The sequence below is a fragment of the Nyctereutes procyonoides genome, unplaced genomic scaffold (assembly GCF_905146905.1).
Source record: "Nyctereutes procyonoides isolate TBG_1078 unplaced genomic scaffold, NYPRO_anot_genome, whole genome shotgun sequence".
Classification (NCBI taxonomy): domain Eukaryota; kingdom Metazoa; phylum Chordata; class Mammalia; order Carnivora; family Canidae; genus Nyctereutes; species Nyctereutes procyonoides.
Window position 1 is genome coordinate 16,377,994 of NW_026575037.1, and position 70,970 is coordinate 16,448,963.

General features: G+C 48.4%; 2 protein-coding genes and 1 pseudogene across 3 annotated transcripts; all 3 read right to left on the minus strand.

Annotated features, from left to right (window-relative positions):
* Positions 1–11,399: 11,399 nt before the first annotated feature.
* LOC129505805 (glyceraldehyde-3-phosphate dehydrogenase-like) lies at positions 11,400–24,073 on the minus strand (annotated as a pseudogene).
* A 1,407-nt stretch (positions 24,074–25,480) lies between these two features.
* Positions 25,481–27,253, minus strand: GARIN4 (golgi associated RAB2 interactor family member 4). Its single transcript, XM_055319038.1, has one exon. The coding sequence runs from the start codon at positions 27,251–27,253 to the stop codon at positions 25,481–25,483; it is 1,773 nt and encodes a 590-aa protein (XP_055175013.1).
* A 4,979-nt stretch (positions 27,254–32,232) lies between these two features.
* On the minus strand, positions 32,233–43,558 carry ATF3 (activating transcription factor 3). 2 transcript variants are annotated; one of them, XM_055319258.1, is made up of 4 exons: positions 43,360–43,558; positions 38,746–38,993; positions 35,745–35,848; positions 32,233–34,226 (listed from the first exon to the last, which is right to left on the minus strand). In XM_055319258.1, the coding sequence occupies exons 2-4, from the start codon at positions 38,987–38,989 to the stop codon at positions 34,029–34,031; spliced, it is 546 nt and encodes a 181-aa protein (XP_055175233.1). In that variant the 5' UTR covers positions 38,990–38,993; positions 43,360–43,558; the 3' UTR covers positions 32,233–34,028. The 2 variants fall into 2 exon arrangements, with proteins under 2 accessions (XP_055175233.1, XP_055175234.1); XM_055319259.1 differs by having other exon boundaries at positions 43,455–43,545.
* Between the last annotated feature and the right edge of the window lie 27,412 nt (positions 43,559–70,970).

A 70,970-nucleotide genomic window follows, 5' to 3' on the forward strand; every position in this document is an offset into this window, starting at 1 on the left:
CTCTATGTCTCTGCCTCTTTCTCTGTCTCTCATGAGTAAATAAATAAAATCATTTTTTTTAAAAAGAGAGAAATGTAGAAGAAAAATGTTCAAAAGTGGTTTTGGAACTGAATTTTAACTGATGATCAACACAACCTATCTCCTGCCTCAGTTTCCCCAAGTAAAATCCCTGTTCTCCTAAATGCTTCCACTTCCCCATTTCTTCCTTTCACATTTACACACAAGTGGGGGTTGGGAGGGACAGAGGGAGAGGGAGAAACCCACTCCCCACTGAGCAGGGAGCCCGTTGTGGGGCTCAATCTCAGGACCCTGAGTTCATGACCTGAGCCAAAGGCAGACGCTTGACTGACTGAGCCACCCAGGTGCCCCAAGACAGACATATTAATATGACGTATTAAAACATTTTCTTCAGATCTAAAAATTCACATTTTTCTTCTGAGTTTAACAGAGATTAAAACATGTTTCTAAGTCCCCCTAAGGGGGGGCCCTTGGCACTGTGCTTCGAATATCAGGTTACCACTTCCTGGTTCTGTGGACTTGGGCAATTCACTTACCTCTTCTGGGTTTCGCTTTGTTATTTGCAGATTGGGGGTGATAATAACGACCCAATCTGCAAGATTAAATGTTAGCTATCGCTTATTTTGTACGGCACAGTCAAGAACAGAGAAACAAAAGGGTAAAAAATGTAAATTTCTTTTTCTGCTCTGATCCAACCTCAAATCTAGTTTTTCATTTTCTTCTTGGCAAAAACAGACTTCCTATTTTAAAGGAAAAGCGCTACAAAAACAAATGAAACCAAACCAAAAGCTCTTTCCGAAACATCCAAGGACTCTTACCAAACACCAACTTGATGAGTTCACAGTAATGAATCAGAGACACACGGTTTAGATTTCCCTCTCAAAGGCCCAAGAGGAAAACAGGAAGGCGAGGACCTCAGAGGGCAGCTGGCCGTGCCAGCCCCACTCTGCCAGCTGAGCCAGGGATCAGGACGTCCGGAGAGCCCCTCAGACACCCCCTTCCCCACTGGGCCTTAACTCACATTTTCCCCAGGGAGTAGGTGCCAGCAAGTGGCCCCGACCAGAAACCAGATTTCTATAACCGGGGTGCCCCAACCTCAGGATTTGGTTATTGCTTAATCCATCCTTGACCTCCCATCCATTCATTCCTAGCTGCAGGTAGGATTTCTAAGAAAGATGTGGGGGTGAAGGTGGCAGATTGGCGCTGTGTGGGTGATGTTTTCTAGGAACCTCAGCAAGCTTCCTGAGAGATGTCATGCACTGGAACGTTCCCAGGGGCTGGCAGGGGAACTTTGGAATGAGTCAAGTGAGGACCTGAACCAGGAAAGGATGGGTTATGGCCCTAAAACCACACCCTTCTCTCATTTTGTCAAGCTGCGTCCGTTTTAATTACAGCCTCAGCAGCACACACTCCTCCCCACCCCACACCAGAAAGCCTTCCTAGATGAACCAGAAACCCTTTCTCCCCTCAGATTACTAACCACCCCCCGCCCCACACCTCCAACACTTCATTTGCATATGTGGTTAGCCTTTTGTTGACAAGGAGTGATCTCTGAGCGGCTTCAGCTGGACCCTGATGGAATCTAATGAGTCGGATGGCAGCTTCCTTAAAGATCTTGGTGGAATCTCACAGCCAGCTTATCGGGCAGTCCGTCAACACACGTGGAGTGCTTCTGCATTGCTAGCAAAACCTTTTTTTTTTTTTTTTTCCTGTCAAGGATTGGTTTGTGCAAGACAGAGAGATAGTGAGGGAACACCCAGCGCTTAGAAATGTAGAAGTCAGGAAAGACAGAAATAGAAACCCCAAAGAACTCCAGACACAAACGTCTGCAAACTGACCTGGTCACCTGTGTGACTGTGCGGCGAGGCGAGAGTTGCACACTTCCCCGGGGCCAAGGCTCTGGAACCAGGGTCCTCCCTGGGCCCGTGCAGGGCTTTCTACGGACCACATGGTCTCTCCAACCCTGAGTGGAAATCGAACAAGCTTTGGAGCTGCCCTGGCCCACTCTAGACATCCCTCCAGCCCTGGGGAGCAGGAAAGTAAAAGGCTGTAGCTTGTGTCACTCAAAACTGGGCACCGCAGCACAGAAGGGGGGGCACTGAGCAATTGTGATGGCAGGTGTCTGCGCGCACCGGCCACCTGGAGAAGACAGGATGGAGGAAGAATCATAGCTGGAGGCTGTGGTCTGTGGTGACCAGGGCGACCCAATTTAGTTACTGTGTATCATGCAGGGGCCAGTGCTGGGTCTTCTGAGCTTAGAGGTCTATCAGCCAGCCCCCTGGGGGCCATAAGGCAGCCCAAATGAAGTCAGCCCCAAACACAAGGCTGCCTGGACTGAATGCCAAGGGTCTGGCCTACACTGCTAACAACGACCCGCCAGTGAGTATTAGTGGAAAAGAAATAATAATGGTAACATTTATTGAGCACTTACTACATGTCAAAGCACTATGCTCCGTGGCTTACATGTATTTAATTTTCCCGACAATCCACTATATTATTCCCTACGAGAAAAGCGGGCCTCCGGAGATTAAAGAACTCGCTGGGTGGTACACAATTTTTAAGGGCAGATCCAGGATTCGAACTCAGAATTCTGGGGAAGCATGTGCACAAACCTACCTGTGCCTGTTTTTCCTAAGCGATGGAAAAAAGACTTTGGGCCCGAAGGGACAGCAGGCCGGGACTCCTACTCCCCTTGTAATTTATTTTTGATATAAAGAAAGAAACTGCCATGTCTAAGTTTTAAAGTTGGAGCGTGCTTTAGGGGGGAGGGAGATCACTTTTTCATGGCAAAAAAAAAAAAAGAAAGGAAAAGAAAAAAAACAAAACCAAGCAACCCTTTCTTGGTATTAGAGTTGCCACCCCTGTTCTGTTAGCTTTGGGGTACAGCCCAGCCCCTCGCCCAGTTCGCACGGTCCCCAGGGCTCGCGGTGGCCAGTGCAAGGCCCCGTCGGTCCCCATGCAACGCTAGTGCGGCGTTCCCGGCTTGCAAAGGGCTCATTCTTGAGGCCCAGTTGTGCAATATTTAAAATCCTCAAGTAGGCAGCGGGGCCCAGATGGGAGGGCAGGGGCCGGCCGGGCGGGGCCCCCGAGTGCCCTGAACCACAGCGCCATCTCGTGGCCGCCGGCCGGGCGCTCTTGGGCTCCTCCGGCTGGGGCGCCTGGGGCTCTGCACCCTCCCGCTGGCTTTCTCCTGGGCAGGGAGCCCGCGGGGAGGAGGGCCAGGGTGCCACGGCTAGGGGATTTGCCTGTCTCTGAGGACTCCGAGAACTGCCTTCTCCCAATGAAAGCCTGATGGAAGGAATGATCCTTAGAGCCGGGCCCCTTGATGGTGAGCCTTTGTCCCTGGGCCTCTCTAGATCTCCATTCTCTCCTCCTTTAAAGGGCATGACAAGGCTGGGTGGAGATCAAATTACAGATCCTCTAGGGCAAGCAGCAGGAGTTCCGTGCGTCATTGACGGTGTCATCAGCAACAGGTCTGCCGCTGAAACTCCTGATCTGGGATGGCAGGAGCTCTGGGCACATTGCAAACTAGCAGTGACGCCTTCTGAATGCCAGCTCAATAGGAGGACAGCCCTAGCACTAATCTTCGTCTGTTTTCATTAAAGGTGACAGTCTGGCTGGTCTTGCACACCATGTAAAAGCATCTGGTTATCCTATTCATCAGCCCAGGAGAACATTCCCTCTTCACCAGTTACTCCTGTCCCTCACACCTGCTCGTAGGACACCCTCTGGGAACAAAACTCTCCCGCTTCTGGGAGGCACTGTAGTAGTGAGGGCAAAGAGCAATAGTGTGGGCCTGGGGCAAGGCATTGACTTCACTTAAACCCGCTTCTCATCTGTAAGTCAGATAGTAATTCCCACCTCCTAAGGCATTTTTGGAATTAAATGAGATACTCATGTACAATATTTAGGACAGTGGATTTAGCATGCACTGGCATCAGCAGAGAACTTACCAAAATACTAGTTACTGGGCCCCACCAGAGTTTCTGAATCAGTATGTCTGGGGTGAGCTCGAAGAATTTGCATTTCTAAATTGCAAGGAGATGTTGGTACAATCTGCCCAGGGAACTAACTTTGAAAAGGACTAATTCAGCACACACTAGACTGGCAATTAATGCTCCTTGTCACTCCCCAATCACTCAAGTACAAATTAAAAGGGAGAATGAGAAAATATGGGGGAATATTAACCCAAATCCAACTAAGTAAAAGCTGCAAAGTCAACATCTAGCTGGAAATAAGAACAGTTCCATTTGACAAATGTTAATTGAATGTTTTCTCTCCATTTCTTTTGTACACGTTGTTGGGCAGTGCTTCACTCACACCCCCCATCTCATTCGATGCCCATCGTAGTCTTCTGAAGTGCGTGATGATCACGGGGAAGGGGGTCTCACAGAGGTTGAGTGACTTGCTCAAGGCCACAGAGCTCTGGAAGGCAAGCCACAGACTCGGCTGGAGTTAGCTGACCATGATTGGGGCCCTTTCAAGCTGCCTCTCAGACACCTGAGCATGCTTGGAGAGGTTGGGTTGGCCCATGTGCTCACCTTGTTTTGGGGTCAAGTGGTCTTCCCTTGCCAGGCTCTTTGGCTCTGCCTCTCCTTTCGCCCATGGGACACTGGGTCCTTCCAGAGCATGAGTATGGCCTGACCTCTGGCTGTTTGCTATGGGCCCCCAGGCCCCAGCAAGAGGAGGAGACCCTCAGGGTTTGAGGTAGAAGCAGGAGGCCTATCCTTGGCATCCAGACCCTACCCAGGCCCTGTAGGTCTCAGAAGGAGCCTTCTCTTTCCCATCCTGGCATCTGAGAAGCTGCAGAGACCCAGTCTTAGCAACATGTCAATGAGCCACCTTGAAGCCTAAAAGGAGCTGGGGCCTTTATGACTCAGCCTGGGTGGGGAGAGGGGTGAGCACTAACTGTCTGGACTCTGGGACACCATGGTTCCCTCTTCTAGGCTCCAGATCCATTTGAGTTTTCATGGCTGATAAAAAGAACATGGCCTTTGGAACAAAAGACTTGATTTGAACCAATCCTGGGTCTCTACCAAAATACCTGTGCAGGCTTCAAGAAGTCTGTTAACTTCTTTGCCCATGTTTATTTCCTCATCTTCCTCCCTGAGCTGCCGTGTGACCTGAATGACGGCTCTGTGTTCAGAATACTGGCAGATCTAGTGAGCTATTTTTTCCCCCTTGACATCCACCCACCACCTATGGTGATCCTGCCCCTGAGGGTACACAGGTGGTGAGCCCAAGTGCCCACCTGCTGGGAGCTTCCACCCCACTGCCTTGCCCAAACAGGACAATAGCCAGAAGGTCTGAGCCTGGATCTGGCTAGGGGTGTTGGGTACCAGAAGCGAGGCCACTGGTCCAAAGGATGGGCATCCAGTGTATGACCTCCACAGCAGGCTGACTAAAGCCTACTCCATGCCAGCTGGGCCGGAGTCCAAGCTAATGGTTTTCAGAGCTTTTCCTTGGAAGTGTGGAGAGCCATGTGACTCACCACGGTGCCAGCCAAGGAGACTGGAGGCTCTTCCATCCAGCAGTCTCTTCCCTTGGCACCTTTCATTTCATGTTTGTTCATTCATTCATTTATCCCACAAACACTTGCCAGGAGCCCCAGGTGTGCTGGGAACACAGATCTGGGTGAGGAAGGCAGACTCAAAGCAGGAAGGACTGAGGTGGGTACTCCCATTCATCTCCATCTCTACTTGCAGGCCATGAACGAGACTGAAGATAGGTAGGAATTTTGCTCCAGGTTCCTAAGGTTCACGTCTTTTCACATGGGGTCACAGGGAAGGCCTGATGAAGAAGTTTCTGAAGGCGAATGGTTTGTTTTTGGCTCCTGCAGAGATGTGCCTGAGGAAGGAGGAGGCATTGACGGCAGTACCGGGGGTGGGGGGGTGGGGGGGGAAGAGCCATGGGGTTGGCTTCGAGGGAAAGGGGATCAATTTGGTTTCAGTTCAAGTGTTTTCTTGAGTATCTTTTCTTTTAGGAGATGAAAAGGGAGTCAAAAAGCCTAGCTTGGAGATGTGAGTGGATAAAAGCGAGACTTGAGAGAGGGCGAATGCTTCTGCGGCCCCAACACCCTCAAGTCCTCCTTCCCTGTTTCTCTGTCTCCAACATCTCCCCTTCTTCGCTGGCCATCCTCTCAGCTCTTTTGTCTCCATCCCAGACTATCACTGAAGCTCTCCAGGGAGTAACCAAAAACTATAGTGACCCCCAGACCTGCTCCCCTCACCTCTGCATCTGCTGTTCAGATTCACAACTAGGAAAGAACTCCCAGTTAGAAAAAAATAGAAATTGGGGACTTGAGGCGGAAAGTAGAAGGTATGAGGGGCCTCCTTCATGCTCAGGTAAGGGTGACCACGCCGTGGTTAGTGAGCTGTTGGTGGCACATGGACACCAACTCTAGACCCCCCCACTGCTGCTGAAGGGGGAAGTTGCTCTTAGAAGTCTGATTAAGGGCAGCCCCGGTGGCCCAGCGGTTTAGCCCCGCTTTCAGCCCAGGATGTGATCCTGGGGACCCAGGATCGAGTCCCATGTCAGGATCCCTGCATGGAGCCTGCTTCTCCCTCTGCCTGTGTCTCTGCCTCTCTCTCTCTCTCTGTGTCTCTCATGAATAAATAAATAAAATCTTAAAAAAAAAAGAAGTCTGATTAAAAGCTAACTTACAGATAATAATAGCTAAGTGACTAGTCTAAGGGTATCCAATAAAGATTAGTTCTCCCATCCATTTCCTTCTCCAAATTTCCTTGGAGGTCCCAGATACTCCTCAGACCCTTCTTATCATTCCCATGGCCATGGACCAGCTTCTGACCTCTTGCTCAAGTGCCAGAGCCTCGAGGTGGTTAGGAGATTTGGAGTAAGAAAACTGGGTTCTTATTAACTGTGAAACTTGGCAAGTACTTAGCTTCTCAGAGCCCTAATATTCTCATCTGTAAAATGGGGATAATAATAGCATCTGCCCATTGGGGGGCTGTGAGGAATACATGAGATAATGCATGCAAAGGGCTTAACACGGTGCCTGGTAGAGGGTATGTTCTCAGTGTGTGTTGGCCAATAATAATTGCAGTAATATCTCCACTTGGGTGACCAACCAGCACCGTATACTCACTGGTTCTTCCCCACATACCAGTTCCCTGGCCTCACTTTTTAGCTTCTTTTCATAGTGTCACATTCCCCCATCATATCCTTGGGGACCTGGCCACTTGGATTCTACTTTGTTCCTTTCTTTTTTTTTTTTTTTTCACTTTGTTCCTTTCTCATGATTTTTCTACCATCCCTTCATGCCCACACTCAGCCTTTCGCTATGTCTTCCCTGGGGTCCCTGACATCAGTTCCCTCATTCTGTCCCTCCACACATGGCCACCAGATTTAGTGTTTGGATTATGCCACTCTCTGCCTCAAGAATCTCTAGTGACTCCTTCGTGGCTGCACTGTTGTAACTTCCACTCCTTACCCTGATGGCTCAGGTCCTCCACTATGGCCGGACATACCTGCCACCCTCCTCCCAGCCCTCCCCCTCCCCCAACGTTTCCCCTAGGAAGGATGCAACTGTCCCCACTGTCCTCTTGCTCACCCGTGTGTGCCCTGTCAGCAGGGCAGTCTTACTTGCAGAGACTATCCTGTATAACGAAAGGAGTCTTCTGATGCTACCCCCAACACTCCAATATATCTGGTATATACCACTTGTTTTAGGTCTCCCAAGGGATGGATTTAATATGTATATATATATATATATTATATACACATATGTATATAATATATGCACATGTTCCAGACCAAAGACCATCTGTGGTAGAACCAGGAAGAGCTGGTACTGCAGATGAAATCTGAAGGCAGTTGGCTGGAGAATTCTCTCTTGCTCAGGAGAGGTTGGTCTTTTTATTCTCGTTAGGACTTCAGCTGGCCACCCACATTATGAAGGGCAATCTGCTCTACTCAATGTCCACCAATTTAAATGTCCTTCTCATCTAAAAACACCTAGAACAAGCCCAGTCAAGTTGACACATGGAACTAACCATCACATCCTTCCCATCCCTCTCGATGTCTACCCTCTTGATAGGATCATAAAAATTCACTCACCTTGAGGAGTACTATGGAGCATTTTGTCCCCTAGGAATACTTCCATTGTATCTCTAATGGTAGAATTTTCGCACCAATTTCCCAGGCAAAGGAAGCACGATTTGGGGTGGCAGTTGGGGGAGAGGGGTCTTTCTGAAGAAATCACAGCACGCCGGCATCTCTGCCAGCTAGCTGCTTTCCTTGGCTGATATCCCCACTAGATCTGGTTCACTCTTTTGCAGCTTTGCAGATACGAAAGTTAATTTCTAGCTTCTCCTCAAGCTATCTTTGGCCCAAGCACAGTGGCAAGAAAAATTGTGAAGTAGAGCAAAATACAGGGCATGAAACAAACAAAAACTACAAAAAGCACTCATCTGTGAGAGGAAGAGGACTCTGATGCCAGGTGCAGGGAAACTGGAGATCTCAGGCTCAAGAGGCTGGGAAGTGGAGCCCAGGGTAAAGGTGTTTGTGCATGTTGGGGGGTGGTGTGGACAAGGGCAGGGTTGCCTGTGTGTATGTGTGAGTGAGCCCTGCGAGAAAGACCTAGAAACACAGCTCATCCTTCTTCAGGCTCTGGTGTCTCAGGTGTTTCTGGCCACAGACCTGTCTAAGCCCAGTCCACTCTGCTCTTCTTTTTTGCCCCTTTGCCCACAACTCTTAGACACTAGGATTCAGGCTCTGTCCCTGTAGTTGCCCACCAGTGCCCTGCTGTGGGTTCTCAGTCTTCAGGGTGTTGGGGAATCTGCCATGGGGTAAAACTAAAGAGGTCCAGGTTCTCCTTCTGGTTCTGCCTCTGCATCTGCTTCAGCTTCTTCTGTTACATAGTGATTCAAAGCTAACTGATCTCACAGACCTCATTTAGCCTCAATAACGTGTGATTAATTATTTGGGAAAACAGTGAAATTCAGTGAATCAGCATATATGAATGTTTCAGCTGCAAATAATGCAACACTTGGAATAAAGAAGTAAATGACAGGCTGATTCATTATAGCAAACCCACAGGCCAGACACGAAGGTGGTTCTGGGATTGGTGTGGTGCCTCTAGAAGGTCATGAAGGACTCTCACTCTTCTCTCTTCTCTGCCTTTTTTGTGACTGCTGTGGTGTCCCCTCATTGAGGCGAGATGGCTGCCGGGGCTCCAACCTTCCCTTCTCCTGTAGCAGCTTCTCAAGGAGGAAAAATGGGGGAGGGGCACAATCAGTAAGGAAAATCTTTCCCAGAAGCTTCCATCTAGCAGCTTCCTTTTGGGTCTCTTTGGCCAAAACTGAGTTACAGGTCACTGGACAAGAGGATGGGACTGGACAATCATGATCCATTCACTTGGACCAGCTGGAAGTACAAACAAATGAAACGTATGGTTCCAATAGCAAGAAAGGGGTGGAGCAGCTGTTGGGTGGGATACTGCCTGCCACAACTGAGGGAGTGATTTCAGGAGCAAGATCCAGAAACAGTGTCTGGTTGTTGTAACCGGAAAGAGAATTTATTGGAAAGAGATATGGGATGAGTCTGCAGGAAAGAAGCAGGAAGCACAACAAATGCTTTGTAGCCAGAATGGCCTGGTACAGACCCCTCCTCACTGTGAGAGAGTTCTCTTGCCTCTGCACGTTGTGTCACTTGTTCAACATTGAAGTCTTGGCACACATATTGTACTGAATCAGGCTGATACCTGGACACCTGGGTGCAAAGACAAGGAGTGCCTGGCCTTTTTAGTCTCTAAAGTAGCCACCTACCGAGACCTTACACACTGGGAGATTCTCCTCCAGTAGGAAAGAAATGTTGGTTGGTGTCCCGCCAACACAAAACCAGACAATCCAGCTAATATCTAAGAATTTGAAAAGCTTCTATTAAGTCTGCAGCTTGAGAGGTACAGTACTTGGGGAGGCAGTGGTTGAGCTTATTTACGTCCACTAGAATTAATTACCAGGAAGCAAAGTAATGCTTATATGCCTCCTATCATTTTGCAAGTCTTATAACTGTTGGGTAAGTTTCACTTAATTACAACACTAATACCTATTTGTGTCAGCCAAGTTGGCAGTGTGGTTAGCTATTCACACCTTCAAGGAATTAGAAGAATATGGTTAAAAACAAATAACAAATAGTGGAAGGAACATTATCTGTGAGGAAGCTGGACTGGGGAGAGGGATCATACCTGCAGTTGCTTGTCCCTTGAGTCTTCTCTAATGGGCCACCCAGGGAGCATACCGATGGGAGCAAAGGTTCCATATGGGCACCAATTATACCTGGTTGAATCGGTTAGGCTGAGAAAAGCAAGTGGTCTTGGATTTAGCAAGTTATATTGAGGCACAACTTCTGGTCATCCACATGACCTCCAGTTAAAAGGAGTCAAACACAAGTTCATGCAACATCAATCCCACCATCCCTGAACACAGGGATCCAGGTCTGGGATGGAGGGAAGGTTGGAACAAGAGAGCTCCCAGCCAGTGAGTGATGTGGATGTGTGTACTCGCCTGTGCGCACGTAGCACAAGCACATACATGTGAACAATGCCCCCAGTCAGGGCTGACTCCTGCCGTGTACATTGAAGTGAAATTCGATCCTGATGCTGCACAAGTGAGCCTGGCTCCGGAGACAGCAAAGCCACAGAGTTTGTCAAAGTGATGGCCTGGATTTTAATTGGTACAAAGTGACCTCTTTGCTGGAGGCTTCAGGGTAGGATTCATCCTTACACTTAGTAAAGAGATGCATCGGGATCCCTGGGTGGCGCAGCGGTTTGGCGCCTGCCTTTGGCTCAGGGCGCGATCCTGGAGACCCGGGATCGAATCCCATATCGGGCTCCCGGTGCATGGAGCCTGCTTCTCCCTCTCCCTCTGCCTCTCTCTCTCTCTCTCTCTCTGTGGCTATCATAAATAAATTAAAAACAAAAAAAAAATAAAAAAAGAGAGATGCATCAAGTTAAGGCATGTCAAACATCCTTTCCTGCATTTAGACAATTTAGACATTTTAAATACTTCAGCCCTTTCTCTTGGTGCACACTCAACATTGGCAAAGAAAGTCAACAATGGTGGTTATCACATTATTTAAAATGAAACATTCTCTTATTGGTTGAACTTCCAACTTGAGAACTTGAGTATACAAATACAATCAGTGCATTTTTAATCAATTTTTGTTTTTGTTGTTGGGTACAGTATACTTCATTGATGATACATGACAAGGTAGGGCTCCCCATGTCCCTCCCCTTCTTCAGGGGATCTGGGATGAGACCGTAGAGGTTGGGAGAGTCTCAGTGTGTTGCGGATGAATTGGAGCAAGGACTTCCCAGCAGCCGAGGGCCTTTCTCTTCCTCTTTCTTTCACTGGGGCTGCCTGTTACTCCTTGGAGGCCATGTGGACCCAGTTGCTATAGCCAAATTCATTGTCATACCAGGAAATGAGCTTGACAAAATGGCCATTGAAGGCAATGCCAGACACAGTATCAAAGGTGGGAGGGTGGATATCACTGTTAAAGTCACAGGAGACAACCTGGTCTTCAGTGTAGATTAGAATACTCTTGAGGGGGTCCTCCAATGCCTACTTCATCACCTTCTTGATGTCATCATATTTGGCAGCTTTCTCCAGGTGGCAGGAGACTGACATGTTGGAGATGGAGACACAGAAGGCTGTGCCAGTGAGCTTCCCATTCAGCTCAGGGATGATTTTGCCTACATCCTTGGTGGTGCCAGTAGAAGCAGGGATGATGTTCTGGGCAGCCCCTTGGCCATCACACCACAGCTCCCCAGAGGGGGGCCATCCATGGTCTTCTGGGTGGCAACGATCGCATGGACTGTGGTCATGATTCTCTCCACGATGCTGAAGTTGTCATGAATGACCTTGGCCAGAGGAGCCAAGCAGTTGTTGGTACAAGAGGTATTGCCAACAATCTTGAGGGAGTTGTCATTTTTCTCATGGTTCACACGCATCACAAACAGGGGGGCATCAACAAAAGGGGCAGAGATGATGACTCCTGTGGCCCCACCCTTCAAGTGAGCCCCAGCTTTCTCCATAGTGAAGACCCCAGTGGACTCCACAACACACTCAGCGTCAGCATCACCTCATTTTGGGATTTTGCTCCTAGGAGATGTAGAAGGGCTTTCCACATATGACAAGTTTCCTGTTCTCTACCTTGACTGTGCTATTGAATTTGCTGTGGGTAGAATCATACTAGAACATGTAGACCATGTCACTGAGGTCAATGAAAGATCATTGATGGTGACAATATCTACTTTGCCAGGGATCCCTGGGTGGCGCAGCGGTTTGGCGCCTGCCTTTGGCCCAGAGCGCGATCCTGGAGACCCGGGATCGAATCCCGCGTAGGGCTCCCTGCATGGAGCCTGCTTCTCCCTCTGCCTGTGTCTCTGCCTCTCTCTCTCTCTCTGTGACTATGATGAATAAATAAATAGAATCTTAAAAAAAATCTACTTTGCCAAAGTTAAAAGCAGCCCTGATGACCAGGTGCCCAATATGGTCAAATCCATTTACTCTGACCTTCACCGTCGTGTCTCCAGGACATGGCTGGCACTGCACCAGAAAATGTCCAATGGGGAGGAGCAGAAAGCTAAATCATCTTTTTTTTTTTTTCAGATGTACCTTCTTTTTTTTAAATTTATTTTTTATTGGTGTTCAATTTGCCAACATATAGAATAACACCCAGTGCTCATCATCAAGTGCTCCCCTCAGTGCCCGTCACCCAGTCACCCCCACCCCCTGCCCACCTCCTTTTTCTACCACCCCTTGTTCGCCAAACCATCTTTAAAACCACTTCTTCCCTCAGATTATCAGGCCACTAAATAGCCTCCTGAGGGACCATCACCGAGTCTCCCACCAGGAGCTCTGGGAGAGGTGCTCAGACCTCCAGGCCTGAGGCAGCTCTGAACTTTGGGCACAACCAGAGAGTGAGAGAAGGGGAGCCCGCCCTCCTGCCATCTGGATTCCTCTGTGACACAGTCTCCAGCTGAAGCTCCCCGACTGCCCGCATACCTCACACTCAGCCAGTTTGTCTGTGAGCGCAGGCTTACGAGCAATGAGCACTAAATCAAGGCGGTTTTCCTGAATCAGGAAAATGATGAGCACATTCTGAACCTTGACAGGCTTTTCTCCATATCTGGAGATCTATTAAAAATAGATCTGGAGATGATTCTTTGCAGCTGAATTCCACAGGCACGATATTCCTTTTCCACAGTAGAGATGTAAGGAAAACAGCTGACTGGAAAGGCCTTTTCTTGATGTCATTAATTGTCCTCCAAGCCCAATGTCAGGATCTCAACTACTAAGTGACAGGCGCCAGTGTTTGGGCAGGGCCAGCCTTGGGCAGCAGCACAGAAGGCCCCTTCCATTCTCTTCCCCGTTCATTCTCTCAGCGTCCCCACTCAACTTAGCCTCTGGTCTTTCCCACTGCAAGGCACAGTCGGGCATAGCCCCAGTTTGGCTCATCTTTATCTGCCCCTGGGCTGAGTGAAAACAAGGATTGCTGAGCCCTGCCCCTGGAGAGGGATATCAGAAGCCTGCGGTCAGGACTGGGAATCTGTATTTTTAACTACTCTCTTGGTGATTCTCAAGAGCAGCCCAGTTTAAGAAACACTGGCCTAGTGCAACCAGCAAGGCCTTTGAAATCAGACAAAGCTGGGTTCAAATCTAACTTTTGCCGCTGTGGTCAGGGACCATGACTAAGCTTCTCTGAATCTCGATTTGCACATCTGTAAAATATGAAACTTGAGTAAAATAATGTATTTTAGATGAAAATTGTCTCAGTTGAAAATTTCTATTCTTCTTCTTCCCAAGTATAAAAATCAGACTTTCCCCAAACAGCTCATTAAGCGAGAGGGAGAATCAAGGATAAGAATCACATTGCTAAAAAGAATAGGATGGGGGCACCTGGGTGGCTCAGTTAGTTAAGAGTCTGACTTTTGATTTCGGCTCGGGTCACGATCTCAGGGTTGTGAAATTGAACCCTGTGTCAGGCTCTGTGCTCAGTTTGGAGTCGGCTTATCCCTCTTCCTCCTCCAGCTTGCTCTCTCCTTCTCTCTTGAATAAATTTAAAAAAAATATTTTCTCAAAATAAAAAGAATAGGACCCTACCTGCCTCCCACCCTATCGTCCACCTCCACCCTATCTTATCTGGGAGATCAAAAGGCAGAGGCTGTGACTTCAAGGCTCTCAAGCAGCTAACAGATGCCTGATACTGGGACCCTATGTGAACTCGGAAAATCTTGGGTGGAAGCCCTGGCTGGACTGGCAGGCAGCAGGGTTCTGACATCTGGCAGTGCTTGTTGGTGGGACAAGGTTCACCGACTCCAAATGTCCCAGGAGCATTGGTCCACGTGAGTGTTGGTGGCCAGCTGCTACTCTGCTAGAGAGGTTGATTGATTATATACATTTCTTCTTGCCGTGATCATAGTGTGGTTGGTCCTTGTTCACTGACTCAACTCTCATTGGCTGGGGTAGGGATGACAGGATTCGGTGGTGAGCTGCAAATCATGATGATGGCTTTTGCATGCTTTTGTAGGACCATGACTGTACTCCATGTCCTCCAAATCCATAACTCTACAACCATGAAATGAAGCCTCAGGGGTAGAGGAAGAACCTTTCTTGGCATGAATGATAAAAAAAGGTTTCTCCAGACATATAGCAACAAAAGTAGCTTTGTGTATGCTCAGAAGGTAGTATGCAGTCAACAAATATTTGTGGATTGCTTCCTTGATTTTATGTTTTTGTTTACTCGATTTCTTCTAAAATCTTTAGGATTCTAGTTTTTGGTTGTGGGAGAAGCACGGAGGGAGAGAGGGGAGCTGTGAGATCAGACAATATTTTGTAGCTCGACTTTTATACTTCTGCTGTATTGTGTAGCAATATAGCTTAACGAGAGAGGATGGTCTTTGGAGTTTGATGACTTGGTTTCAGATCTTGCCTTCACCATATGGTTAGTCCGGATAAGCTAAAATCTCAGTGGATAAAACAGTGAAGATATGTGCATCCAAGTCAAAGTCCAGGGCAGGTGGCAAAGGGCAGGGTGAAGGGTGATCTGCTCCATGGAGTCATTCAGGGACCAAGTTCTTTCCATCTTAATCATGTGGCTTTGTGGTGCCCTGGGTTGTCCAGATAGTGATGGGAAAGCAGATGAAGGACCTTCTGCAAGATTTTGATGGGCCAGGCCTGGAAATGGCAAAAATAATCTCTGTCTCTATTTCATTGGCCAGAACTCAGTCACATGGCCAGTCTATAATAATAGGAATGCCGGGAAATGTAGGTGAACACCTGCCTAGAAGGAAAAGGAGAATATGGATACTAATGAGCAGTAGAAGGTTCTGTCAAGAGCTCTTGAACTGGAAAAAAGAACCAGAAGAAAATGACTGCCAGGACAACACCAGACATTTTTGTTAATATAGGAAAAAATACTCTGATGAAACTTAGTAGACTCTGGGAAATATTTTGGAAAAATCTCCCCTTCTCTTGAAATATTTAAGAAAAGGCCAGCTACTCCCTTTTGAGGTTAGTCAGAACATCTCAGTTTAGGGTCCGAAGAATGGGCTGTTGCTTCTGGGGCCACCTTCTTCTCTGTCCTTTCTCAGAGTGGTCCTTTCCTCTCTCCTCCGGGAAATGAGGCGCCTAAGGCTTCATGCCTGGATTGACCTCAGGAGCTATCCTCTGAGATGTTCTTTATATGAAATCCAGACTTCCTAACTCTCCCTGGCCAGGTTCCAGAACATTCTGTTTACTTGACCAGCCATATCCAATGAGGAACAAGTAGAAGGTCAATATAGGAAATGCAAAGGGGGAGAAGAGAATAGTGTAGTGTTGTCATGGGAAGTGGGGTATAAATAAAACACACATTTCCAAAAATGCCATAATGTCCTGGATGCTCTGCTCTCCAAGATGGACACTGTAGGGTGGTTTTGGCAGGGCATGGAGCTGAACCAGAGCTTAGCGCCAAGAGAGGAGAAAGGGGGAAGGCTTGGTGGCCAGATGCTTTCTCTTCCTCTGACTTTTGCTGGGTCACTTAGAAATGACACAGAAACCCAGACCGTGTTCCTTCCTCTGAATGACTTCCAGCTATGTCCCTCCCCAACCCCCAACTGGAGGCCACTCTATTTTTAAATTTCTCTTGGGAAGTAGATTCCAAAATTTCTGTGAGTCTTCCCGTCAGGGAAGCCTCTGATTTCCAGTAAACTCAGGGTCGCATAACTTTCTATATTCATTTGCATTCTGTTTGCATAAAATTAGCATGCTTTGGAGTTTGCGACTCTGAGTCAAAGAAACCCAGAGCATTAATGCAAATGATCTTCAGCTTTTGTGCCCCACTGACTTCTGGCAAGAGGTCCTGTCATCCACTTGACCTGCAGATCCTCATGCTGGGCTCACTGAGAACTCCGTCGTCGGAGGGGTTGGGGGGGCCTCTGTTTTCTGGACACTGAAGCTTCATTCTTAATGTGGTGGAGCCTGAGAGAGGGACTTTGAGTCATCATGACTCAGATGTGAGGGGTTAGATGGGACAGGAGTTAGTGAGGAGGGGCCCTCAGATCTAAGGAAAGGTCAGAAGGGAGCAGCGAAGTTGGGGGTAGAGATGGAAGGAAGGGAGATTTAGGGAGACTGAGAGAGACCACTGGGAGAAAAGGAGAGAGGGAAATGTAAGAGGGAGCGAGACTGGGTGGGTAAACACTGTGTGGCTAGTTAGAAGGGAGAGTGGACAGTTGTTATCCAGGAGTGTTGTTTTTTTTTTAAGATATTATTTATTCATTCATGAGAGACGCAGAAAGTGAGGCAGAGACACAGGCAGAGGGAGAAGCAGGCTCCCTGCAGAGAGCCTAACGTGGGACTCGATCCCGGGATCACAACCTGAGCCGAAGGCAGATGCTCAACCACTGAGCCACCCAGGCGACCCTTGCTATCTAGGAAGTTAATGGTCAAAGTCAGCGAGTGTGTGGCCCTGCAGATTCCCTGAGGGTCATTTCTTTCCTCTCTGTTAGACGAGGCCTTCTTGTTGGGCCCAGAAAGGTGGGTCTGCTCAGGGTCTGCCCAGGGATGGTCTGAGGTGTCACAGCATGAAAGCGCCAATGACAGATTTTATAGTGGTTCTGGGTAGGACAGATGTCAGCAGGTTGGAACTAGAAGACACAAACCACTTTGCCCACGTATGCAGCTCCTTCCTCCAGTGGCCGAGACACCCTGGGCCTGAATGAAAGGTGCTTCTGTCGCAGAGGAGTGGAGGGAAATGGAGGGACCCTCAGGGCCAGGGCCAGGGGGGTACCTGACATGGTGGCCAGTGTTCTAAGCCACGGAGTTCACTGACTGACCCCTGGCCGTGGGCTGGCCGCTCACCACGGTGCGGAGTCAGATACCTTCTGAGGCCACGGCCTCCACAGAGTCAGCGCATGAGGGGGGCAGGAGGGCAGAGACCCCTTGGGATTTAATCCTGGTGCCACCCCTGCCGGCCTTGGGCAAGTGATTTGAACTCGTCCATGCCTCATAGCTCCTTCATCTATAAAATGGGAATAGTTATGCTGATTTTGTAGAGCCGAACACAATAGCCCTTGCAGAGTTTTTAGAACTGTGGCTGCCAAGAGAGGAAGCCCTCAGCAGATACTACTGTCATTATACATGGCAGCCCCAACCAAATAAGATGCAGGGAAGAGACTGCAGCCCACATGGGGTGGGCTCCCAGTTTCTTGGCCCTGTGCCCGGGGTGGCAGCTGCTCGTAGGCTTTGAGCTCCAGCTGATGCAGCCACAGCAGCAGGCCGCGTGGATGAGGGCCAGGCGCCGGCTCTGGCCAACCACAAGCTGGGAAATGACACTGGCAGTGATGCGGTTTCCCTTTTCGCCTCTCTCTCCAGGAGGGGCGAAGGAATGAGAATTGCTCATGAAGGAAGAGAAATTGCTCCTTTATTTGTCAGGAAGGTGCACACGAGCTGGAGAAAGAGACCCCAGCAAGAAGAAAGGCACGAGACCTTGCGTGACTTGTTTGGACCGTACCACTGGCAGTCAGGGGCCTTGGGGAGGGTCTGCTGGTCTGGCCTCTGTGGGGAAGGCAGGGCTGAGCATCATTAGCGGTGTCTCTCCTCATCCTGGGCCTCCTGTCAGTCAGCTAGGCTGAGGGCTGCAGGAAGGACGGGATGGAAGGCCATAGGGAAGGATGGAATCCTCTAGACATACTGTGCCTGGATTCAAGAATGATTGGTGGACCCTTTCTTGTCAACACAGACACAGCCTGCCTCCAGGACTCTCACGCTTGGCGCACAGTGACTTCCCTGACAGCACACCCATGTCACAATCTCCACTTATCCCCATTTGCACAGCGGCTATCCTGTGGCCGAAGCGCCAAGCTGGTGGATTACAAGGAGTTCTGAGAGTCTTCTTAACAGGCTACTCTCCATGTCCTTACTACCGAGATCCCAGAGCAACAGGCCAACCCCCTGTGTTTTCTTCTCCCTTGGAATCCAGCCTGATGCTATGGGATGTCTGGTAGCCCCACGTGGGATCTGCCCTCTGGGCCCTCACCTCCCCCTGAGTGGAGTTGACCTAACAACATTTCTGTCTCTCGGGCCTGGCCAGAGAGTTGTGTCTTCTTGCCTTATGTCATGTGAGATTTATCCTTAGCCTGCCTTTCATCATCATCAGCTTAAGTTAAAGTCACTACCCCTGGATGCCCAGAAAAGCCCCACACCGGTTGTTAGTTGCTAGTCAAGTTTAGAGGATTCTTGAATTTCCGCATCAGAAAGGAACAACCGTGTCCAGGTGCAGTCAGTTGGCTTTCAGGGTGACTGGTTGTGCTAATCCTGACATGCTATAACCACAGGACCCCCACCCATCTCTGAAGGCTGGGACCTGGGCCAGGCCTGGGCCAGGCCTCTCTGGCAACAGAGGCCTGCCAGCATTAGTTTCGCTCCTTGACTTAGAGGCCAAAAGGACATTGTAATGGTGAGGCAATGCATGTGAAACAGAAACAAATGGCTTTAGTTCCAGGAAGTCAGAAATGGAAGGAAAAGTTGTTGATCTTCTTTGAGACCCACTGTGAGCTAGCTTTTGTGCTGCGCTAGCGAGAACTCTGCTGCTTACTTGAAGGAGGACCCTGGGAAAGCCCCTCTCCTTGCTAGGCTTTAACTTCCTCATATGTAAAGCGCATCTGGGATTAGTCAAGATCCTTCTGGGCCTGTCATACTGTGGTTCTAGGTGTCCCAATACTCTATTCCCTGGGGGTCAAAGAACGTGAAGATATGTGGGGAGGAATGGGGAAAAGTGGAGGAAGAAATGTCCAGTGGGAGTCCTTGTGTGTTTAGTGACCTGAAAGGGGGAGGGAAAGAAGGGAGTAAGAAAATAAAGTAAAAAAAGGGAAGAACACACGAGAGGGATTTAAGGAGAGGAAAAGCATGAAAGATGGAGGTGGCCACAATTACTTCAGGGCTCCTCAGGTACGTCCTGGCCAGGCTGACTTTGTGTGCATGGGGGTGTTGAGGGGCCCATTGCAGTTCCCGAAGAAGGCCACAATACTATTACCACCCCCATGCCCTTATACAACGTGGTCTTGTCATTTCCCTACTAAGAAGCAGAGCTTAATTTTTCTCCCTTTAAATCTGGGCTGCCCCTATGACTCACTTATAACCAATAGAGTGTGGTAGCAGTTACGCTAGGTGCCTTCTGAGGTTCAGTCAGAAGCAGCTTCCACTAGGTTTAGGTTGAGATATTTGCTCTGAGGGAAGCCAGTCTGACTCCCTGTGACCATCATGCAGAGGGCCACATGGAGGCGTCCCACCTTATGGCCATTTCCCTCAAGGTACTAGATGTATGAATGAAGATCTCTTTGACTCCCTGGCCTGGACCAGACTACTGATCCACCTCATTCAATAACCAAGAGGAACAGAAGAAACTGCTCCCAGTCGAGCCCTGCCCAAATTCCTGATGTGGAAGAATCTATAAAATAATCATTTTTTTTAGGTCACAAAGTTTTGGGGTAGTTTGTTATAAAGCAAAAGGATGGCAGGAGAGGCTTATAAAAAGATAAGCTTCCTTAAAATGAGAAACCGTTAAAAAATGTATGAACAAGACTTTTAAGATCGCAGAGATGTGTGAGATTTCAAAACTAATTTGGAAGGCAACTTCTAACTTTGCCCATTCGGGACACTATAACAAAATTACCATTTTCTATAGGTCACCATATTATGTTTTAAAAAAGTATATTTTTATGAGAAAGGGAGAAAAGGCACTTCATCCACCAGATTGGTTAGAAGGAAAGAGATGAGCAACATCAAATATTGGCAAGGATGTGGGACAAGCAGAGCTCTCATGCATTCCTGGTGGGAGTGTGTAATGGCACAGTCACTGAGGGATATCATCTAAAACTGAACATATGCATATATTCAATTCCAATTCTAAGTATATGCCTGACAGAAATTTGTGTATATTTTTACCAAAAGATCTGCACATGGATGTTCATAGCAGCACTGTTCTTATTAGCCAAAAAACTGGAAATAACCCAAACGCCCACCAACAGCTGAATGAATAAATAAATTGTGGTATATTTATGTCATGAAACACTATATAGCAGCGAGAATGAATGAATTATTGTCAGAAAAATCACAGACAAATCTCATGACTGTTATGTGGAGGGAAAGAAATCAGAGTCAATACAATGTGATTCCACTTACCTAAAGTGGAAAAATAAGCAAAATTAATCTATGACGTCAGAAGTTAGGATAATGGTTACCCTGGGTGGCAGAGAACATGAGGGGGGGCTTTTCCAATGTTCTGATTCATCACTGGTGCTAGCTATGTGGGGGTTTTCTGTATGTATGTTATATTTCACACTAAAATGTTAAAAACAGGAGCTTCCTGACATGCTCTCAAAGCACAGGATGATGGGTCTTTAAAAAAACTAATTTAGTTTTTTAAAAAGCTTATGAAAAACTTTCTAATTTCTCTTTCCTTAAACCAATGTGCATTGCATTATGGCAAGGTGCTGGGGCTATGACAATGTCCATGGGGTGACATGGTCAGCAGCAACTGACCAGTAACAGGCCAGCCCTCCTAGGAAGGTGCTTCTCAGTGGCTCTTTGCTGCCAGCTGTATTGTGTGCACACATGGGCATATCTAGAAAGATCTTTCCCAATCTTTTGCAGCTCGTGGCACATGTAGAAAATAGCTACATTGGGACAGCATCCTGGGGTGTCAGATGGGGCTCCCGGAAGGCAAAGCAGACTGGCTGGGTCCTCAAGGCGCCCCCAGGATAAGTGGTATCACTACTTCAGCACACTTATGGGAAACACCCACTTAGTGTGGGAAGACATGAACCTCCATAGCACATGTTAAGTTCTCTTGCTCCTCTGCTCCAGGAAAATCCAACTCTACATACCCCTCACCACTGGATTAAAGGTCCCATTTGCAGAAATGAAGATCATGGGGTTCAGGGATTTGTGCAGCATCCCCAGTCTCTCCTCTATGCCATGGTGTCATCTCCCCTTCCAGACTCATTTCCCATCACCTCCCTCTGTCCCGCACCTTATCCCCTAAACACATGACATCCTGGATACACTGTACTAGTCTGTCATCTAGAAATATCTCCCAACACCCCCAAACTCCCAAGTCCTTTTCTTTATCCATCATCTCCCTGCTCGTATCTTCCCTTCTCCATGATGTCTCTTTCTGTACACTGCCCAAGGCCACCACCACACTTTGATTTGTGTTACTGGTGTGTGTGTGCGTGTGTGTGTGTGTGTGTGTGCGTACATGAATGTCTTCCTATCTTGCCCATAGTAGGTGCTCAACAATTGTTCCTCGAATGACTTCTAGGCTGCAGAGGGACCCAGACGTTAACTCCCCCTACCCCTATTCTTGATGGTCACTCATTGTCCCCTTGAGTTGGAAGCCCCAACCTTCCAGGACACTGGTCTTGTGGCCTCTCCACAGTCTGCCACTCCCCTGCCACAGGCTTGGAGCCAAGCAGCCTGGATGGGATACATTACTCAGGCCCCTCCCTCACCAGCTCACACCTCTGGGATTGGCATTAGGCTAATTGTGGTGTGACAAAGGGAAGGGGTGACTGCCACTCAGCCTCAGTCCTGGCTCCCATCCCTCAAGCGATAGCCTGCAGTACCAGGGTGTGGCCACAAGGGGCTCTATCGGGCGAGTCATCTGCGCAGCGAAGGAGGGTTCCGTGGGAAAGGAGCCGCTCAGGGAGTCTCTCCTCTCCAGTTCCCTTTGGCTGCCTTATCCTGATGTTTTACCCCTTAGCCACCTAGAAGCTGTTTTATATCTTAACACGCTCATCCCTGCTTTCCCATGAGCCTCTCTACTTGCCATCCCCTTTACTGACCACCAGTCCCCAAGGGGGCAGGACACTTCTCCTTTGGTCAGTTCCACCTCCTTTAGATGAGTGCTGAACCTACAAATGAGCTCCCTGTCTTTCAAGATGTGGGATGGAAAACTGTCCTGTTCCATCTTTTCAGCATCTCCTGACTCTGCCCCCCCCTTGTGTTTCCCCACTGCCACTCAGGATCAGGTTTCCTCATGTCTGGCCAGGATTAATGCCATGGCTTGTTGGGGGATCCCCTGTCTCCAGCTGCCCACCCTGGAGCCAGAGAGAACTTATTCCCATCAGGCGCTGGCTTTCGATGGCTCTGGCTCCCCAAGTCCAGGACATTCACACAGGGCCCCAGGTACCCGAAGATCCAGCTGCCTGATTCTGTGGCCTCATGGCCCTCTTCTCCCCTTGCGCTCCAACCAGCAATACTGAAATACCTGTAATTGCTCAACACATCGTGCTATTTCAAGTCTTTGTACTTTGCACACATTCTTTTCTGTTACCTGCACCTCCTCCACCCTTTACCCTTGGCTCCCATACTTCCTCTACCGGCAGAGCCCTGTTCATCCTTAAAACTGCCAATTCCTCTGTGAGCCCTTCCCTGACCCAAGATTCCTTCCCATGCCCCCGAACCCCTCCTCTGAACAGATCCCGTGCCCTGAACAGGCGTATCTCCTTGTCTCTGTCCCTCAGAGCTGTGATAATTACCCAAGCCCTTCCAGTTTTTTTTTTCCATCCACCCTGTAGCTCCCCGTGGGACACGGAGCTGGCACTCAGTAGGTGATACGTGAAAGGAGTCGCCCCATCCTTCCCTGCACCATCACCTCCACCTTGGCCAGGTCCCTTAAATGCTCTGAACTCCCATTTGCTGATCGGCAAAGTGGAGACCTGTGAGAATCAGAAGGGGCCACATACATTAAAGAACTTTAACCGGCTAAGTGCTATTAAACAGCGAAATGCTATGCAGATGTCTTTATTTCCAGACTAGTGTTTACCTGCACTTGCCTGTGTGGAAATCAGAAGATCAAAGGAATGTGATGTGATCTTTTTCTAACTTCCCCACCTTGAGTCCAGGGAAAAGCTGGTTAAGAGTAAACCATTAATTTTGTCTCCCTGCAGCTCCTAGTCCTCTCTGAAACTCTGGGTTAATGATTCTGGACTTGTTTTCCTCCAAGGGCCAATCCGTATCGTATCTAATCTTTGGCATGTTCTATTCTTTAAGAATAATTTGACTCACTCCAATAGTTCTCCATCCTGGGGTTGCAAACTTTGTTTTGCCAGAAGAAGTCGTGGATGTATATGGGTCTCTGTCTTCCTTCCTCACCAGTGCCCTATCCCATGGCCACCATTCCCTTTACCAATAGAAGCCACACACTGAAGGTCCAAGCAACACGGATGCTGTGACTTCATGTGAGGTGTAAGGATTTGTTTTCTGAACCCCAGAAACTTTTTTACATGGTTTCTCCATACCAAAGTTTAATTAGTGTCTGTGGGAGGATTATAGGGAGATTCCAGACTGGTCCCTGGAATCCCAGGCAGGAGGTCTGTTTATGTCTGTAGTTCAGGTCACACAGAGGCTAGGGATAGAAGACTCCAAGCCAGATGCTGCTTAAGGGTGGTCTGGACACTCTCGAGATAAGGCCAGCTGAGGGCTGTGAGCTCACTGAATTCAAAAACCAGCTCACGGCGGCTCACTGTCAGGAGTTTCCCAGCTCCCATCCCTCCTTGCCTTTAATCCAGTACATTTGATGCAGAGTTTTGGAACATAGGGGGTGGGAATGCTTTGCAAAAAGAAGCGGATCACTGTTCTGCAAAGGTTCTACTGTGTGGCGCCAAGAACAAGTTAACTTTTCTGAGCCCCAGTGTTTGTATCTGTACAACAGAGATATTAAACAAATGAGTTAAATTCCATTTATTGTAGGTATAGATCCATTTATTGTAGGTATAGATGATTAAGAACCCGGAACCCAATTTAAAGGAAAAGGCATTGGTTAAGGTGTGTCCAAAGCAGTAACTTCATCATAACTGCCACAGCAAGTCTAGGACCATTCTGCCGTAATGTGAAAGCACTATGACACACATCTCCTGTGTGTACCTTGTGACCCTGTCTTGCCTTTCCACCCTGGAGAAAACCATTGTCCCGAGTTTTGTGTTTACTATTCCTTTGTCTTTGTCACAGTTATTTGACAAAGTCATTTAAAGTGTTCTATAACATACATTATACATGTCGATATACATTGACATAGAGATTGACGACTATAGAATATTATAGAACAGTTCAAATAGGGATCCCTGGGTGGCGCAGTGGTTTGGCGCCTGCCTTTGGCCCAGGGCGCGATCCTGGAGACCCGGGCTCGAATCCCACGTCGGGCTCCCGGTGCATGGAGCCTGCTTCTCCCTCTGCCTGTGTCTCTGCCCCTCTCTCTCTCTTTCTCTCTGTGTGACTGTCATAAATAAAAATTAAAAAAAGTATACTTAGAAAAAAAGAACAGTTCAAATAACTTTGTCAATGTATAGTCAATCTCTCTATTCACATTCTATTCTATTATCAATTGTGCTGATGGTAATTTGGACCACTTGCAGTGTTTTGAAACATTCTATAAGCGTCTTAAAACAGGCGTCTCTCCAAGGTATATATACCAAGGAAAGAACTTGCTAAGTCTGAGAATCCTCCCTGTTTTGATTGCCAAGAAATGCTGCGGTACCCCTCTTCCCTCCATTGACTAACCTGCTCTTACTTGGTCTGCGGACCTCCCAGACCTGTGTTTATAAAAACAGAGAAATGGTGGAGGTAGAAGAGCTTTCCAGAGCTTTCCAGGCCCTAGACTGACTCTCAACCGTGGCCCTGAGGACCAAGCCACACAGGCCTTGGGGGCAAGATGAGGCAGCACCCCTTTGGCTCTGAGCATGGGTGTGAGGTGGGGGCTGCCCTCGACTAGACCCTGGGGTCTCGGGTGGCAGCCCGGCTGACCTCACGCAGAACCCATGTGAGGCTCTAACTGGACTGCAGGACCTCACGGAACCCCCTGTTGAGGCCCCTATTGGGCTGCAGGACTTAGAGATTCAGGCAGAACGCAGCATGCCATTCTCAGATCCTATGTTTTCGTTTATTTTATTTTTATTTTTTTATTTCAACGGAAGGGAGGAAAGCTGGAATGGGGTCTCCGGGGTGGGGTGCAGCTGCCGAAAGGGGCTCCGAAGGTCGCTGTCTCCAGGGCGTCCTGGGTCCCGCGCCCCGCGCACGCCGGGCCCTGGCCGCTCCGCGGGCTCCAGGACGGCCTCCACGCCGCCGCCCTCCGCGGTCTTGGCCAGCGCGTCCACGCCTCTGCGGCGCGCGGAGGCCACGGCGCGCGTCGCGAGGTTGGCCCTGACGTTCCTCAGGAACAAGCCGATCCTGCTGAGCCTCTTGGGGGCGGAGCCCGCGCTGGCGGTGGACACGCTGCGCCCCGACCTGTGCGAGGTCCGGGACTCCGTGGCCGTGGGGGCGCGGCCGCCCGTGTGCTGCGCGCGCGGGGCGCCCCCGGGGCTGCGGCGGCCCCGCTCCTTGTCCTCGCGCGCGGCCCTGTGGCCGGCGGAGGCCCGGCTGGAGGCTTTCCGGGGGGCCTTGTCCCCCGAGGCCTTGTGGCGGCCGTCGGCGGGCCTGCGGCGGCGCGATCCGCGGCGGGCCCGCTCCTTCTCCCGCCGCTCCCTCCGCTCCCTGCGGCCCCCGCGGCCCCTTCCCGCCGGCTCCTGGGGGAGCGGGGCCGCCGCCGCGTCCTGCGCCGCCTCTCCCGCCCCGGCGAACGCCAGGGCGTTGCTGGGCTCCGGGGAGAGGCTGGTGGACGAGTCCGAAGGGAAGCCCGGGGTCTTGGCCGCACCTGCCACGGCCGCTGCCGCGCTCTTGGGGGACGCGCTGGCGGCGCCCGCGAAGGCGAGGCTGGGTCTGCTCCCCGCTCCGGGCCCCGCGGGCTGTTCGGGGGCGCCCCCAGGCTTGGAGACGGCCACGCCCAGTGCACCTGCCGCGGTGCCCGCCGCCGCCGCCGCCGCCGCCGCCGTCGCGAACCCCGCTGCTGTCCCCGCCGCCGCCGCTGCACCTGCCGCCGCACCTGCCGCTGCACCTGCCGCCGACCCCAGGGCGAGCTCTGCAGCGTGCGTGCTCCGGGAGGGTTTGTGGGCGTCCCGAGGGGTCCCCTCCCCGCCAGCAAAAGCGGCAGAGGTGGCCCCGGTCACCTCGGAGACCACGTGGAGGCTCCGGATGCTGACCTGGTCCTGATCCCCTTTTCCTTGGAAATCGGCCCCTGCCGCGCTCCTCGCGTCCTCTTCCTCAAACACGGGCATGCACAGCATGTCCCCCGCCGGGATGGCGTAGGTGCTGCTGTTACTGTCCACCGGTGGCCGCAGGAGGTAGATGAGCTTTTCCCAGTGGGCGAAGAGGTCTTCCCGCCCGTCCAGAGGTGGGCTCAGCTGCAGGTAGCACGAGCGGCCCGTGGCGAACTTGAGGCGCAGCTGCTGTTTCTCACGGTCGTGAATGGAGATCCTCACGAACTTCAGCGGAAGGAGCCTGGTGAGCTCCAAGGCCTTTGCAGCCTTGCGGCCTTTGCCCTTGGCGGCCTGGCCCCGCGCGCCGTGCTCCTCGCAGCCCGCGGCCGGCCGGGCCAGCAGCATGACGTCCGGGAGCGGCAGGATCGGGCTGGTGGATGCAATGCCCACCGTCACCATTCTCACCCGGTTGTGCACATCGATGACTTCTCCCCTCTTGGTAATCTGGATAAAGTCGCTTTCAAAAATAGGCGCATGCTTGAATATGTCGTATTCGCCCTTGTGCAGTTGTCGCTGCAGCTTCCCCATGGTGGTGTTGAACATGCCCACTCCCGAGCCGCTCTGGGCCGTGTGGTAGGGGAGCAGGGACTCGGTGTTCATGACTACCTCGTGTGACAAGCAGTGATGGCAAGGGCGGGGGGTCCCTGGATCTCCTGTTCCTCAGCCTCCTCCGCACAGGCTGCAGCAGCGCTCCTGTGCCCCAGGGGTGGCCCTCCGGCAGGTGTCTCCACCCCACCCCACCCCACAGGCTCTCCCTTTGCCTCAGAGCCTCCCAGAGGGATGGCAGGGGTCGGGGTGGGGGCTCTGAAGACTGCAGAGGGGATGCTGTAGGGTGCCTGGACCTCAGACTGAATCTCTGCAAGGGTGTAGAGATGGATGGTGGGATTTTCCACCTCACCTCTGCTCCGGATTTTTAATCTTCCTGAGAGATGGCAGTGACCACTCTCTTGGCCTAAGCCCCAGCGCAGCCATATTTATCCTCTGCTGCCCTTTGTGACCTGTCACTGTCACATACCCCTTTGTCCCCATCCCCCAGACACCCCCTCAGGGCAGGGCCACCATCGTCCCCACAAACGCCCCACTACCCACTACCCCCACAGAGGACAGGTCCACCCTGCCAGGGACTCAGGTGGTATCAAAATAAAAACTTCTTCAAATGGAAACATACTGTGTGGGGATTTTTTTTTTTCCTACCTCAAATTCAAAAGATTCAGCAACCGGACAAAATCTGTAGGAATGTAAGATGATGTGCTACATTTGACCCATGGTTTCATTTTATCCACAAACCTAGACTTGGCAGCCTTGGCCCTTTGCCTGCCCTTTCATAATATCACAGTAAACACGGTAAACACAGCAAACACAGCCATTGAGAACGACATTTAAAACCGCATCGCTGGGCGGCCCGGGTGGTTCGGCAGTTGAGCGCCTGCCTTCGGCCCAGGGCGTGATCCTGGAGGCCCGGGATCGAGTCCCGCGACGATCTCCCGGCACGGAGCCTGCTTCTCCCTCGGCCTGTGTCTCTGCCTCTCCCTCTCTCTGTCTCTCATGAATAAAAAAAATAAAATCTTAAAAAAATAAAACTGCATCGCTTCAGCACCACGCTATGTTCTTCACACATGACCAACACACGACCATGAGAATCCTTTGAGTTTGGTACTGTTGTTTCACAGGTGAAGACATGGAGGTGGTATCATTGGCCTGACTTCACAGAACAAACAGCCCGGGTGCTGAACTTCGTTATTCTCTCTCAAGACCCTCGGTTTTCTTCCCTTCTTCCCTAGTGAAATGAAGTAGGGGGGCTGAGATGTCATCTTCAATTCCAAGAGCCTGGAAAACATCCTCCTGCAGCAACTTCCCTACCATGCGGAAGTGGTTTGGAAGCAATAACACCTATGGGGAGTGTGTAGCATTAGACCTCCTGCTTATTGCCACTCCCACAGAGCTAGCCACAGAATGTGTGATTTCTAAATTGCTACTGGAAGCCCTGAGAAGGGGGTGCCTGGGTGGCTCAGTAGGTTAAACGCCTGCCTTCAGCTCAGGTGTCTGCCTTCAGCTCAGGTCATAATCTTGGGAGTCCTAGGATCGAGTCCCATGTCAGACTCCCTGCTCAGCGGGGGGAGGGAGGGGTGTCTGCTGCTTCCTCTGCACCCCCCTCCACTTGTGCTCTCTCAAATTAATGTTTTTATTTTTTAAAGATTTTATTTTTATTTATTAGAGAGAAAGAGAGGCAGAGACACAGGCAGAGGGAGAAGCAGGCTCCACGCAGGGAGCCCGATATGGGACTCGATCCCGGGTCTCCAGGATCACGCTCTGGGCCAAAGGCGAAACTAAACCGCTAAGCCACCGGGGCTGCCCTGTTTGTTTTTAAAAAGAAAGTTCTGAGAAAGATATCTGCTCCCAACTCCTATCTCCCAGTTTGATGTTACGCCTGACATCCTACATTAGAGATTTATTCCTTGAAAAGAAAGGCTATCTTTCTGTTAAAATACACATACCTGGTCATCAACACGTGAATGGATAAGGAAAATGTGGTCTGTCCATACAGTGGGATGTTTTTCAGCTGTGAAAAGGAAATGAGGTTACTGGTACCTGCTACAACATCGATGGATCCTGAGAACATGATGCTAAGTGAAAGAAGCCAAACACAAAAGGCCACATACCATATGATTCCAAGTATATGAAATATGCAGAGGAGGCAAATCCAAAGACAGATTAGTGGTTGCCTGGGGCTGGAGGGAGGGGACAGTAGGGAGTGATGCTTAATAGATACAGGATTTATCTTGTGGGGGATGAAGATTCTGGAGCTATATAGTGGGGATGGTCACAGCATTGTGAATGTGTTGAATTTTATACTCTCTAGAATGGGTATAACAGTAGATTTTATGGTGTGTTATTTCCTCTCTCTCTCTCACACACAAATATCCACTACTGCTCAGAATCCTTTAGAAAGGTCAGTGGTGTGTGACGTAGAGCAAGCAACTCAGCTTTCCGTTTCCTCGTCTGTAAAATGGGGATAATAGTTGCTGTGAGGATTCGATGAGATAATGCATGTGAAGTGTTGAGCATATTGTCTAACTCAATACATAGTAGTCCTTATTAGCATTCATCCCCCACCGGCCCTTGAAGCCTCCGTGTGAATTCCTTCCTAAGAGCAGTTTTTGAGAGGACAAGTGGGGAAGCGTCTGGGGTTAGAGCCACTACGGGATCACAGAAGGGATGCTCAATGGGCAAAACTGACCTCCTCTGAGGTTCTACCTCAGGCTGATCCATGACAACACAGAGAAACTGAACACAACCAGAGCATGGGATGGTTTACCATGGGTTTGGGGTTCTTCAAAGTCCATGGGGAGAAATTAGGATCAAGACGGAAAATAGCATTTTAGCTCTTGGCAGAAAGTGAAAGTTTGAATTCCAAAATCCCCCCCGGGGCCAGAACCCTTTAAAACTCTTTATTCTGAAGGAGGTGTCAGCAATGAGATACCACCTCACACCAGTGAGAATGGGGAAAATTAATAAGGCAGGAAACAACAAATGTTGGAGAGGATATGGAGAAAAGGGAACCCTCTTACACTGTTGGTGGGAATGTGAACTGGTGCAGCCACTCTGGAAAACTGTGTGGAGGTTCCTCAAAGAATTAAAAATAGACCTGCCCTACGACCCAGCAATTGCACTGTTAGGGATTTACCCCGAAGATTCAGATGCAATGAAATGCCGGGGCACCTGCACCCCGATGTTTCTAGCAGCCATGTCCACAATAGCCAAACTGTGGAAGGAGCCTCGGTGCCCATCGAAAGATGAATGGATAAAGAAGATGTGGTTTATGTATACAATGGAATATTACTCAGCCATTAGAAATGACAAATACCCACCATTTGCTTCAATGTGGATGGAACTGGAGGGTATTATGCTGAGTGAAGTAAGTCAATCGGAGAAGGACAAACAGTGTATGTTCTCACTCATTTGGGGAATATGAATAATAGTGAAGGGGAATATAAGGGAAGGGAGAAGAAATGTGTGGGAGATATCAGAAAGGGACACAGAACATAAAGACTTCTAACTCTGGGAAACGAACTAGTGGTGGTGGAAGGGGAGGAGGGCGGGGGGTGGGGGTGAATGGGTGACGGGCACGGAGGGGGACACTTGACGGGATGAGCACTGGGTGTTATTCTGTATGTTGGTAAATTGAACACCAATAAAAATTAATTTATAAAAAAAAATGAAGGAGGTGTCAGGCCAGATGTCAGGGAGAGGCAAGGGGACAAGGGTGAGGTGAGGACAAGAGACAGGGTGGGCTCCTGGTGCCAGGCCAGTGTGACATCACCACCCAGCAGGGGGCAGCCTGGTGGAAAGACACTGTCAAGCCAGGTGTCTGGCTCTGATGGAGGTCCCACCTGAGCTTAAACCCTCAGCCTCTCCCAACCTGCCCTCTTCATCCAATGTGAAACAAGAGGAACTAAACAATTGGATAGTAAACATTCATCCTTTTAAAATTTTTTTATTTTTATTTTTTTAAGATTTATTTATCCATTTATGATAGACAGACAGAGAGAGAGAGAGAGAGAGAGAGAGAGAGAGGCAGAGACACAGGCAGAGGAACAAGCACGCTCCATACCGGGAGCCCGACGCGGGACTCGATCCCAGGACTCCAGGATGGCGCCCTAGGCCAAAGGCAGGCGCTAAACCGCTGAGCCACCCAGGGATCCCCCTCATCCTTTTTTCAAATTAAAAAGTATCAAAACTTGGCCCTAGAAGACAAAACTGTTTTTAACGCACTCGGTAAACGGAGCTTTCAGTTCCACTAACCATATACAGTGTATTTTTGGGATCAAGTTTTTTGGCCATAGCCACCACCACTTTCTTGCCAATTCATTGTTGTCTGCGGCCACTCACAAACTGTCTTGAGTTTTCTAACAGCTGATTGGTGGCATCTACACCTACAACTAGAGGGTAAAATGCAAGGAATTTGCCCCCCTTCCCTTAAAAAAAATAGATGAGCTCCTGAAAGCTGTGGCGAATGGCACTTCCACCAGATGGCTCTTTACAGATTGGGAAGTATCCCTGATGTGCAAATAAAGCCGCAACAAGAGGACACTTGTGTCACAGGTGATAGTTTAAAGGAAACATACTTGAGTTCGAGGGAGCAGGCTCCCCATTCAGGTAGGTGAATCTTACCATTTAACGAAGCTAATATCTCTCTGAAGAACGACATCAGTAGGAGAGTAGCCAGTTGTTATTTCCTAGCCTGTGAGGGATACCTGTGTGCACGGGCGAAGAGTAAGGGGGCTTCGTTCCATTCTAGACCTAAGGAATCAGATGCCCTCGAGATTCCAGAAAATCAGGTGGGATGCCTTTCTTTGTATTGTCACACCTATCCCGTCTAAAATGATTCTCGCCCTCTCTTCCTCCCTCTGTTCTTTCCTCATATTTGAAAGACATACCTGCAACAATCAGACACATGTGTGGACATAATTGATGTAATTGAGCAAATAAGAGGTGTTCCGTGGCAAAATGTACGGTGTCAAGGTGAACATCAGGTCTACGTTTTCAGCGTCTGTACATTCCGAGAAACACAGTCGAGGTATTTAGCAATTGGGATTTTATTTTATTTTTATTTTTTAAAGATTTTATTTATTCATGAGAGACACACACAGAGAGAGAGAGAGAGAGAGAGAGAGAGAGAGAGAGAGAGGCAGAGACGCAGGCAGAGGGAGAAGCAGGCTCTGTGCAGGGAGCACGATGTGGGACTCGATCCCAGGACTCCAGGATTACACCCTGGGCTAAAGGCAGTGCCAAACCACTGAGCCACCGGGGCTGCCCTGCAATTGGGATTTTATATCAAACCTCTATCTTGACACCAAACGGCCTAAAGGTTATACTTGGTTGGCGCCGTGTTCCAGGGCTTGTCAATGAGAAACTGAGCATCATCCAATGCCACAGACTAAGGAACAGGGTTGAAAGTCAACGATCTCACCTGCTGGCCCCCCAAAGAGCAAAGGGATGACACTTGGGAGAATTTTTAAGCTAAACGCCCCTCCCCATCAATGGAGAGGGAGGGGATGGGGAATGACTAGATTTCAAAGAGCAACTGATTTAAAAAGAACAGAAACCAGTACAACACTTAAGTTTACCACGTCTTGGTTCCAATATTTATTGTACTGACAGGTTAGGAATACTAGGATAAATAAGTAATATATTCTCTTACAGAAAATTGTAATGACACTATTAAGTAGGATTAAACACTCTGAGGATTTCACAGAAACATCAGAATTTAAACAGACAGTAGCCAGAGTCCTATGGCCAGTGTGAATGACCTCTCACAGCAATAAATGCTCTGGGCCAGATTTCTACAAACATCCGCCTGACAAACAATGCCATTAACATCCAATAATGCTAAAGCCTAGGCATCACCTGGCTTCAAACTTGTCTCCACTGAATGTGGTTTGCAACTGCAAGAAAAGGAAAATGGAATATTCTTTGGCTCTGCTGGCCTAGAAATAACTCCTGACCTAAGTCACTGAGTGGAGAGTCCTAGCCCTTTGGAAGTTGGACTTTCTGCTTTCTTCCTGTGACATTATAACTGAGTTTGTGACAGAGGACCTGCAGTCATGCCCATGAACTCTGCGTTAATGCCTGGATGCCACGGGAAAGGCAGCTTTCTCTGTTGACACAAAACTGCACTGCTCGCCAGCAGAATTCTGTTCTCCCGGAGCTGATGAGCTCTTCTGGCCACTTCAACGTTTTGTAAGACACTGCATATGGTGATAGCCCCCTCAAACTCTCAGCAGCCAGATCTGAGGAAAATCACACCGGTGTTGTGCAAAACAAACATCAGAAGAGCACAATGCCTAGCTTTGACACAAATGCCTTGCACACAGTAATTCCCGTACATAACAGCATGTTTGCTAGAAAGCACAACCCTGGCCATTGTACAACTTCACTAAATGCCATTCTCACTCTATGTCCCCGAGGAGTGACAGTGGTAGTGGCGGCGCAGGACGTGGCCCCACTCCACCCACCCAAGGTACAGACACTTCTTGAGCATGAGTCCTAATGGTGAGAGTCCTGGTTTCTGTAGAATCCAGGCAAAAGATGGGCAAGACCCTAACCAGGGGCCATCTACAGCATCCAAGAATAGCCAGTAAGTTAAGGCCTAAATCTTGGCATTGAGACAAAAGATGCCCTTGCCCTGGTCCAAAGTCCACTCTGGTGCAGAGAGGAAAGGCCCAGCTAAGTCATCAAGGGCTCTCCCGCCTCGATGGTCCTTCACTGCCAGGATGCGAGAGGTGCACAGGAAGTCAGATCTCCAATGGCTTCAGGGTTTGGGATGTAGTAGGTTTCGATGAGGACTCCCCAGTTGCCCCCATACCACAACTGCTTAGCTTTGCAATGTTCCTTCTTTTATCTGTTGGATAAAAAGGTTTCTCTCATCTTCTGGAGTCCGCCCATTCTGAGCCCGGACAATACACGTGGGCCGATGAAGATTGAGCATGTATATCAAATGCTGCTTCTCATTCTTGAGCTCCTCGATTTGGGCCTTCAGTTCGGCGTTCACACTCTCTAGCTTCTCCGACTCCTGGGGGACAAGCAACAGAATTATTAGCCAAGAAGCCATGGTTCCAGTGAAGAGGGGCTGGCCTTGGGGGGGGGGGAGTGGCCACACATCTTCGGGAGTTCATCAAGCTGGGGATGGCCTGCGGAGGGGAGTGCCATGGGCTCGCTGGTCCAGCAACCCCGCAAAGCTGGGACAACAGCATGAGGTCTGGGAGAACCCAGACCCTGGAGAGAAGCCTTTGAACTTGGAGGCTTCTAGAGATGCCCTTGAGTTTCCACTGAAGGTTGAGGGTGGATTGTGACTCTCATGGTAAGGAGGCTGCTGCAGAACCGACAGCTCACCGATCTCCTTTGTGTATGTCCAACAGCCCCCGTGCAGCTCTCCCGGCCCCCCGAGGGCCTTGAGGGCTGGGCAGAAATGCAAACTCATGGTACTCAGGCTCTCGTGAGTCACCAACTTCAGTGAGAGGTTCACCTCCCCAGAAAAAATGTACATGGCAACACACACAAAAGGTCTCAATTTTCACCACCTCCCTTGAAGCAATCAACAGAATCCTTGGGGTCCTGGAGGACCTGGGGAGAGACTCAGCGCTGGCTTGTCCACACCTGGGGGAAGGGGACACAGCCACAGGACTGTGCTACGGCCTGCCCCACCTGCCCAGAGATGCTGTGCCCACCTGTACCTCTCCCCTCAGAAGGGGAATTAGCTGAACACAGCCGCGAGCTCAGACTATGGGAAGAGCCCAGGACAAGGGAGTCAGAGTTACCAACACACAAGAGGGCCAAGAAAAAGAGTGTAACCACTGCTTGCAGTTTAAGGAAATAACTTGTTTGAAGAGATTAATTAAAGGCTTTTCATACTGAGCCAAGTGAGAACTGGCTGCTTCCTTTTCTCGGTAAAAACGGGTGAGTGAAGCTTCTTTAACTGGGCTGACATATCCTGCAGCCTGGAAGCTGCTGGACGTGTATGGACGAGCCAAGACTGCTGGGAATCTGGGCAGCAGACGATCTGTGGTTTTTAATTCACACACCTGCTGCTTCTACAACCAGAGTCCCCTTCGATGGTGCTAACAGCTTTGTTACCTCCTCATTCAGCAACTGGCCTTTCTGTTACCAGCTACACATCCTTCTTGGGAGACTTCTAGGCAGGGCGTTTTTGGACTCTCTTTGTGACGGGAACATGAGGTTGGCAGGGGCAGGCATGAGCAAGAGGAGGGGGCCAGAAGGGGAAGACTCTCTCTCTCTCTTTCCTTCCTTCCTTCCTTCCTTCCTTCCTTCCTTCCTTCCTTCCTTCCTTCCTTCCTTTCTTTTTCTTTCTTCCTTCCTTTTCTTTCTTTAAAAGATGTACTTATTTATTTTAGAGAGCCAGAGAGAGTGAGTGGGGGAGGGGCAGAGGGAGAGAATCCGTAACCAGACTCCCCACTCAGCGTAGAGCCCGCTGCAGGGCTCTATCTCACGACCCAGGAGCTCATGATCTGAGCTGAAACCCAGTCAGCCGCTTCACCGACTGCAGCACCCAGGTGCCCCGGGGCAGACTCACTTTCTGCAGGCACTCTGTCTTCTCCTTTTTCTTGTTGCGGCACTTGGCAGCTGCAATCTTATTTCTTTCCCGCCGCCTCTTTTTCCTTTCATCTTCTTCAGGGGCTACCTATAAAATTCAAGAGACCACACACTTAATGGGAGGCAAGAATTACAACCCGCCTTCAACGCACTGCCTTTCGTTGCAGCAAAAACTGGCAAACCAGGACAGCCCCCCTGCGAGGAGGGCTGAAGAAGTCAGGTCCCAGCCTCTTACCTTAATCCCCTCCACACAGCCACAGGAACGAATGAAAAAAACAAAATCGAAGAACTACCAGTTAAAGTTACATTGGCAATATTAGTCAGTTAAAATTCAGTTTATTTAAAAAGTGCATTTGGATTTTGAAATGAGTTGTATATCCAAAATGATAATTGTCTATAACACTTGTCAATCGCTTAGGGCAGAAAATAGATTCTGTTTGGTAGGTATGTCCTTTCTCCTGGATCCAGGAATGACCTCAGGAACATCACCTAGCCACCCCTCCCCTCCTGCCTCTTCTTTGATTTGAGACCCAAGGGCACCCCCATCCACCTCCACCTTCACCCAGAGCATAAAAGCACCTCTTTCATGAATTCAAAAGAAGCCCATGGAGCCCTTGGAAAAGAACCCAAGCGCATTCCCCAAACAAAGTGGCATTATCAGCCTATGGGCTTGGTGCCACCTGTGGGTGGTGAACATGAACCAACCATTGATTCATCCAGCAAACAAATACTGACCTTTCCTCTGTGCCCTACCCTGAGTCAGCCATGGGGGTCCTCAGAGAACAAAACCCTGTCCTGCTTTAGGATCTGGTCTTCTACAGAAGTTGGCTCTGATCCTGACTTTGTCTCATGACGGATGGGAAACCTATGAAGTTCAGCTGCTGGGCTTGGCTTTGAGGCCACAGGCATGGGCTTGAGTGGGTGTGGTGATGGTCTAGGCCGCTATTGTCACTCACTGCTCTGGATAGCAGGAAAGGACATGGAGGCCACACCTCAAACCAAAGAAATCCTGGGATACAGTAATCCCCTCAGACCTGTCTTATTACTAGTCCTTTGGATCAATGACAGTGACTTAGCTTGCAGTGATTGAGAGGCCTCACAGTTTAGAGAAACAAAGTCTGAGGGGGAAAGCAGGGCAAGGGGCAGTTCCACCTTTCACATCCTGGATCCCAGAGCCCCACAGGCAGAGACATTTGAGTTAAACTAAACTGGCTCTGAATCCCAGCTTCACCACCTATTAGCTGAGGGACCTTGGGCAAGTTACCATACTCTTCTGAGCCTGTTTCCCTCACTTGTAAAATGGGATCAATTGTCTTATCTATCAATAAGGTTATGAGGAAGGTCAAATTAAGTCAGATATATGTAAGATTAAAATGCTCTGCAGTGTTTGGCTTATAGCCAGTGCTATATGTAAGCCTCAGTGACTATCATTATTAACCCCACCATCAATACCTTCATCAACTACTCGGCAATTATAATACTTCCTGTGCAACCCTACAGATCCTTTGGGATAGATGGGAGAGGATTCAGGGTTTTTCTCACATGAGGAAGTACTTGAAAGTAGAGCAAATCTCAGAATCATACACTGTCAGAGATGGAAAAGGCTTTCAAAAACCATTCAGTTTAATCCCCTCACTGTATGATGTAGAAAGAAGGCACAAAGAGTGGCCAGGAGCAGTGCATCAAGGGAGGCCCAAGAATCACTACCCCCTGGTCACCAGAGCAGTAGGCTACAAAGTCTGGGTGTAAACCCAGGCCTTTGGCTCCTTGTCTTGTGCCTTCTCCGGGACATACTACCTCATTCCACCTGTTGCCTTCTTCCCAGAGGTGACAGGGACCCGGTGGAACAGACTCCAACTGCCCAAACGTACAGGATGCGTATGGGTTTCATAGGCTCAGAATTTTATTTTAAGATGAGAATTGCAGCAAACTAAGGGGACCTGAATAATTAATAAGGTCAGTTGGTACATTCTCTTCCCAATAGGAGAACTTACTTGTGAAACTGACCTAAGATCAGAAGGTCACTTAGTAAACACGCAATCAGTGGATGAGTTGGGTGGCTCTAAAGAGTTTTTTCAAGGAGCAGGAAATATTTTGGATGTCCTCTGCCCTGGACATCTGCTTTTTCCTATGAAGAACCCACCAAATACCCTTGCAAAATTCTTTTCTTTCTTCTGTGGGGATCCTACTACTTCTCATGACATGAGATTATCTTGAGATAACTCAAGATGTTTGAAGAATTAAAAAAAAAATCCTTGTGTGTCCCATGGCCCACCTAGCACTGTGCAGTATTAGAGAAGGCAATGATGACCTCCCAAGGTTAACTGGAGCTCAGGCAATGCCTCCAATGATGCCGTCTGGATACAGCGTCATATGGTAGTCCTGGCTACCAGTCATCAAATGTCGACCATCAGCTAGACCCCTAGCAAATGCCATCTTGTTTAACCCTTAGATCAGTCCCATGCAGGAGTCACTATTATCCCCACCCCCTTTTATAGAATCATAAAGATTCATAACCAACTTCCTTTTAAACTCAGTTCTTTTTTGGCCAGTTCCACTTACCCTTGACCAAAGACAGTGATCGTGGCAATTAAGTAAGCATGATACACTCTCATCTTTTATCCATGAGGGGAAGGCCCACGGAGTAGCCAAGACCTCCACTCTGAGGTCCTCCAGCCACCACTGCATCCCCAGCAGGCACCTCTCAAGACTGTCGCCACATATGTGACTCCAGGTGTCTCATAAAAGGTTGCTCGATGGGGAAGAATGCAAATGGCAGAGATAGAAGTGAACCTGGAGCAGAAGCTGCTACCAGGGTGGTGAGCATGGCTGGCTGGTCCCTGCTCCACAGTCTGGCGGCCCAGGTCCCAGCAGTGATGAACACAGTCACTACACTCTGTGCAGCCCCACGCCCGGAGCATGCCTGGCATGGTGGGTAGATGGTGAATAAGCCCTGGAAGAACGGGCACCTCGGAGAGGACCTACCTCAGTTTTTGTGACTGTCATCTCAAGGGGCCTGCCGCTGACGGTGACCGACTCCAGTGCAGAGGACATCCGGTGACAGAGGTGCTTGTTCTGGATGGCGAACCTCAGCTCTTCCTTGACAAAGGGTGTCAGGTTAGCAAAATCCTCAAACACCAGTGACCCAGGAGGGGACAGGCAGGGGACGATGGCCGACGCACTGACTTCCGAGGCAGAGACCTGGCCTGGGTGTTGAAGCATCATTTTGCTGAAAGAAATATCGAGACCCAAACTACTTCAGGGATTTAGGGGTACGGGATCAAGTCTCCCCACACCTGTGGCCTCCAACACCAGAGCTGTACCCCCAGAGGAAGGTCGCGAAAGCCTTCAGGCTTCTGTTTTGTTTTCATTTCATGCCATCCTCATCTTGGGTAAAACAGGTTCTTAAGATACACAGCTCAGTGATGTGGATAAAATGCCTACTTGAAGTTTACCAGAGGTGGCATTTCAGGCTATTCTGAGTTAAAGAAGCTGTAAGTTTTGGCTGGTGTGCATATATGCAAATGCAGCCTCAAACAGTCCTGAAAGAGGAAGAGCTTTTAAAGAAAAAAAAAGAAAAAACAGTGAGACTCTTACGTAACCCCATTTTCAGTCTCTATTTTGCAAAGAAACTTGGAAGGTATCTGAAATCAGGTTGAATGTGTTATCAGCAAACGGAAGAAAAAGTGAGGACTTGGGGACCCCCGGAGTTGTGCAAGGAGTTGAGGAAGTAATGCATGAACGTGCCCTGGAAAACATAAGGCAACTGGGAAGCCTCCCAGGGATCCCTCCAACCCCGCTGGCTCTGTGGGGTCATGGTGGCAGGGTGGCTCGTCACTCTCTGTGACCTTAAACACTTCTGAACAGAGCATCCTGGCCTGCCTCTTAACTGACTCCCCCTTAAGATCTGAAATACACCGAGGGAGGCAAGAATTCCAGGCCAACCAATACCACTACCGACTCTTCAAAGAAATCTGGGAAACGTATGTAATTCTCTTCCCAAAGCCCTGTGTTGTGAGCCAGAACTGGTGTCCCTCTAACAATTTAATCGTATCATCTTAGGACGGAGGGAGGATACTTCTCGGCAGGTGATGAACTCTGGAGAAACCAGCCTTCTAAAGCCCGAGGCTTAAGATTCTCCCGTGCATTCATGTTTTCCCTTCCTTAACCAATTTGATTAAAAAACCCAGTAGTTCAGGGATGGAATTCAGAGCTACCACTGGGCTGGCCTTTGTTTGGGGGCCTGGATGGCTCTGCTGTGCAAGGGTAGTTTGAATTCCACTGCAGTGGAGTACAGTCCTGTTTCAGCCCCAGTTAAGTTTATTAATGAGCTCTCGGGGCTTGGGGTCTGCTGTTTGGGACTGGTTTCTTTCCTTCTTAAAGTCAGCAGTCCCGATGAAAGAAACTGAAGAATGTCAGTGGTATGGAATGTTTTTTATGAAAAGCATTGGGTGGGCTCACTTGGGGGATGGAAATGGGTGCTAAAAATGCTAAAAGCCTTTCGGAAAGGAGAGCAGCTGTATCTGTAGAGATGTGAGCTTTCTCTGCATTCTGCTAAAGCTTAATTTCTTCAGATACTTTCTAGTTACTCCTTTACTGATTCTCTTAAGGTCTGATTCAGCCCAGACTCAGGCTGTGTCCCTACGGGGACAATGAAGTTACATCTTCAGACAACTTTTCTGAAGGTCGAGAGCTGCCAACATTCCCCCTCACTGAAGAACAAAAAAATCTGTGTGGGGATTTTTCTGAGTTGGCTTTCCACATTGATCTTAAAATTGCCCAGACTTGCTAAGAACCTGCATTTTGCTTTTGCTTCATTATCTTCAATCAGAAACCATGTCATATCTTTGGCAGTTTCATCATTTTCAAGAAAGTGAAACTTTACTCATGTATTTCTTTAACTGGAAATTCAACTCCCAGATTTTATTTCCTAGTAGTTACAACTACGCTGTGTTTTCACTTTTAATTTTCATCTCTTCACACTAAGTGCTGCTCGTAAAACATCTCACGGTATAGGAAGCCAATAGTGATCTTTCACTAACTTCCTATCTTGGTCTTTCTCCCAGCCTACCTAAAAATTGTTGGTGTAAGGCTGGGGCTTCATGAACAGGCCTATGATCACTACCACTCACAAGCTGAGACCCCACTGACAAGCCACTCATACTTTCTGGGCCTCAGTCTCCTCATCTGTAAAATGAGACCAATATCGCCCCGGCACCATCACAGAGCAGTCCAAGAAGACCAAACAAGAGTCACGCAGGTGGATTTACACACCCACTGGATAGCCATTATTACTGTGATTCCACTTTCCCCATTTCAGGAGGAACTCAAAGTGTTGTTGTCAAAGCAAGTTAGCTTCATTAGTTAGTTCCAGGAATTAACTGGAACCCTAATGAAATTCAGGTCACTCATAGTTTCCTTTGCACTTTGATTGACCCAGAGCTCCCAACACACCAGGTCAGTTCTACCCCACTATTTATTTGCTGGCAAAAGCTTGTTTCTACTGCTCTTATGTACTTAAGAAATAGCCAGTGCTCACACATGAAACCATTTCTGGTTTCTCTGTTGTCCTGGTTATGCACTTCCTCCTCTCCAGGCGGGGTAACACTTAGAATCATTGACCCTGTTCCATGCCCAGCCCACTGAAAAGAGAAGAAATCATGGGCTCTATGGAATGGGATAGAATGCCTGATATTAGAGGCAACGGAGGTCAGATCTTCATCTTGCAATTGAGTAACATGAGATCCAGGAGGATAATGACTTGGCCATAAAGCAGGTGACTGGCTCAGCTCTCACCAAGCTGTTGACCACTCACCCACTGCTCATTCTGCTTCACCACCAACAGAGATCCAACACCAAGAGGACTAACCAATAAGGCAAATGGAGAATAGAGCCACCGGCCAGGTAGATGAAGGGTCAGTAGTCTTAGTAAACTGGTATCCACCACAGAGGAGGCGTTGACGGGACTGGCGCAGGGAGGGAACACAGAAGAAAGAGAACAATGGAGCAAAAGGGCCAAGAGGGGTGAGGTTAGGACAGGAAGGATGGGGAAGGTTCCAACAGTTGCCATGGGTTCTGGGTGCTGTATCTTAACCACACTGTTAGCCTGGAGTGTTACCTGTCACTTTGTCTCTGAATTCATCCAAACGATAACAACCACAAACCCCTCTGCCACTCCAGTCTTTTCCAGGATATCCTCAAGTCAAGAGTCTCTATGCTGTAGAATTATTCTACACCCAATACTAAATACAAAACAAGAAAGGCAGTAATAGCAATCTCTCCTTCATTTAAAGATGGGGAGGCCTCCAACAGATGGGACTGTCACCTACACCGAAACAGATGCATTGGGAGACCTCCTGAACTCTCTAGCACATCCCCCCCCCCCTAAATTGCTAAATCAAAGGTTTAGCAATACCTTTAATTGTAAGGATGCACATGTGATCTCGGTAATAGAATCAGGGAAAAGTAAATGGTTCGGAGGAAAGAAGAGAAGTAGATGAAATGAAAATGTGGTGTAAGGGAGCAGAGAAGGAGAACCACTGGAACCAATGTAAAGAAGTTTAGGAAGGGAAGACATGCTCCATAGAGAGGTCCCCTCCCCCCCATCCCCTCCAAAACCGGTCAGGGTCATTGGAGACCCTCAGTCAAGTCATTCAAGTCTTCTCACCGGCCCCCTTTCTTTTGGTTACACCACCCTGGAATCTGAAAAGCTTCTGCCAGAGAGCACCTTAAGGGTTGTCTGTCCCAACCATGACTTGGGGCTTCCAAACAGGCAGAGAGGGAGCCAGCACTTCTCCCAGCTGGGGACACTGAGGCTCAAAGGCACTAAGTGCAGTACCAGCTCTCAGGGTCCCGGCGCTAGACCACAAGGGCATTCTCTCAATTATCTGCGCTGGCTTCGCACCCTTGCTTCCTCCAAGGTGGGTCTCCGTGGGCGAAACGCAGAGCGACCCGCGGGCCCGCCGGGGAAGAGCCACGGGCGCAAGGCGTGGAGAGCCCTGGGGCAGGGAGCCTCCCGCGCAGGGGCTGGACGCCAGCCGGGCCGGGAGATCTCCCCGCCTTCCGCCCCGGGACAGCGACGCGAGCGCTCGCCACCTCGCAACTTAATCCCGAGTAAGTTTCGCTCCGGGCTCCCTCCGGCGCGGCCGCGCCCGCGCCCCCGCCCCCGGCGGCTCGCCCGGCCTCTTCCATTCATTCGGGCGGGCTCCCGGGGCGGCCGGTCGGCGGGCGGCCTCGGTGCCCCTCCGCGGGCCCGGCTCCACGCGGAGGACGAGCGGGCCAGCGAGCCGGGGAGCCTCCGCCGCCCGGGCGCACCGCCTCCCCGCGCCCGCCCGGGCCGCGGTAAGCAAGCGCCGAGCGCGGGGAGGAGCGGGAGCCCGACCTCTCGGTCACCGCGAACCTTTCGCGCCCCAAGTCAAAAGAGAAAGTTCTCTGCGAGAAACTCCCCGCGGCGCCGAGGAGCAGCGGCCTCGGCGGGGAGAAGCTCCGGCAGCCGGAGGCGGAGCGCGCGGGTCGGGCACGGGCGCCGGGGTCGCGGGCCCGGCGGTCAGAGGGGCGCAGGCGGAATGAAAGCGGGCCCCCGTGGCGGCGCTCACCTCCCGTCTCCACTCGGGGCGGCCAGGGTCCGGAGGGCGGGCGGGGTCGGGGCGGGGTCGGGCTGTCTGTCTGCGGGGCGGGCCCCGGGACTCACGGCCGGCGCGCGGGCAGGCGGGTCGGCTCGGGCTCGGGCTCGGGCTCGGGCGGCGGCGCCGGGACAGCGCCGGGCACTGCGCGCCTCGCTGCGTGCGACTGTGGCTCCGAGCGCGTTGCATCACCCCTCTTATAGCCCTCCGGCTGGCGGCGGGCCAGTTTACTCCGGGTTACGAGTCCGGCTGACGTAATGCTATTAATAGCTTCCCCCGGGAACCAGCCGAACTAGGCTGGGCCGGGGGGAGGGCGGGGGAGGGGCCACCGGGGGAAGGGAGGAGGGGACCCCGGTGATGCAAGCGCGGGGAGGAGCCGGCCGGGCCGCGCTCCCCCGGCGTCCTGCGCCGGGACACACAGCCGCCCGCCCTCTCTCTCCATATCAGGCCCGGAGCCGGCCGGGCGGGCCGCCAGATGTGCGTACTCGCCGCTGCGTGTTCCAGGCATGAGCCAATGGTGCCCAAGCCAGCGGCATGACTCCACTGCGCTGGCATCTCTCCCTCCGCTAGGCTGGGGGATGGGGGGAGACGGCGGGGCGGGGCCTGGCCGCGGCCCAGTCTAGGTGAGGCTGGGAAGCGGGCACGACCTTCCTCTAAAATGCGTGGTCATTTTCTGGAGCCTCAGGAAAATACCCCTTCCCCGGCCGCACGCCGCCTTCCCAATGGGGGGTGGGGGTGGGGGAGCCGGGGAGGGTCCGGAGCGGTGGTGCGCGCGGTGGGAGAGGTGCCCAGACGCCCCCTGCGTGAGCCCACGCGGTTACCGCGCGGGGCAGCGCTCGCGGGCACGGGGCGCCCCCAGCCGCAGCGCCTGCGCCCCCCGCACGGGCGCACACGCGGCAGCGCCTCCGGGCCGGCGGGGAGCGGGTCTCCCGGGCCGGGGCCAGGGCCAGGGCCAGGGCCAGGACCGTGCCGATTAGGGTTTGTTTTAACAACCGCAAAGCGTTTGAAACGGACCGGCACTTCTCCGCGAAACGCACGCAGCGCGGAAAGACGAGAGCTGGAAAACCAGAGGCGACTTGGGCGCTACGAGTGGGGCCGGGGCGGCGGACGGACGGGAGGGTGCTTTGATCTGCCGCGGGGGGGGGGGGTGTCTCCACCCTCTTCGCCTTTCACGTGTTTTTTGTTGTTGTTTGCTTGCTTTTGGGTTTTGTTTGTTTGTTTGTTTGCGCCCAGAGCGGAATTGGCTGGGACAGGACGGCGGGGAGCGGGGGCGCACTGACCGCAGCCGACACGAGGCCCAGTTTCAAACATCCCTCCGACGCTCAAGCCCCGCTGTCGGGAAAGGTGGGGTCCTGTGGCCCCAGATACTAGCTTGGAGCTTCAGCAGAACTGGATTTGAACCCTAAAACCGATTTCCGGGTTCCGATTCCTCGACCCCAGCTGTCTCGGCTTCGAAAGTGGCAAAACCAGGGATCTGCTCAGCTGCCCAAGGACGAACATAACGTGGACGGGGGAGGGTGGCTCGCCAAGTTTCGAGCCCGCCGGGGAGGAGGAGGGACCGGCGCGCGCCCCTAGCGTGTTGGGGGCACGGCCGGGGGCAGAAACCCCCGTTTCCACCTGCCTCTTGGGAGAGGCGGTCGAAGGTCAGGGTTTGGTGATTGGAGGCAAGAGCTAGACGTGCCCGGGAGCCCGGGCCTCGCCGGCAGCCCCACACCCGCACCTGCACCCCCTAACCTGTTAGGGCCAGCGGTAATGGAGGGGTCGCCCCCTCCTCCCACACCGCCCCTACCCCCGCTGACACACACAGCCCTGCACACCCCGGGAGTATCTGTCCGCTTCCGCAGCCCCTCCGATGCCTGGGGCAGACAGCCTCAGAGCTGCAGGTGAAACTGCAGGTCCCCCACACCCGTGTTCGTGTCCCCCAACCCCGAACCTCATTCGGAGCACCCCTTCGCCAAGCTTCCGCACGTGACAACGTGGAAGGCAGCCTCGGAAGTCCCCCACCCTCCGGCCCGCACCCCCCGGGGAGCCCAGGGTTTCACCCGAGATCCTCCAGGATGTAGCCCTGGACCTGACCGAGTTTCCAGCTGCGCCGCGCGGGAAGCGTGGGGAGGTTGTTTTTGCTTTACTTTTCACCCAGGTAACGGCTCTCCGGGCCGCACCCTCCAGCCCCACGCCCACACCGCCTCGCACCCAGCCGCACACTCCCGCAGCCCTCCCTCCTGCAGACGCGCGGGCAGGTAAGCCCCGGGCGTGTCGGCACAACCCCGAGGACGCTGCAGGACCGGGAGGAAGAACGTTCGTAAACTCAAATGAAAATTATTCGGCATCTACCGGATGCCTCTTTACTTCTCTATCGCCTTGGAATAAATTGCACGATCCTAAAGTGAAACAAGGAGATGGAGAACATGTGAAAAAAAAACTACCCCCCCTCCTTTTTTTCTTTCCGTGGAATGCTGGCAGAAATCTTAAACCGGTTTACATTTTAATACACCCAAGCCACATTTGTGGTTTAGTCCTGTCCTTGCGGGGGAATTCAATTTAGGGCGTAGGGTAAACAGCCAGACCAGCCTCCACGAAACAATGCAAGAGAAGGGTAATTACGACACAGAAGTCCACAGCCCCCAGCCGTTTCTTTTTATTACCATCGTGCCTCCCGTCCCTTTTCTAGTGGTCTTGTTTCATTCGAGTAAGTCTTGGTTTTCAATCTCCAAGTCACATCTGGATAGAAAATGCTGTTCACAGAAGTGCGAGCCTCGCACTCTCTGCCTCTCTGTCCCACTGAAACTCTAAAAGTGATAAGAATCTTGACAGAGAAGTTAAGTCCGCCCCTTGTGAATGAAACTCTTATCCTAGGAAAACAAAACCCTCCGCCGCCTGCCTCCCTGCCCCCAGCCCCCAGGAGGGCTGTGAAATGCCTGCCCAGCTGGAGGGAGACTGGGAGAGATCCGTGCAAGAGAAGAGCCTCGAGGTGTGCGCGCCGCTGGAGGAGTGATCAATATCTCAGTCCTGTGTGTCCTCATTTCAGACTTGAGTTAATGCCACCAATGTCTAGCGTGCACCTTGTGTCCCATCGAGCAGAGGGGGCTAGAAAAGCTCCCCAGACCAAAATGCTCTTTTACCCAAAGGCAAAGCATACCTCCCTTCCCTGCTGAGAAAGGAAGCTGGGGCTGGGGTTTGGGGAGGGGGTGGGGTTGGGAAGGGATGTTTAATCCTCAGTGGAAGAGGGTTAAGCAGAAACTTGGATACTGCTGAGGTGCCACCCTGGAGACCCACCGAGGGAATCCACATTCGGACCAGCCGTAGTGTGTTTTGCTGAGATAAGAATTGGAAACTTCATGCCGGGGCATGTGCGAAAGGAAGGGAAAAAAGTTAAAAGGAGAGGGGACTGAACTAGGCAGCTAAAAACAGCCCACTCGTGGCAACGGAATCCAAACACCAAAACATTGCAGGGAGCCAAAAAAAAAAAAAAGTTCAAGGGATATTTAAAGGTTTTAGCAGATTCTTAGTCCAGGGAACAGTCCCTTCTATTCCACCCCCACCCCTCACCCCGCCCCAGCATTATTCTTCTTCAAACCCCAAGATTGCATTTGCTTACAGAGCTCTGGGCAGGTAAATCAAACCCAAAATCAGGGAAGCAGCGGGGCGCTGGCCTGGCAGCCCTAATCTGGCTCCACCCACTTCCTCACCACGAAAGGGCGGATTTTTCTTCTCTGCTCTTCTTCCCAAAGTGCACACATTCCATAGAGTCAGAATCTGGGGGTTACTCATTTAACATTCTCCAAAATGGGCCTTTCAGAAAAACCGGGGAAGCATCACATACGGAACTCTGAAGCGGGGAAGGTGGCCTGTTGATGCTGGGTTCAGCACCAAGCAGCTGGGTTACCTTGGAGGAGTCATTGCGCTCTCGCGCTCTCTCTCTCTCTCTCTCTCTCTCTCTCTCTCTCTCTCTCTCTCTCTCGGCTCAGCTGGAAGATGGCATCAATAACGGCACCTAACACATGAACTTGTCCGGAGGATTCACTGAGCGTGGGGCACCCAGCCAGTCCTCAGTTGTGGTATCATTTATTAGTCAAGAAGAGCTTTCTAGGGGAAACCCCTGAATCTGTCCTGGAGCCCATCCTGTCCCTTTAGTCAGTAGCAACAGCTGTGGACAAAGTGGAGCTATATCCAGAAATGACCATTCTTCAAGGGAGCGAGGATAAGACTCTGCAGAAAACAGTGAGAGGGAATCCCCCTTCTCCACCCACACAGCTCTGGTACGCACCCGCCACTCTCCTCAGTGCAGGGTGCTGCTCCAAGCTCCCAGGGGTCCCGTGCAAAGTGCCCTGGGCTGGGAGCAGAGGGTTTGGGTTCTGGTCTGTTTCTGCCTTTAAGCAAGCTACTCCCTCTCTAAGGCCCCACCTTCTCTGAAGTGAGGCTCCCTGGGCTGAGCTCTGAGGGTCTCGAACAGACACCTGCTGAAGCCATCCTGCAAGCCCCTGGCGACCTCTCCCGAGGGCTGGAGGGAGAGAAGTGGCGAGAGAAGGCATTAAATAGCACAAGGACAGGCCCATTTTGGTAAACACTTTTCCTCTCCAAAAACTAGAGTTAAGAAATGTTGTCCAACTTGATTCTCAAACAGCCTGTGGTCCTGACAATGGATCTCTCTCTCTCTCTCTCTCTTTCTCTCTCTCTGCATTTCCAAGGAATTTTACCAATGGACTTGGTGCCTTGCTAGAAAAGAGGGGGTGTGAGAGCACTTCAGGTGGGGATTACATCTTTGGGGACATCTTTGTACATAGTCCATCTTCTACTGCCATAGACACCCACCCTGGAATATGTGACCAAAGCCCAGGTAACAGCTATTGCCATTTAAGAGTGGGGAGCCTAGAGCCCTGGGTGTCCAAAATGAGGTTCCAGCTGCCATGTGACAGCAGGACTCAGGAGACCTGGGACCCACTCAGAGGTATCCTTCTAGCAAACTCAGTGACTTAGTGCAGGTCATAAACACTTCACCTGTGTTCCAGTCTGTAAAACAGAACTATTTTTTTAAAAACAGAACTATTTAACATGGACTTCCCAAAGGGATGTGTACGAATCAATGGGATAACAGATATGAGAGTGACCTGAAAATAATTAAGTAGGGGAGCCTTCCTTCTTTCCTTCCTTCCTTCCCTCCTTCCTTCCTTTCTTCCTCCCTCCCTTCCTTCCTTTTTCTTTCTTTCCTTCTTTCTATCACCATTGTATGTATAACCATCATAACATTTGAGAAATGAGCAAGAGAAGAAAAGTACCCATAGTCTCACCCTATTAACATTTTGGTGTGTTTCCCTCCAGTTATTTCTTCATGCATATGATTTTTAAGAGCATATGACTGAAATTGCATACAACTTTGAAATTTGCTCTTTTGCTTATTACTGTGAATTGTATGTGGTCTTTATTACCATAATTTTTTCTTCTCAAAATTAAGTTGTTCATTTTATTGTGAAATGTAGCATACATACATATGATTATATAGAACATATATACCCTTTAAAAAATTTTTTTATTTATTCATGAGAGACACACAGAGAGAGGCAGAGACATAGGCAGAAGGAGAAGCAGGCTCCCTGCAGGGAGCCCAATGCTGGACTCGATTCCAGGACCCCGGGATCATGACATGAGCCAAAGGCAGACACTCAACCACTGAGTCACCCAGGTGCCCCTAAACCTGTTTTAATAATAAAACAAACTTCAAGAACTTACCACATGAAGACCCCCCATGTGACAACTCCGGATCATACCTGCCTCTCTCTACCTCCCAGAGATAATGACTGTCCTCACTTTTATTACTGTAAATTTTCATATTCATGGATGTAGTATGATTTACTTAGCCATTCCCTACTTCTAGCAGTTAGGGTATTTTCAATATTTTGCTAGAGTGCTATTACAAATTTAAGTCTTTATTATGGGAACAAGGGCATTGAATTCTATCATGTACCCCCACTGCTTACATGGAGTTCAGAAAGGGGTCTTGATTTCTTTTTTTTTAAGATTTTATTTATTCATTCATTAGAGAGAGAGAGACAGAGAGAGGCAGAGACACAGGCAGAGGGAGAAGCAGGCTCCATGCAGGAGCCCGATGTGGGACTCGATCCCTGGACTCCAGGATCACACCCTGGGCCAAAGGCAGGTGCGCTAAACCACTGAGCCACCCAGGGATCCCTGGGGGTCTTGATTTCTATCTTCAAGGGCCACACAGGGCATAGTGGGAGTTGGAAGGACCCTCAGTAATTGTGACCACCTGTGGATTTTCCTGGCTTCCTAACATCCAAACAAACAAACGAGCCCTGCAGGTACTTTCCCCTGTGGAACATCTGCTTTCATCCTTCCGCTCTCCACCTACCCATTCCCCTTTATTTTCTATTTGTCCACCTTAGACCAGGAAATCCAGTGTGTGGCATGGGTGGATGAGTGGTAACAGGGGCAGAACAGCTGGAGCGATGCTTCTACCTTGCTTCCTGGGCAATTGGCTCACTGTGGCTTAACTAGCACGTCAGCTCTGGTATCTCTGTGCCAGCTTAGTGGCAACGGTGGCGTGGGTGATACTAGGGAGGTGGCCACAAGAGCAGGTTCCTGGAGTCAGGTGGTGCTAATTCTCCAAAGTAGAAGACATCAGAGCCAAAGGGACCCTGGAAGTCATCTACTTCTGTCAAACTGGTCATGACCATGCACATGGGTGTACCATTGTGCACCAGAGCCAGGGGGTAAACAGAAGAGATCTTGCTGGAGTGTCTGTCTCAATAAGTGCTTTCTTATTTTGAGGCACCTGGGTGGCTCAGTCAGTTAAGCATCAGACTCTTGCTTTCAGCTCAGGTCATGATCTCGGAGTCATGAGATCGAGCCCTGTATGGAGGTCCATGCTCAGCAGGGAGTCTGCTTGAGATTCTCTCCCTCTTCCTCTGTCCCACCTCCACTTTCTCTCTCTCTCTCTCAAAAAAAAAATAAATCTTTAAAAAAATAAGTACTTCATTTTTTATATTAAACAAATATGGATATGTAGAGTTTAAATATAAGTCACATAAGAATGTTTAAGGAAAGGGAGAAGATATCAAGTACATTTTGGGCATGGGATGGGCCATGGAAAGTTCCATTCCTAGGACCCAGCAGTGGGGGGTGGGATTAGTAAGCTCTCTTCTGCCTTTAAGTGTAATATAATATCAGCAAATGCGGTTATGTAGCACTCACTGTGTTCCGGACTGTGAGCTAAGCCCTTTAGGTATACTTATTGCTATTAATCCTCGGAACAACCCTATGATGTAAGTACTGCGAACGTCTCCATTTTAGAGATGAGGGCACTGAGGCACAGAGAGGGTAAGTCATTGCCCCCGTGGGTGCTTACCCATGACAACTACCGCCTCTCAGCCACCGTTCATGGGAAATCTTGGGAAGCTCAGTGTCCTCACTTGATATTGGGGAGACGATGCTAAGAGAGGAAGAGCAGCTCTACATGTTCTCAGGATCATCAATTCTTACACTGAAAGGAAACTTAGCAGCCAGGTTTCTGAGCCCCCTTTCTGCCCTCCGTCCTGGGAGATGCCCTCCTTGCCAAGACTGGAGCCAAGGTGAAGGAAGCTGATTGTGGGAGCCACACACAACATTTCGGGGGGCATCCTGTGCTAGTGAGTGGCCATGCACAGCATCCCTGGAGCTGAAAAGGTGAGCAGCAGAGGGGTAGGAGCCAGAGATGGCTGGAAAGAACCTTGGGCAGGCCCTCAGAACTAGGTTCAAATCTCCATGCCGCCACCTCCTACTTGGCTTTGGGTGGGTCCTGAAACCTCAATTTGTCCTGTAAAAGGAGGACAATATTGATTGTACAGAGTAATACCCAAGGATTAAAGAACCTCATGCCTCAAGGCTTCCATGTAGGAGGGATTCAATAAATGTCACCTTCTTCCTTTCTCCCACTTAAACCCAGGAAGTTAACAAGTCACAAAGAACTCAGATGCATAAGAAATGTCTAGACTCCAAAGGGAAGCTCTAGCTCTCAGACTGATTTTAAAACAGATTAAAGGGGCACCTGGGTGGCTCAGTGGTTGAGCATCTGACTTCGTCTCGGGTCGTGATCCTGGGGTCCTGGGATCGAGTCGCACACTGGGCTCCTTGCTCAGCAAGGGAACTTACTTCTCCCACTATATTTAGTAATTACTATTTACTGAGCACATACTACATGCCAGACAATGGTAAGCACTTTTTAAAATACCAAGTATCTTATTTCATCCTTATAATAACCCTGTGAGGTAGGTATCATGATTTCAGTTTTACAGATGAGGAAACCAAAGCTCAGAAATGTTGAGAAAATTGCTCATAGGCACTTGATTCAAACACCGGCTTCCTTGAAAACTTCTCTTAAGCTATATCACCCTCCAAATCTTCGAGAGCTTATTTTTCTCTACCCTTGCTTCCCATGTTGAAAACGGCCACCGTTCCTCTACCAAAGTCTTGTCGAATGCATGGAACTTTCTAGAGTTGACCTTACCCAAAGTCCCAGAAGATTCTCACTTGACAAATGCCACATCCCTGTGCCCTCTGTGATACTATCCCATCTGCCAAATTTGCAATTATTCCATAATTTGCTTTAACCACAAACATAAGCCCTGCTATTGACTGAGTAAACTGAGTAGGGCTTTTTGGACCTTTATTCTGTTTCCCAAAATATGATGAACTGAAATCATCTGATGATGAACTCGTACTTGAAACTGGAGTGGCTGAGGGCATAGTGAGTCACTCCAGTGAGTTTATACCCATCTGTCAATTCTTCAAATACGTCCTCTTGCCAGATCCTGCTCTCAGCAATATGTGTAGACACCTTGGGGTTGTAAGGGTAAGAGCATTCCTTACCCTTGAGGAGTTTTAAATCTTGTTTAGGTGGCCAATTAACCTGCATGAAACAGTATCCGGCAATAGCAGGTGCTGTTTATATGTTATATGAAAATATATGAATATATATATTCATATATTCATATATATGTTATTCTGCAAGCATTTAATGAGCACCTAGTGTGCGCTAGGTACTGGGTTGGGAGCTACAGATACACGGTGAAGCTTCCCTGCCCTGCAAGTGCTCACAGCTCATGGGGAGACAGACTTTTGACAACAGGTAGTTACAGGCTGATATAATATAAGTGGGGCAGGACGGCTCTGCCCAGGGGAGCTGGCAAAGGCTGATGGGTGAAGTGACTTTTGAGTTGGATGCTGAAGACTGAGCATTTTCTGGGCAGAGGAGGAGGGAAGGCGTTCCAGGCATAAAGAGATGCATATGCAGAAGCTCTGGGTGCCAGGAAGTTGGGGGCTGTGCCCTGCTCGCCTCTAGGCTTATTCCCAGCTCCATGCACCTGTCTGGCACATGCTGACCCCACCATAACTATGCATGCAATGAGTGCAAATAGAGAATTGTGAAAACCTGTAGCATGTTTGAATAAGGGTGAGGCAGCTGCTGAGCAGGGGTGTGTGGGAGGAGAGGGCAAGTTGGGGGAGAGGCAAGAGAGGACAACTATAATAGGTCTTGAAGATTGTAATAATCATTTTGGATTGTGTCCTAGGGACAAAGAGGAGCAGTGGGTCACAGGGTCTCTCACCAGTGAGTGGACACAAGCACATGTTGTTTAGGAAGATCCCTGGCGCAGGGCTGGAGGGGGACTGGAGGACAGAGGAGGTGCTGGTGGATGCTGGTGGAGCTGTCGGAGAGCTGCAACACTGGTCAGGTGACACCATCAAAGGCCACATGAGCTGGAAGTTGATGGTGTCCTCACTCTCACATATCGTTCATTCACAATAAAATTATTCTCAAAACATAATGCTGAAAGTAAAATAGATCCTTTCATTGCAAAATGCAAGATTCTTTCATTAAAGCCCAACTTCTCACATTTTGGGGGCTGCTCCCTCACTTTACTAGTGCCCTAAGCAGGTGCCTGGTAGGCCTTGGGTATGAAGCAAGGATGCCTAAACTGAGGTGGGGTCAGTGAGGTGAACAGGAGAGGATTTGGGGAAACTTCTAGGCAGCTGCCTTTGGATTTTGGCACCAGGTTGGTGTCAGGACAAAGAGAAGAGTCCCCTGCCTCAGGTGTTATAGAGCAGAGAGCTGGGTACAGGTAGGGAGGGGGCTGATTGGTATTATAGGTACTAGGGGCAGGGAAAAGGCTAGTGGGTTCATCTGGGGACAGATTTTAGCAGTAGGATGTCTAAGAAGAGAGGCCCCAGCCTCAGCATGTTGGAAACATCAAAATGACAAAAAGACTTGAGGGAGAGAAGGAGGAAGGGTGGCCAAGCTGGGCTCTAGGGCTCAATGTAGGGGTTAATGTAGCCTCTTCTGGATTATTGGCAATTTACTGTTAATTACCAAGTGCCATGAAATCTGCCCCCACTGGTTCCACAGCTTTCATCTGTGTTTTCCCTCAGGCTTTTGCCAGTGATACTGACATCAATTCAACAATAGGAAAACGAACGACCCGATTTAAAAAAAATGGGAGAAAGACCTTAGCAGCCACCTCACCAGAGAAGCTCTACAGATAGCAAATAAGTATATGAAAAGATGTTCCATGCCATATGTTATCGGGGAAATGCAAATTAAACCAATGAGGTACAATTATATAGGTATTAGAATGGCCAAAACCTGAAACACTGACAACACCAAATACTGGTGAAGATGTGGGTCAAGAGGATTTCTCATTCATTGTTGGTAGGGAAGCAAAATGTTACAGGCCCTTGGGAAGATGCTTTGGTGGTTTCTAATAAAACTAAACGTACTCTTACCATACAATCCAGCAATCCCACTCCTTGGTGTTTACCCAAAGAAGTTGAAAACCTGTCTACACAAAAACCTGCCTATGGATAGCCGCCCCCCCACCCTTAAAGCATATTCATAGTTGCCAAAACTTGAAAGTGACCAAGCTGTCCTTTGGTAGGTGAATGGATGAAAGCTGTGATACATCCGACGATGGAATATTATTCAGCACTGAAAAGAAATAAGCTATCAAGCCATTGGAAACCATAGGGGACCTTAAACACATATTACGGAGGGACGCCTGGATGGCTCAGTGGTTGAGCCACTGCCTTTGGCTCAGATCATGATCCCAGCGTCTGGGGATCAAGTCCCGCATCGGGTTCCCAGTGGGGAGCCTGCTTCTCCCTCTGCCCATGTTTCTGCCTCTCTCTGTGTCTCTCAAGAATAAATAAATAAAATTAAAAATAAATAAACACATATTACTAAGAGAAAGAAGCCAATCTGAAAAGACCGCATACTATATGACTCTAACTATATGACACTCTGGAAAAGGCAAAACTATGGAGGCAGTAAAAAGATCAATAGTGGCTAGGGATTGAGTGTGTGTGTGTGTGTGTGTGTGTGTGTGTGTGTGTGTGTGTAGGAAATTGGGGGAATGGATAGGCAGAGGATTTTTAGGGCAGTGAAATACCGTATGTGATACTGTGATGAAGGATACATGTCATTATACAATTGTCCAAATCCATAAAATGTACGACACCAAGAGTGAACCCTAGTGTAAACTGTGGACATTGGGTGATTATGATGTGTCAGTGTGAGTTCCTCAATTATAACAAATGTACCACTCTGATAGGGAATGTTGGCAATGAGAGAGGCCGTGCATGTGTGGGCCAAGGGGCCTATGGGACATCTGTGTATCTTCCTCTCAACTTTGTTGTGAATCTAAAATTGCTTTAAAAAATTAAGTCTTAATACAAAAACAATAATGTTGAGACCAGCTAGCTTTCTGATAAAGTGGTTAATTAGCAGTGGAGTCACCATTAAGGAACCAGGAGAAGTCAGTGATCCCTAGCCAGCCATAATTGAGAATTGACAAAATAGATGCTGATTTAAGTAAGAGCCTATTTTTTTGAATGTTATGTCCCTGTTTAAAAAGATGCTTACAAAGAGCTTATAACCTAGGGAATGCTGGGGATAATATAAGCTTAACAAGGCCAGACACATGTATTGTAAAATATATGCCAGTCACAACTTAATAAAAACTATGAACAATAAAATACATGAATAGAGAAAAAATAAATTGCCATAAAATAATGGAAATGCTTTGTTCGGGTTGGTGGAAATACGAATGGGTAATTTTCCCCCCTTTATATATATATCTGAATTATTTAACTTTCTTATAATGGAGTATGTTAATTCTTAAAAGATAAAAGCATAAATTTTATATTATAATGAAAGTAACAACTAGTGTCATCCCATGTCTTTCAAAGGGTATAGTTTCCTACTTTTTCCTAGTCCTGCCACTGAAAGATAAGGACTGAGATTCCATCTATATCAAATCCTGGCTTAATTAAGTGTATCAAGCACTTACTGAATACCTACCATGCGCCAGGGACTGAGAGGGGATACAGGAAAAAATAAAGTAGTAGGTGGGAAACGGAATGACTTATCACTTATCACTTCCCAATAAACTCAAATTGTTTTTGTCCTGCTACCCCTAGCATTCACTGACATCAACAAAACAAAAGGAAATCCAAAGGGTTTTCGTCTCAAATTGGAACGTTGGGTAAGTGGAAATGGCATCAATTTTAGATTCAGGTCCTGGTTCTGTACTAACTGAATAACCTTGGGTCCTCTTCTGAGGGTCAGATTCTTTCTGTGTTAATCAAGGAATCGTGCTAATAGGATGGCTCTGGGAGGTGACAAGAGTCCCAGCTCTGATATTTGCTGACCTGGGACATTGAAAATGGAGATAGTAAGACTTATCTTGGAGGTCTGATAAGGAGATGTGGTAGTCATATCTTTCTTTCTTTCTTTCTTTCTTTCTTTCTTTCTTTCTTTCTTTCTTTCTTTCTTTCTCCATAAATGAGAGCTTCTAATATGATAAATTCTGAAATCCCTTACAGTTCTTCAATTCTATAATTTAAAGCTGTGCCTATAGTCAATAATGATGATGAAGATGATAATCATGATAGGGATGTTACACTTGAAGAGCCTCTTTGCTCCTGTTGTCATTCTCTGTTGACCAAGGGTTCTACAGAAGAGAAACACACTTAGTCACAAAGATGTGAGTCACCAAGGAAGCCACACGTTGTCTCTGCCTGTCTTACACGTACCTGCCTGGACATACCCTCCCCTTCCCTCAATTTCCAGCGCATAGTCTTAGTATCTGCATTCTGATCTGGAAAGTGGTCACAGCCATCCAGGATTGCTGAGAGGAATAAACTTATTCACTTGTTCGTCAACTATTCGTTGAGTGCCTGCCACATGCCAGGTGTTGTTCAAGTGCTAGGGATACAAGAATGAACAAGGCAGACAAAGTCTCCATACTCAGCACTGAGCAAACACCTGAACATTACTTTCACCTCTTATGTTTCTTTTAAATTGAAATAAGTCTGTGGGGGAAACTCAAAAAGATTTTCAATTCAGAAAAGCCAGTGTTGCCTCGTTAGCATTTTTTTTCAAATAATCCGGGAGCAAAATATTGGCCATTACCAGCTCATCGGCCATGTGCTGGAGGGAAGCCCCCCCTCCCTTTCATGCAGGCCTTGGAAAGGGGACGCTGTTCTTTCCTGCTCACATGTAAAGCCTTAGTGTTAACTTTCACATTCCCCACAGCACACTTCTGCATGGGTTCTGTAACATGTCCTGACATGTAGAACCAAAGGAAACACAAAATGAAAATGAAACAGTGTTCCACCTGAGTCACCGTCTGTGTTTCTCTTTTATCACCAAAGCAATGAACTCCCACACAATTGAGGCTTGTTCTATTTAGGTTTGAAAACGTCATCTTTGTAATTACAGCACACTATGATTGTTATAAACAGTCGGAAAACACGTTCTTAGAAACATCTCTCTGATTCATAAATATTTGGGTGGTGAAGTCACAGAGGTGGAATGCAAACCTTGTTAACATGCTGATGATAAAGATCAGTAGATGCTAATACTACATGGTGAAAAGTTAGCTTTTCTCTGCGGTAGAAAAACAAGCAGGAAAGTGGGGCCAGTTCCTTTATAATGACCGCTTGGAATAATGTAAGGTTTTACAACTGAATACCTTTTCTAGTGTAATTCACTTGAAATGAGCACTGGGTGTTACACCATATGCTGGCAAATTGAATTTAGATAAAAGAAAGCATTGGGGAAAAGTATTTATTAATTTATTAAAGAAATAGTTATTGAGTGCCAGCCTTGGGGCTTGACACCCACTTATCCTTCTCCGTCCTGGTCTCTTCAGCTCAACTGGGGCCACTCCCCACCTGCCCGTTAAGGCCCAACCACCTGAGACCCTACTGGTTTCAGTTCCCCATCCGCCTGGTGGTTGCCTATACTTATCCCTCTGCCTGGAACCTCCTTCTGCTCCTTTCTACCTGTTAGCCCTTCCCACTGGGAAAATTCCTATTTTGGCTTTAAAAATTCAGTTCCAAAGTCACTTCTTCGTGTGTATAATGTAACATCAGTCACATCCAGGATATATATGGAATTTGTCATTTAAATGAAAATGTAGGAACGCCTGGGTGGCTCAGTGGTTGAACATCTGCCTTTGGCTCAGGTCATGGTCCTGGGATCTGGGACCGAGTCCCGTATCAGGCTCCCCTCCAGGAGCCTGCTTCTCCCCTCTGCCTATGTCTCTGCCTCTCTGTCTCTCACGAATGAATAAATTCTTTTAAAAAAATGTGGATACCCTTGTTCCCAAATTATTAAACATTTCACACTGCTGACAGCAGAACAGTAAACCAAGTGTGGGACCTTTAAAGAGCAGGACCTCATAGACCAAAGGCTCATGAAGCTAGCCCTAGTCTCACCCTTTCTATGTTCCCATAATTTTTAGTTAGCATTGTTTCTTCTTAGCCAGTTAACATCTCTCCACCCCAACTTAAGAACCTGTTGACCAGTTTTCCTTTGTGAAAGCCATTCCACTCACGCTCCTGGTCCAGGCACATTGGGTGACCAAGCAGAGCACACCATGCTGGGGGGGATTTAATCAGGGCCCATGAGCCTCCAGGAGCTTTTTTGGTTGGGGCTGCTGGAGACAGGCTCACTGGTTTTCCTGCTGGACTGTGAGCCAGGGGCTGCTGGGCTTGCCACATGGAGCCAGAGATACAGGACAGAGCCGAGAGGCAAGGGGCATCAAGGTGGGCCTGCAGCCACTTTTACCATGCAGCCTTCAGTTACCGGAGCCAGTAAATTTCCCCCTTTTAGCTTATGCCATTTTGAACTGGGTTTTTTGATGCTTGCAAATAAGAGCCGTAGGGGATACATTATATACACATATTTTGTCTACGTGTTCCCCCACTAGTCTATGACCTTATCAGGAGCAAGCAGCTTATTTTTCTTATCTTACCATCCCTAGTGCTTGGGATAGTATTAAAATACCCTTTCATGTTTTAAATACACAGAATGGTTGTGATAGTAGATGGTAAAACAACACTTGACAACCTCACCTCCGTTATTCTGATTTTTTTGTTGGAAAATTTAACGGGTCTGTAACATGGAGATGTCTGCGAGGCCCTGCTACACTTCTATTTGGTTCCATCCATGCTAAGTCTGAGAGACCAGGCAATAGATTAACAGGCTGCTTTTGGCAACACTCTCTTCTTTCTCCTGAGATAGGGGCCTGTGAGGGGCCTAATATAGCTTTGGCCTACAAAGCACATTCGCACCTATTAGTCTCATGCATCTCACACAGCCCTTATAAAGGGATCAGGACAGGGTGAGTTTTCCCCATTTTACAGACTAGAAGTTGAGAGAACAGTCTGAGCAGTTTCGTCAGGATCTAGGGCAATGCTGTCCAGTATGAGAGCCAGCCCACCACATGTGGCCATTGAGCACTTGAATGTGGCTAATCCGAATTAAGATGTGTGGTGAGTATAACATACCAACTGGATTTCACAGACTTGGTACACACACACAAAAAGTAAAATTGCACATTAATAATTTTTACATTATTTACATGTTAAAATGCTATTTTGAAAACATTGGATTAAATAAAATAAATTATTAAAGTGAATGTCACTTGCTTAATTTTACTGTTATTAACGTGGCTACTAGAAAACTGAAAATTGTATGCACGGCTTGCATTTGTGGCTCGTATTTTATTTCTATTGGATAACTGATCCAGCATCCAGCATCCTGGCTTGTGCTCTGTTTCTATCTATAGACTCAAGCTCTCCTCTTCCCTCCTGCCACCCTCACCTCAGGCACTCCTGCCCCACTGTCTCTGCTCTGTCTTTTCCCTCCTTGTTGTTCCATCTTTCCTCCCTAATAAAGCACACACAGACACAGACTGACTTTTTAAGTCTGGCACTTGTTGGCCTCTGCTAATTTATAAGGATGCAAAATAAACACAACGTCAACTCTGAACTTTGGGAAATGGTCAGGGCCTTTCTAGTTCCTATTCTCTAAATACGTACTTTTTAAACACAACTTATCTGTATTTCATTTTAAAAGAAAAATAACAAACCCAAGCTGGGAAGTTACAATAAAACATACTCTAGTCCTTGTTTTGTTAAACTCATGAAGCTTGTAGGCCGCCTAGGATGTGTCTTAGCCCCGTGTGTCATGTCCCCAGGCCCCATCTGCAAAGTCTGCTCTTCAGCCTCACCAAGCTCCAAACTTAGAGGAAACAGAATTCAGCTCCTACACCGGGCAGAAGGCAGACTTACTCTCTGAGAAAGCTTTGCTTTTAGGACAAGCGTTCAAGGCAGGCAGGAGAGGGTCCTATTAGATAGATCTGTGTGGCTCTGGGAGGGTTCCCATTTGCAGGCAAGTCAAGGACTAACTGGAAATAGAGAGCTGTCTTGGATGAAACCTGAGAGCTCAAGAATCCTAAGAGTGGCTATTCAGCATCAGAGATTGAGCAGGGACGGTGGGGAGTTTTGAAGATCTACAGAACAAAGAGAGGACAGATGTAGGGCTGAGCATGGCAACTGGTACAGATACATACACAGAGCGATACAGACACATGTGTGCTTAAGATCACTTACAAAGACTTAAGGACACTTATCTTAAAATGCCACATTATCAACAGGTGGATCTGGCTGACAGCCCTTGAACCCATCGATCCATCTTAATATCCCCAGAAGTGGGACCACCAGACACCAGGGTCCTCTCTTGCTGTGGTGTAGTGGGATTATTGCTGTGATGATTACTTACAAAGTCCTTATGAGTCTTAAAAAGGAAGGAACTTCTGATACATGTGACAACGTGTGGATGAACCTTAAAGACGTTATGCTAAGTGCATCAAGCCAGACACAAAAGGACAAGTGTTAGATAATTCTGTTAGACAATTCCACTTGCACCAGGTATTTAGAATAGGTAAATTTATTTTTTTTAATTTTTTAATTTATTTATGATAGTCACACAGAGAGAGAGAGAGAGAGAGAGAGAGGCAGAGACATAGGCAGAGGGAGAAGCAGGCTCCATGCACCGGGAGCCCGACGTGGGATTCGATCCCGGGTCTCCAGGATCGCGCCCTGGGCCAAAGGCAAGCGCTAAACCGCTGTGCCACCCAGGGATCCCAGAATAGGTAAATTTATAGGGACAAACAGTACAATAGAAGTACCAGGGGTCATGGTGAGGGGAGAATGAGGATTTAGTGTTTAATGGGTATAGAGTTTCAATTTACAATGCTGATAATGTTCTGGAGAGGGACTGTGGTGACAATTGCACAATAATGTGAATGTACATTATGCCACTGAATTATATACTTAAAATGAGAAAATGGTCAATTTTAGGTTATGTGTACTTTACCACAATTTTTAAAAAGTACTTCTCTGTTAGAGACATATCCTGAGATAGATGCCTGTGCTTTGCTTTATTCTACCTCCTTCTCCTGTAAAAAGGGGTGTGGAAGGCTAGATAAGATTGGCAAAATATCCATCATTGTTAAAACTGGGTGATGGGTATATGAGAATTGATATGTGCATGTTTGAAAATTTCCATAAGTAGAAGGTTTTAAATGACAGCAAAATGTTTGACTCTCAAGGGTAAAGGAATTCAGTAGAAATCTGTTGGCAAACATAATGAAGTCCAGCCGATTGGAAGGGCACATGCAATGGACTGCATGCCAGGCTAGGCTACGAAGAGCCTCTTCTACATTCCACCCGAGTAATCCATACACCATTAGAGTGTAAAGACTGCTTGCTTTTTCAAAACTCAGTTACAACATTTTCCTGACCTCTGCCCTTACTGCAACACCTGTCTTTCTCAACCAGTTTGATGAGTTTTTGAATTATATTTTTCCTGCAAGTATAAGCCAAGATAACACTTTAGATTTTCCTTGCAGTAGGGTCCTGGGGACAATAATTGACTGATGAGCAATAGGATGGCTCTTTATTGAGTTCCAGGCTGCTGGAAATACTTGCAGGGGGTCCTGTCTGCTAAGGAGAGTGAGGAAGCTGCAGTGGGGGAGGCTCCTTCAGAGAAGGCAGGTCTTGAAGACATTGCCTTAAGACAGTGGAAGAAAGCATTCCAGGCAGAGGAATCGGGTTGTGCAAAGGCACTGGAGCACAAAGGAGTGTCTCCTGCTGCAGGGACATGGAAGGGAAGAGGAGGCTGGAAAAGCTAGCTGGGCTCAAATTGTGCTTTTATATGTCTTGCTATGAATTTCATGCTTTTAACAAATTAAGAACCTACTAAGAGGCACACTCTTTGCAAAGATGGACACTGCCCCTTTCCCTCCAGACTTTGTAAAAAGTTTGACCAAGAGGAGAAATGATGAAGGGAAATGCATTATCCATGCACAATGTGGGACATGTAGCTACAGGACCCAAAGTTATTTGAATCAAATCCTCCTTTAAACCCAGCTTTGCAGAAATGGGTGGGACTAGGGCAAGTAAGAGAGACCTGCTTAGGTAATAAAAGAAGATTCCAGATGATAAATTGGGCTTGATACAAGAAACCAGGTCCATCACAAAGAGATATTTCCCACTTCTGTGCAGACTGTCCTCATTATCTGAGTGGTTGGCTCACTTACGTCGTAGCCAACATTAAGAGCGATGAAAACACATTATCTACTCCTCTCATGTTGCCCGTATCCAATGCTAACTTTGTAAGTATCTCAACAGGACAGCCATTAAGCTTAAGTTACCATTTAAAGAAGTGCCTGGAAAATGTGCAGTTTTTGAAGAAATAATCATACGGATTGCCATTGCAAAATGGACATCTGTATTCTGGCTCCTGTATTCACATTGAATTCAACTTTTAAAAATGTGTGCATTTCCTTCTTTTCCACTTGAAAAATTGAAGTAATATATGACAAAACTTTTAAAACTCCAGTTGTTTGGGAGAAATCCCACAGTGCTCACCCCACACTGACGCCACTTTCTAGAGACCACTGCTTTTGCCCACCTCTTTAAAAAATTGTTTTAAACAATATACAGATTATATTTATTTATTGGTTTTATTTATTTATTTGTTTGAGAGGGAGAGAGAGAGAGAGAGAGAGCACAGAAGGGGGAGGGGCAGAGGGAGAAGCTGACTCCCCACTGAGCGAGGAGCTCTACTGGGGGCTCGATCCCAGGACCCCGGGACCACGACCCAAGCCAAAAGGTTGGGTGCTCAACTGCCTTTGGCTTGGACTGTGGTCCTGGGGTCCTGGGATTGAGCCCTCCTCAGGCTCCCCACAGGGACCCTGCTTCTCCTTCTGCCTGTGTCTCTGCCTCTCTCTCTGTGTCTCTCATGAATAAATAAAATCTTAAACAAAATTTGAAAACAATTTCTTGGTCAGCTTAGGACACTGTCTCCTGACTCACTTCCATTAAAAATGAGGATCTGACTTCCTACTTCCTTGCTCCCAGCTCTGATTTATGTTATTTATTCTTTTGGTTCCCTCTGTACACATATATGACATACTTAATCCACCTTTTCTTCTTTTATCAATGCAGCACATTTCAACTCCCCACTATGTTAGCTGAAGATATTAGCATCATTCCCTTCCATCTGCCTCTCTCCTCTACTTCCCATTATCTGCTATTGTACTCTTACTTTTATATCAAGAAACCTCTATACCAGCTCTCTCACCAAAGTTAAGTCTTCCTTGCTTTGTGGGTGGTTTGATTTTAAGAATGAAAAGTGAACAGACAGGGTCTGTATTATTATGACCATGTAAATTTGGATTACTGTGATGCCCAGGAGCATGCTAGGACCACATTTCCTTCTCTGCCAGATCAAGTCATCACCTCTCTGTCACTTACAGAACAGGCCTAGTAAAGCCAATCACACAGATTCCCTCTTGGGCTCAAAGTGATGCTATATCTTATTTGGCTTTCAACTGGGGCAATAATTTTCTTTTTCAAAATGTAACGGTGTCTACATAGTCACAGAAAAAAAATCACATACCCGTATTACCTATATTTTTGAAAAGGAAATTATTGACCAAATATGAAGACAACTAAATTGTGGCATTATTTTGAGCAGTTGAGGGAAGGGATTACGAAGATGGGGGAGGAAGAGAGCTAAATCCAAAATGTCCAAAGTGAGAAGTCAGTAGATGATAACCAAAAATGGAAAAATCAGGAAATTAACAAGTATAACCATATTATTTATAAATATAGAAGCAAAAACAGCTCAAAGAATGGAAAGCAATTGCCTTTGGCAAATGGAAATCAAGGATGGGGTGGCCTTGGCTGGGAGACAGTTGTGTATTTCATTACAGAGCCCCGCAGAATAGTTGGACTTTGTGCATGTATTGCTTTGATACAAATAAAAATTAAATTTAAAAATAGAGTAACTGCTCTCTCATCCCGCTCCTCAAATGATTGCTGCCCACCCAATCTAATAGCTGAAAGCAAGGCACCAAAAAGAGAGAGGATTGGGGCTGTTTGTGTGAGGCGAGCCTTGTGCCTGGTAGTGATGCCTGAGGGGCATGAGATGTGCTTCTTCATTGGAGGACCATGAGGGTAGCAAGCCTAAGTCCTTTCTCTGATTTCCCTCTGCTCGGGGCTGGCTGTAGCATACCTGGTTGGGGATTGTCTGTGAGCAGAGTGGGAAGTGTGCTGAGCACCCCAAAATTCAGAACGTGCAATCTCACTTAACCCCCTCATTAACATCCAAGTCCACATCCTGCCTATAGTCTTCACATCCTGAGCCTCTCCAGTTTTAATTTCTCCTTAGAAGAAGCTTCTCAACGTGGGAGGAGTAGTCAGTCACCTGGCTACAGGTGGTAGGGGCAGTCACTTACGGGTCACCCTCTTGATAAAGATTTGTAAGTCTCCCTGATTTCAGCCTCGTCCCTCACCCTCACCTCTTGCAGTTACTGCTGCCTTCAGATGCTAAGCCTGGCAGGGGTCTGTAGAGAGACCCCCATCCCTTCTGGCTGGCACTTCACTTGGACTCTTCCACTTTCCTAAATTAATCACATGTGCCTCATCCCATCCCTGCACCCCATCTGCCAGAATTCTGTTGACATCTCTTGTCTACTGTTCTCAATCCCCCGTCCTTTCAAGTTAACTCACTTTTTTAATCCCTTTGGTGTTATTTTTCAGGAGGCTTATGGGGAGAAAGAGTGGGACTATACACGTATTTTTAATGAGTGACTGAATGAATAAATGAATGAATGATTAATTCTCCATTTTAACTGAAGTGGCAACTGACTTTAAAACAGAAAGGCTGGATTTTATTTACCATTTCCTGCCCTTTCTTGTGGGTTCATATCCTGAGGTATTTCCCTGTTAGTGAGACTTTGTCCCTTTGGCCAATACTGCTTCCCTGAGCCCCCAGCCTGCGGGCTTCTAAACATGTGGGTTGATCACAAGAGGCCGGGGCGAGTGACTGTGGTATGTGTCATGTAACCCACCCCTGTGGCAGTGACCCCACTTTCTACAAAGTCCCACTGCAAGTCAGTTGTTTGGAATGCAAAACATATTTTCCTACAGAAACAATATAAGAAAGGACTATTTTAGTTCCTAGGCCAGCTTTTAAGAGTCTATTTAAAGCTTATATATATATGATATATTCTTTATTTACTAATATACTCATCCTTCATATTTATTGAATACCAATTGAGCCATTATATTATCATGAGTCTATCAAAAAAATTTTAAAAATACATCACTTGGCTCAATTTTTAGCTTCTATTGTTTTTAACTTCCAAATGGTCATCTCTTTTCCAAACATAACCCCCTTCTTCCCTCCTTCCCCCAACTCACCAGCCTCACCTTAGAGACAAGCAAAACTTATGTCAGAGTCAGTGAAAATGTTCCTTTGTCAGAGACAGTTCCTGATGATGCTCGAAGGGAGAAGTACCCAGAGGGCTCCTCTGCCCAGTTAAGGGTCTGCCTAGGAAGCCACTCAGTGTGTTCTCCAGGACACTGTGAGAATTGGAAATTAGCTCCTTATCAATATCTTTAGGATTACTAAGGCTGCAGCACTGACTTGAACAAAAAAGCACTCTTCAAGGCTTAACACCAATAACCATTGGCTCCCTTTGGCCTTCCCGCTGCAGCACTTCATGTGTTTATTTTCTTGTACGCTGGGCTGCTTCTGGCTCCCAGAGAACAATGCTCTCACTTATGAGGAGAGGGGACAACTGCCTTGCAGCGGACATTTGAAACTCTTACCAAATTAAGTTCCTTGGCACTTTCTTCAAGGTTATTCTGGGCAAGAGTCTCATCCAAGATGGCAAACACATACTGATAACAATCATTTGTTCATTCATTCTTTCATTCATCGAGTCTTACTGAAGGCTAACTAGTGCCCGACACCATGCTTAGGGCTGGGGGTGCCTTCCTGAAGCTACCTTCATACCATCACCCCTGCACTTGGTTGATGAGGAAGTAGAGAGGAAGAAAGTACCATGGCCCAAGAGCAGTGTTCCTTCCCTCTGACCTTCCCCTTGCCCCAAATAAAATTCCAGCTTGGTAGAGAAGGGAGAAGCAGGAGAGGTAGCAATAGGGGAGCTGGCTGTGTGCATCTCCTCTCTGCCATCAAAAAGCCCTGGGGTCAAAGATGAAAGAAGTTCCATGGAAAACTGGAGAAGCTCAGAGCAGAGGAGACTTATGCCCTGCTTCCACAGGCAACTCCCAGAGAAGCCTGTGCTGTGAGAGTAGAAGAGGTGTGGGTGAGGGAGGCATCCAGGTCCTTGGCCCCGGGGCAGCCTCACAGCATGGTGCAGAAAGAGTAGCCGAGACTTTCTGTCCACAGGTGGGACCCAGGAGAGGTGAAGGAGGCCAGACACCCCATCAGGTTTGGGAAAGGGAGGATGCAGAGGGCTTTGGAGGCCCCAGCAGGACCCGGGTCATGGTCAACATGAAAGCCAGGAGGATAGATTTCAATGATCAAAGGCTAAGGGGACTTGAGAAAGAGATTAAAGCGCAGAATGCTAAACCTAAATTGACAATCTGAGATGACTCCAGAGTCATTAACCTGGCTGAGTTTATCCAAAGAAGGTAAGATTATGTTTCCTCTGACAAAGCAATTACAAAATATAATTTATTACATTTTACCCATATGTGACTTATGAATTTGTTTCCCCTTCACAAACAAATAAATTTTAAAATGACACACTTCATAAAATCTCTGGAGAAAAAAACAGGTGATGACATAGAGGCTGAGAGGGAGGATTCCCCCACGTGGGAAGAGGTGGTTTGAGGAGGGCCCTTTGAACAGGTCTATCCTCGGGGCACCTGGGTGGTTCAGTGGTGGAGCGTCTGCCTTTGGCTCAGGTTGTGATCCAGGGGTCCTGGGATGGAGTCCCACATCGGGCTCCCTAAGGGGAGCCTGCTTCTCCCTCTGCCTATGTCTCTGCCTCTCTCTGTGTGTCTCTCATGAATAAATAAATAAATAAAATCTTAAAAAAAAATAAACAGGTCTATCTTCCAGCTGAAGCCTGAAGGATGAGAAGGAGCCAGACACGCCAAAGGGGCTCTAGGCAGAGGGAATAGCATGAGCCAAGGTCCTGAGGCTGGAGAGAGCTGGGCTCTCCGAGGAACTGCAGGAATTTCAGTGTGACAGAGCATAGTGAGCAAGGGAGGACACCAAAGTGAGCTTGTAGAGGTAGATGGACAAGCAGATCCAGCAGGGCCTTTGGGTCCTTCAGGAGTTAACAGCCCCAAAGCTGCCATAATGCAGAAGTCCTTCTTCCACCCCTGGCCCCCTGACTTCATAATAAATCTTCCTCTTCTTCGCACTGTGCTTGTGGTTCTGGCTCACTATACAAGGCCTATCTCCCTTGTGCCTTTGGAAGCCTCAGTGGTCCTCAGAACAGACCTTCCCTCGTAGAGTTTCTCCTCACTTCCTCCTCTTGGTATTGGCAGGCTGGAAGGGGGCATATTAGATGATTAAGGGCTTAACAAAGAGTAGATCTTTGGTTCTCCTTCCTGGGCGCTCTCATGCAGGAGGTTTGGGTGGGGCCTGCATTCTGCATGACTAACAACCTCCCACAGGAGTGATACAGGTGGTCTGGGGGCACAGTCTGAGAGACTCCAGGTGACAGAGGGAGGCCATATTTAGGCAGGAGGGAGAAAGAGTGGGGCAACTTAGTGACGAATTTTGAGACCAGTGTGGTGTGACAGTTAATTTTCTGTCAAGCGAACTGCATCATCGGGTGACCAGATATTTGGTCATCCATTATTCTAGGTGTTTGTAGATGAGTTTAGCTTTTAAATCAGTAGACTGGATAAAGCAGATTACTCTCCATAATAAGGGCGTTATCTAATCAGTTGAAGGCTTGAAGAAAACAAAAGGGCTGACCTTCTGTCCAGTAAGAGGGAACTTGTTTTTGAGCTGGGACACAATTTTCTTCCTGCCCTCCGACTTGAACTGAAACATTGGCCCTTCCTGGGTCTCAAGCCTGCCAGTCTTTTGACTGGAACTCCACTGCCAGTTCTCCTGGGTCTCTGGCTTGCTGACTGCAGATCTTAGGACTTGCCAGCCTCCATATCATGGAGCCAATTCTATTATCTATCAATCTATCCATCTAATCTCCTATTGGTTCTGTTTCTCTGGAGAAGCCTGACTAATATAGGTAATAATAACTGCTTTTTTTTTTTCTTTTCCGGATGCTCAGAACTTTTTAATATGGTGGGGAATACTGTCCTGATGGTGACGGTTGTTTATAGACATTGGTATATGAAATGAGAAAGTGCCGTGTGACGTGGGCCTTTTGGGGAGACTTTAAAAAATAATTGTAGCTCCTATTTATGAGTGCCCTCGGGTGACATTTTATCTCTTCCCCCTTGTAAATATTTATGTGATGTTCTCTTCCCTGTACGTATACTCTCCATGAGGGCAGAAATACTCTCTGTTTTGATCACCACTGTACCTGTGAGAGAGCCTGCACGCAGTAGGTGCTTGGTAAACACTTGTGGAAGAGTCGGTAGATTCATAGCTATTCCTCACCACAAGACCACATGGTAGGTACAGCAATTCCAATCTTTAAAAAAGCAAACTGAAGCTCAGCTTGAAAGCTATTGTTCTCTGATTACAATGCCTCACTCCCTTCCTTCCGTGTCTGCCTTGCTCTGGGCCCCAGGAGGCTGAGCTCCACAGACACATAAACTTGGAGTCTTGGCCAGGGAAAGAGAGGTCAAGGTTAGGACCTCTGTTCCAGGAGTCGTGCTGAGTCAGTGCCTGTGTTCCTCCAGGGCCATGGCTCCTATCAGGCCGCCTCCCTTTCATGGCTCCAGCTTTCAGCAGGATCCAATAAAATATTCCTCCCCTTGCCCTTTGGGCCTGGCACGGTAATGACTTCCTACTCTCACCAGTTTCTCCATACTTCACCATCCCTTCTCGCCAAATCTCTTAATGCTGCCCAAGGCTCAGTTAATATCCCTTTATTAAACTCTCTTCCAGGGGGATCCCTGGGTGGCTCAGTGGTTAGGCGCCTGCCTTTGGCCCAAGGCGTGATCCTGGAGTCCTAGGATCAAGTCCCACATCAGGCTCCTTGCATGGAGCCTGCTTCTCCTCTGCTGTCTCTCTCTCTCTCTCTCTCTCTCTCTCTCTCTCTCTCTCTCTGTGAGTCTCATGAATAAATGAATAAAATCTTTAAAAAAATAAAAAAAATACACTCTCCTCCGTTAAATCACTTGTGTATACCATCTTTTTCCTGCTGGGATCCTGACTGACAAAGAGAAATTAGGTAACAAAATCATGCAGCTAAAAGGTGGTAGAGGCAGAGTTCAAACCCCGGTATGTCTATCTCCGAAGCCCATTTTCGTTTTGTTATACATCATAACCTCTACTCTTCTCTCGCAAATTGGTTAGGAATCAACCTACCCCGTTACATCCTATAATTTCTTTTAGAACATTCTATAACCCTAGCTTTCTTTAGCATCTCCTTCCACCTAGAGAAGATTGGTAGCATGGAAATAGGGCTTGGCCTTCTGTAGCCCCAGACACCTACATTTAAATCCAGGCTCTGTACTAGTTATGTGTCTCTGCACTAGTTATGTGTCTCTGGCTTGACTTCTCTGAGCTTCTGTCTTCTGGTTGTAAAATGGAGCCATGCTCCAGCAGAGGAGTAAATAAATCAAGGTATTTGTATCACGAGCTCGGTAAAGTTGGTGTTTCCTCCTGGTTCTCTTAAGTTCTTAAGTCTCATGGCTATGCCTGAATGAATATCTGATCACTCAGTCTCTTTTTTAGTTAAAAAAGTGTTGCTCAACTCTGTGCCAGGAAAGATGTCAGAAGTTTTGACTAAAAACATGTGGGCATGTTGCAGAAGAAGGCTTCCAGAGTCTTCGGTTCAAAAGACAGATCTTTTCTCCCACACTTTCTTTCAGGCATTTGGTTTTACTGACTCTCTTGTGACATGGTAGAAGGTGAACCTCATGACCAGCGTGTTTTTTCTCCAGCGCTGACTGTGACTAAAATAGGCATTATGGGGAGAGCCCACATAACCCTCCCCTTGCAGAAGTTCTAGAGGCCATGCTGCTTTAGGATGGTGCAATGGGTTTGAGGGACCTTGGCTGGTGAACCTAGTTTCTTCATAAGCCTCACAATATGTAAGTGAAAATGCATTAAGGAAAGCTCACTAATACAGAAATTATGGAGTATGGGGCAGAGGCTGACCGGTTCTTCTAGAGGATGGTGCAAAATGAGGGTTTAAGGAAGTGAGGTGTCTAAGGCTGCCAGATGAAGTACAGGATGCCTGGATAAATTTGAATTTTAGATAAACAACAAATAAATTTTTTAGTATAAGTATGTCCCATGCAACATCCGGGATATACTTATACTAAAAATTCTTTGTTTTTGTCTCGAGTTCCCATTTCCTTGAGCATTGTATATTTTTATTTGCTAAATCTGGAAGTCCCGTAGGTGGTGGGCAGAGAGATGTTTCACTAAGCTCAAAAAAATTGTTTTCAGGCTCTCCTAATATATTTTAGAAGCTCTCTTTTACTCGGAAACTAATGACCGATGGGCTTTTTATAAATTGATTTTTTTATATCCATTAAAAGATGACTCTAACATTCTATTAGTTGAGTTCTAACGTCTATGTTCTTTACAAGAATAAAATTGCATTTCCAAGGATATGTAGCTATATCTTTTATCCAGAGACCATGTATTTAGCAATGTCAAATTTTAAATCACTGCTAAGCTTTTATTGTGTACATGTGTGAGATATTTCACATGTATGTATCAAATATTCCTCAGGATACCGAGTAATTGTTTTATGCTTCTA

What these genes read in the sequence shown, in the direction of transcription:
- GARIN4 (XM_055319038.1), bottom strand. Translation starts at nt 27,253, where the DNA reads ATGAACACCGAGTCCCTGCTCCCCTACCACACGGCCCAGAGCGGCTCG.
- ATF3 (XM_055319258.1), bottom strand. Translation starts at nt 38,989, where the DNA reads ATGATGCTTCAACACCCAGGCCAGGTCTCTGCCTCGGAAGTCAGTGCG. An exon ending in AGTCACAAAAACTGAGGTAG is followed by an intron (nt 35,849 to 38,745) that starts GTCCTCTCCGAG and finishes TTTTATAGGTAG; the next exon opens with CCCCTGAAGAAGATGAAAGG. An exon ending in AGACAGAGTGCCTGCAGAAA is followed by an intron (nt 34,227 to 35,744) that starts GTGAGTCTGCCC and finishes CTTGTCCCCCAG; the next exon opens with GAGTCGGAGAAGCTAGAGAG.